The following is a 69,715-nucleotide window of genomic DNA, read 5'->3' as shown; positions in this document are numbered from 1 at the left end:
ACGTCATCACCGACGTCACTGCAACGCACGTCACTTCTTGCAGTAGGGAGAGGGTTGTTACCATGGTAACCTGTCACAGCAGCGGCAGAGCAGTGGATCGAACATGGCGACAACTTTGAGAAGGGTCTGGCCAAAGATCCTCTATACACAAGATAGCGCATTGCCGTTACTGGCAATGGTTTGAAATGGTATACTTCCGGTCTCCTAAGTGGGCGTGGCCGCCCCTCTCCCTACATCGTTTTGGAACATACAACACTAGATACAGTACAACTTTCTTCCAAAAAAGGCTTAAATAATAAAAATAACAGTATTATTAACCAAAGAAGCAAGTTTTATATTAGTTTTAAACTTCATTTTATCCGTTGGGAAAACGATGAGAGCCAAATCTCGCGAGAGTGTGTTGCTCAGACAGAGACAGGTCTCAAACAAAGTTAATTTTCTCCTAATCTGTCGGTCTGAAAATTTCCATTTTGGTGTCAGAATGTTCAGAAGGTTTGTGGCTTTTGAAAAATTGGTCCCATATTTACTTTGGTTACTATGGGACGATGGAATTGGTAATAATCTGTGCTCACGTTCACTTTTCCCATAGGACTCAATAGACTCAGGACCTACTTCCGGTCTCCTAAAGGGGCGTGGCAGTCACGTGACACAGATACAGGAAACACAACCGTAGTGGGCTGTCTCGGTTTATAGAACGTCTCTGGTCTGGCCATTAACAGACAATAGTTAATCTGGAAAGTGTTAGTGTTAAAAGTGTTGGTGTTAGTGTTAAAAATGCCTAAGCTTTGTGTGGCAATAGGCTGTAATAACAAACAGTTGTCAGTCTTTTCCTTTCCAAAGGATGCAGACAGGTAAGTAATACATTATCTATTAATATTAGCTGCTGTCATATCGCACACCAGCAGCAAAGACCTGAATGAGCCAGCTGGTGTCGTTTTCCAATGCCCTTCTAGCTAGTTAATGCTGACCAGTTAAATACATGACGTTATTGTGAGTATTATTTATTTTAGCGTTTATTTTTCCAGAAAGTACCATTGAGATTGAAAATATATTTTCCAGACCTGGCCAAAATGACAGCAGATGTTCAACAGAAATATATAGCTTATAATTAAAAAGGTCCTAAATCATAATCTGGATCAGAAACAGGAGCACACATCTGGCATGGGACTGAACAATAACTCTGAACTGATTTTAAGTAACAAAATGATCAAGCTTGAACTTTGACTGAATACTGTTCCAGGACCAGGCTGCAAAGTAATCAGATGGGCAGAAATAGCTCTGATACTGGGGACATTAAGAAGAAAGCAGGACTATGATCTTTAGCTATAGCTATATATTGCTGGATATTTGGAGGGGTCAAGTAGTGGGGTAGCTTATGAGGTGTCTTAAGCATTTTGTCAATAAAAGCAAACTTATTTCAAACATTTAAAGCATTTATTTTCTTTAATGATGAAAAATACAAATGCATACATGTGATGAGCAAAGTAAGACCAGAGACATTTCGAAAGTGTTGAATAGAATGATTCATAACCATACTGAATATCAGAGGTGGAAAAAGTACAAAAATATTGTACTTAAGTAAAAGTACAAATTTTCTGCTTGAAAATTACTTAAGTAAAAGTAAAAAGTACCCATTAAGAAAATTACTTAAGTAAAAGTATAAAAGTACCTCAACTTAAATATAATAAAGTACCAAAAGTACATGGTGTAAAATGTACTTACCGTAAGTACAAAAGTAAAAAGTACAAAGTACAAAGTACAAAGTACAAAATTCAAAGTACAAAATTATTTTCAAAAGGATTGCAAAGAAATGAAGAATCCAAGAATTTGCTTACAACTCTAAATAATGGTGATATTATTCTGACCCCTTTAGCGTTTATTACCCCATTTTAATTTCTCCCTTTGCTCATCACTGCTGCTGTACCCCATTGGCCCCGCTGACAGGTCTACCCCCAGCCTGTAGTATGCAGTGACAACATTAAGCAACCCCAGCTGATAAAGGATGAGACTTTTGAACTTTTAAATGCCAAAACCACCTTAGAAGGGGTGGAATCAAAGAATGGTGCGCATGGACACCGTTATATAATACATCCATGATGGACACGCGTCGGCTGCCGCTCAAGGTTGATTTATGGTTCCGCGTTACACCAACGCCGGTACCCTACGGCGAGACTCTGCGTCGATTTAACGCAGAACCATAATTCAGGCTTCAGTCCTCATCGGTACTCGACGCGACGGCGGTTCCTCCGGCCTTCCGGCCCGCCTCTGCGCCGCAACTCTCCCGGGAGCTGCGGCTCCTTCTCGCACACCCTACGCCGTAGGCTACGGCGTAGGTGCGCGTCGCCGCGTACCCTACGCCGTCGCTCTGCGCCGGTGTAACGCGGAACCATAAATCAGCCCCCGCTGTGCTGTTCTTTAATTTGTAGCGAGTAACGACGTGTCCAATTTTAAATATAGCGGATTAAAAGTACGATTTTTTTCCTTGAAAATGTAACGAAGTAAAAGTAAAAGTACAGAAAAATGAAAGTATCAATAAAAGTACAAATTCTCAAAAATCTTACTTAAGTACAATAACGAATTACTTGTACGTCGTTACTTTACACCACTGCTGAATATAACAAAACTTTTCCTTACTAAACCATCTTATTTAACTACTCGGGAGAAAGAGATGGCTTGTGAACATCAGAAGAGAAGACCTGTCCATCCACCTCTGTCATGATGCCCTCAGAAAAGGGGGTTATGGCGTTTGTGAGGCCCACTTTGACCGTAGCATGATTGTCGAAATGGTACAGCCATACATACAGTCTTTCAATTTACTAATTTTCCACAATTCACATCCACAATTTGGTTTGTAATTACAGTATAATTTAGAAGTGTCTAAGTGTAGAATATTTTGGGTCCAATATGGCATTATATGCAGTTTCCAATTACAGCATAATTTAGTTGTATCGTGTCCAATTAGAGTATAACTGTGTTTGTTTACTGTCTATTAAAGAACATTACATTGGGGGTTCCGGTGATGACGTCATACTGAGAGGGTTGAGGTTGCATCGCTCCCGACGCAAATCCCCTTAAAAGTTATATTTTACATTTATATAGTTCAACCAAACTGGCTGTGCTTGCTGCTGAATAACCACAGACGATGTCGAGACCAGATGGGACCGCAGAAGCGGCCGATAAACAACAGAAACAACAACGGCCCGCTCGAAAACAGACTGCGGCTAAACCAGCTACGAGTGAGCTAACGGAGGCTAATGCTAGCGGACCTGTTGATGTGTCGGTTCTGGCGAGCGAGATCACAAAGAAGGTTGCAGTTATGATGGATGATAAACTGTCTGCCCTCTCCAGTAAGTTCGACCTGTTTGTGGCAAAGTATGAGCAAGATGCTAAGCGTTTGACAGAAGCTGAAACTCGTATTTCTACTGTTGAAGACACTGTCAGTGATTTAGCAATGAGGCTACACGATGCTGAATTCAACGTGACTACCCTCGTAAACCGAATGAATATGCAAGAAGCAAGATCACGCAGAGATAACCTGCGTGTTTTTGGAATTAAAGAGGGCCGTGAAGGGACTGACGCCCTGTCCTTCTTTGAATCATGGCTGCCTGAAGTCCTCAACATACAAGCTAAAAACAACAAGATACGTCTGGACAGATGTCACAGAGGACTGGGACGTCCAAGACCAGGCTTCCCCCGTGTTGTGGTCATGAAGCTGCACAACCCAGCTGATAAGATGAGGATCCTGAAGGCTTACAACGCGAAGCAAGGGCTCGAATATGAGGGGGCCAAGATCACCATTCGTCAGGACATCCCACTGGATATACTGCTACGAAGAAGAGAGTTTAATACAGCCTGCCAGCATCTCATCAGGAAGAAAATCAAGTTCAGGATGCGATTCCCTTCCACCCTGTGCTTCACATACAACAACCAGAACCATGCCTGTGATACTGCTGAAGAGGCCAGGGAGGTTCTGGAATCGCGCGAAGCTGAAGCATCGGGGGCCAGGCGAGATGGACAGGAACGTGATGAGGACGAAGATGAGATTGGACAGGAGGGCCACGATGACGGATAAAGTAATGATGGACAGGGAGCGTGAACTTGGTTAAAGCAAACTATGAAGCTCGTAGCAGGTTGGGTATTTGACAGATTAGTTTAGGCCTGTTTTATATATATATATATATTTTTTCCTTAGCACCAGTGCAGGACACAAACAGACCTTTGTTTTAATTTTTTAATTTTTCTTATTTCTGTTTTTGTTCAACGGCATAGACTGTCAATCTATTTTTATTTTATTTTTATTTTTGCAATTGGAACTATTCTGGGATGTTTTCTAGGTAGGAGAGGGGTCTGGTCTGTAGTCTGGTTATTTTGTTTATATTATAGATGGCAGGTCAGTTTTGGTTGTTCTTTTTCACCCCAGCAGCAGTTTAGGACAGCAGACAGGTTTTACTTTCTTATTTACTTTAATTTAATTTAATTTTTTGTTTTTACCATGACACAGGCTGTGACAAACCAGTTGTACTTGATTTGTTTTGAAGTTATTATAGATAATACAGTCAGTGTTTACCTTGAGGAAGAAGAAATGTTTTATTTAGGATCTGTCTGTCTCATGTTAATATTTAGTTATTATTGAGGTGTGTGCGTGTGCGCGCACACGGCACGATATGTGTGCGTGCGCATGTACATATGTTATTATTACTATTATTTTGTTTATATTTTTGAGCAATGCTGGAGGTGCGGATGTGGGGGATTGTTTTAGGGGGCGGGGGGGTTAGATTTTCTCAGCAGGGGGGGTTTGATCACTCTGATGGGCTCTGGCTCTCAGTATCACAGGAACCTGTTGGTTGTTGCATCCATTATGGATGCAGTTTTTGCGTTACTGTTCTGCGAGATTAGACTCGCAGCCTTTTGCGTTTTTGTGATTGCTTTTTTTTATTTTTTCTTAAATCTGATTAAGGGCAGTTTTGAAACAATTTTGCAGAGTTACACATCTTGTTATTTTTCTTTTTTGTGTGGTTGGTATTGCGCACACTGGGCACGTGTTAGTGTTATCTTATTACTTTTTCTGCATGAGCATGACTAAGTATATTTCACTTAACGTAAAGGGGGCGAACCATGTCATAAAGCGTAAAAAACTCCTATCTTGGTTGAAGACAGAGAGAGTTAATATAGCTCTTTTACAGGAAACACATCTGGACGATAAGGAGCATGAAAAACTTAGGAGAGAATGGGTCGGCCAAGTTTACTATTCCTCTTTTTCGACAAGCAAAAGAGGTGTCGCCATTCTTATAAATAAGAATACACCATTTACTTTAGATAGTTGTATTAAAGACAAAAATGGACGCTATGTTGTTATATCTGGTGTTTTATATGGGGAACGCATTATGATTGGCTGCGTATATGCTCCGAATACATATGACAGTCAATTTTACTCTTCTTTGCTGGCTGACGTTTCCTCTCTTTCTTCTTCATACACAATACTGGCTGGTGATTGGAATTCTACGGCTAATCCTGAGGTTGACCATTCTCCACCGTCCAGGTCCAAACCTTCTAAAATGTCAAGAGCCATGAGGGAAGTATGCTCTGATTTAGATCTATTTGACACTTGGAGAGTCCTACATCCCTCGGAGAGGGACTACACATTTTTTTCCAATCCACATCAGATTTTCACTAGAATAGACTATATCTTTACCTCTAGGCAGGTTCTTGATAGAGTAGAAAAATGCAATATAGGCAGTAGGTTATTATCAGATCACGCCGATGTCTCCCTGGTGGTCGCACCACCATTTTGTCAACCCACCACCCGCCGCTGGCGTTTGAACCCTTCTATTTTGAACAGCACCGCATTTGTGGATTATATGGAGGACCAAATTGAACAATTCTTAGTGATTAATGATAATGATGAAACCAATCCATCAATACTATGGGAGACCCTTAAGGCCTATGTTAGGGGTGCGGCCATATCGTATTGCTCAGCAAGGAAAAAAGAGGCTTTAAAAAAACAGATTGACTTAGAAAAACAATTAGCGGATTTAGAAAAACAATTGAAGGACAATCCGACCAAGACCTTGCTTAATAGAACGGATGCCTCACGTTCAGCTCTTAACCAACTGCTAACACAGAAAGCGGAGGCCAGCATTTTCTATGCGAGACACAGGCTGTTTGAAATGGGGGACAAACCGGGTCGGCTGCTTGCACGTTTGGCAGCGGGTAGACAGAATTATACCTCAATAGCCTCACTTAAGGATGATTCTGGAAAGAGCCATCATGAGACGCAAGCTCTTACTGAAATAATGGGGAACTTTTATAAAAAGCTATATGCTCCTGACTCATCGGCTGATGAGGAGACTATGCACTCTTTCTTGGGAAAACTTAACCTCCCATCCCTATCTGAAACAAACCAGGAGTCTCTTGGGAGGCCTATTACATCAGAGGAGGTTACAGAGGCGATAACATCACTACAGAGTGGTAAAGCGCCTGGGCCTGACGGCTACGGGCCAGAGTTTTATAAAAAGTTCCATAAATTACTAATAGGCCCCTTAACTAAAATGTATCTACACTCTATAGAATTAGGCCAATTTCCCCCCACCTTATATGCTGCAAATATTTCTGTCATCCTCAAGAAAGGAAAGCCTCCTGATGAATGTGGTTCATATCGCCCTATTAGTTTAATTAATGTCGATAGTAAAATATTTTCTAAACTCTTGGCAAAGAGACTGGAAGGCCATCTTCCTTTTTTAATTGGAGAACAACAAACTGGTTTTATCAAAAATAGAGCTTCTCAGCTAAATATGAGGACATTAGTTGGTGTTATACAGTACACAAGAACGCATAAAAAGGAGGGTCTCGTAATTTCTTGCGATGCAGCCAAGGCCTTCGATAACATTTTATTTCCTTACTTATTTAGTACCCTGGAGAAGTTTGGTCTGGGTGAGGGCTTTATTAATATGTTAAAATTAATTTATCACTCTCCGAGGGCAAGTGTGCTGGTCAATGGTATGCTATCCTCTGAATTTAACCTAGGAAGGTCGGTGCGCCAGGGGGATCCGATTTCTCCACTCATTTTTAATTTAGCTATCGAGCCTCTGGCTGAAGCAATTAGAAGTCATAATAATATATTTGGAATTCAAATGGGCCCGGTTACACACAAACTGGCTTTATACGCTGATGATTTATTATTATTTGTATCCAACCCATCCAAATCTATCCCAGCTATAATGTCACTTATTCAGACATTTGGCTCCTTTTCAGGTTACAGGATAAATTACGACAAATCTGTAGCTATGCCTCTGGGGGGCAGTGTTGACACACCATGCTTGCCTAATTTTCCCTTTGTATGGTCCACTACTGGTTTCACATATCTAGGAATCACCATCACTCCTAATGTTAAGGATATGCTGAGGTTAAATTTCTCCAATGTGTTACAAGAGGTTAAAAGAGATCTTGTAAGATGGTTTGACCTGCCGGTTTCTTGGATGGGTAGGATAAATCTAATTAAGATGAACGTGCTACCCCGGCTTCTTTATCCCATGCAAATGTTACCACTATACATAACCAAGAAAGTAATTAGAGAAATTGAAAGGGACCTTTCAAAATTCATATGGCATGGTAAAAAACCTAGACTGAGTATGAAGACATTACAACTACCTAAGGATAGGGGGGGGTTGGCACTTCCAAGTATCTTATATTACAATTGGGCCTGCCACTGTCGTACTATGCATGGATGGGTTCATGATTTTCTTACTGGTAAGCCAGAGCCCCTTGAAGTATGGGAGTGTACTCCCTATGTACTCCTAGCTGAACTTACAAATATACACAAATTACACTCCATATCAGCAGATAGCCCAGTACTCTTGAATTCAAGCAAGATTTGGAAAAATATTGTAGCTTTTACTGGTAGGAAAAATATGTCCTCATATTTGACACCTCTCATCGGTAATAGACAATTTGTCCCGGGGATAAGGAGTGTCGTTTTTCGGTCATGGTATGATAAAGGTATTAGGGTTATAGGAGACCTGTTTGATGCCAATGGTGTTTTAATGTCATTCAAAATGGTTAAGAATTCATTTGGAATCCCACAAACAGATTTCTTTGCATATCTACAGGCTCGCCACTTTATAAACAATAATATTAGGTTTCCTCAAGATGGATCTCGTCTTGGGCATTTAGAAAAGACTATTATGCATTTTACTAAGAAAAAAGGCTTGATTTCATACTTTTATGACACTTTTCTGAGTCATGAAAAACACAACGTGGACAATGTTACAAGGCGATGGGAAAGGGACTTCCAAACAGAGTATGAACAAGAATGTTGGTCTCAATGCATCCAAAACTCCCACTCTATTTTTATAAGTAATAGATACAAAGAGATGCAGTATAGGATTCTTCATAGGCAACATAGAACACCTGAAATCTTAAATAAATTCGATCCCAGCAGGTCCCCATTATGCATTAAATGCAAAAAGGAGATTGGTACCTACATACACTGTTTCTGGGAATGTCCCAAGATTGCTCGATTTTGGTCCTATGTGGCTAAATTGAGTTCAATTATGAAGTCTACTATCTGTAAAGATCCTGGACAGTTTCTATTAGGGCTGCCGTCAAAATTTGGAGTATTGGATCCTGGTAGAGCCAAGCTGCTTAGTAAGCTTCTCTGCGTAGCTAGAAAATGCATTCTGTTCAATTGGATTCATGAGAAACCTCCATCAGTAACCCAATGGTATAGAGAAATCTACAGAGTTCTTCCCATGGAAAGACTCAGTGCCAAATTAAAAGATAGAGAAGATAACTTCATGAAAATTTGGTGTCCTCTTATAAACCATTTGCCCAGGGATCTATCTGCCTTGATTTATAAAGGAAGCGATTCTTTGGATTTTAGACCCCCAGCTGTACTCTTGCAGTTTACCTTCTGATGTGCTCGGTGTGTGCTGTGTGTACTACACAATATAACTTTTTTTTAATTTACACAGTAACTGTGTTGTATCTATAGATGTGTTGATTGCCCTTTTCTTTTTCCTTTTTTTTCTTTTCTTTTTGTTTGTATTGTATTCTGTTTTTGATTTATACCTTTTGTGTTAATACTGAAAATCAATAAAATATTATTATAAAAAAAAAAACAAATTAGTACTACTACAACAGGTTATACAGATTACTTCATTGAAAATGGAAAGGAAATTACCAACATGAATGATCAGGTTGAGGGTTTCAATAATTTCTTTGTCAGAGTCGGACCAAATCTTGCAAAAGAAATAATTATTCCATATGAGGAAAGTGTTACAAAACCACAGATTGAAAGGAATACAGCGACAATTTATTTGAGAGATGTTACCAAAAATGAAATTTTTGATTTAGTAAATAGGTTCAAGAATAAAACATCTCTTGACTGGAATGGTATAGATATGACTCTGATAAAGAAAGTAATTATTGATATTGTTGACCCGTTAACTTATATTTGCAATCTATCATTCAAATCAGGTATTTTTCCTAGTCAAATGAAAACTGCTAAAGTGATTCCGATATACAAAACAGGAGACATTCACCTATTCACAAATTACAGGCCCATCTCCTTGCTTTCACAGTTCTCAAAAATACTTGAAAAACTTTTTGCTGAACAGTTGGATAGTTTTATAGAAAAGCAACAGTTACTTAGTGAACATCAATATGGCTTTAGAAGCAACAGATCCACCTCAATGGCACTGATGGATGTAGTTGAAGAATTAACCAACTCTATTGACCACAAACAGTATGCAGTTGGAGTTTTTATAGACCTTAAGAAAGCATTTGACACAATCGATCACGACATCTTGTTGCAAAAGTTAGAACGGTATGGTATTAGAGGGGTGGGGTTCAGCTGGGTCAAAAGCTACATTTAAAACAGACAGCAGTTTGTACAGATGGGTGAGTATAGGTCTTCATGTTTAGATATAACCTGTGGAGTGCCTCGGGGGTTCAATATTAGGACCTAAATTATTCATTTTATATATTAATGATATAAGCACAGTTTCAAATATCCTGAAATGCGTTATTTTTGCAGATGATACTAATATATTTTGTTCGGGGGAGAATATACAAAAGCTACTAGAAGATTTTTCAGTTGAGTTGGGGAAGCTGAAATTGTGGTTTGATAAAAATAAACTATCATTAAATATAAGTAAAACCAAATTTATTCTGTTTGGCAAGAGGTTGGTACCCTCAGATATAATGATTGAAGTAAGTATTGATAATGTAAAGCTTGAAAGAGTCTATGATGTTTCTTTTTTAGGAGTAATAATAGACCACAATCTTAACTGGAAGCCCCACATGAAATATATTAGATCAAAGTTGGATAAAAGTATCGGCATTCTAGGAAAAACTAGACACATATTAAACCTAAAAACATTATACATACTTTATAATTCATTAATTTTACCGTATCTGACGTACTGTGTGGAGATTTGGGGAAATACTTTTAAAACCAATCTTCAACCCATTTATGTAATGCAAAAAAAAGCAATAAGAATCGTAAATAATGTAGGATTTTATCATCACACAAATGTTTTGTTCTGGAAATTAAACGCACTAAAATTGACTGACCTAGTTGAATTTAAAACGGCACAGATAATATACAAAGTAAAGAATAATTCACTCCCCTGCAACATACAAAAACTGTTTAAGGATAGAGATGGGCAATATGAGTTAAGGGGGGAACATAATCTCAAACAACCAACAGTTAAAACAACACTTAAAAGTATGTGTATTTCAGTTACAGGGGTTAAGTTGTGGAATAGCTTGCCAGATAATCTGAAACAAAGTAAAAACATCATACAGTTCAAAAATAGTTTAAAACACATCATGATTAGTAAATACCAACAGGATTAAAGGATAAGACGCAAGAGAGAGAATTATGGAATTATGCACGTAATAATTACTGATCTTTTTGTCCTTGTTTTAATCAGGACTATTTACTATTTATTTTTCCTTTTTTTTTCTTTTCTTACTGGTTCTTTGTTGTTACATATATTTTTCTTTCGTGTTTGCTTCTTTTTTGGGTGAAATGCTAGAAAGCATTTGTTATAGAAAGTTTAAATAATAATAATGTGAAGGTTAAAGGGTAGGCATTTATAAGCTCAGAGCTTCAGCCTACTCCTTTTTGATCCAAATGATTACACGACATGTTATGAATGAGTGTACCATACTGAGCACGTGATCGAAATAAATAAATAAATAAATAAATAGATTGACGCCAATCGGCGTCAATGGCAGTGAATGAGTTAACTTCCCAGATAGTAACTACTCAGCCTTTGCCATGTCCAGGGACGTACATGAGCTCAGGGGGGGAGAGTGTAGCCCAGGCTTCATAAGCTGTAGGATAATTAAAAGAAAAAGAGTAAAAGTCCGTTTATTTAGTCTGAATGAGTGTATGAGAGGGATAGCTGGCATTTATGGGGTTAACTGCTCCACGCAGAGCAGAGAGCACTGCGTCATGACGTCACGGGCCAATCGCGTTGCAGCCCGGGAAGAGAAGCTCGCGCTGTCTGCATGAGGAACGTTCTGCCTGAGAGAAATATCCAAAGTGTTTAAAACCGAGTGAAATGGTCAGAATCCACCGCGAGTCGAACCCACAGAGTTCACGGTTGATGATACAAGCTCGGCGGTGAGTTTATTGTGCATTTTGACGGAGTTAGCGTCGAGCAAAAGTGGGTTAGCCACCAGTGCTAATTTAGCTGCTAAATGCTAAGCTACCGTGTGAATGTATGGACGAGAGAATGTGTGTGTGGTTCATGAACACCGTGTATCGGCAGTACCGCGTGTGTGCCGTGTGTATAGACCCCTTTCCGTGTTTGTAAACAAGTATGACGTAGGCATGCTGCGCGCGCATTGTTGCGGCAGAAAGACGGAGTTCATGACAGTTTACACCAGCCGATTGACGGAAAAAGATCGTGGAAATTACGTTACTAAACTAACTTTGGCGGATGGAAAGCAACTTCCTTCCCGGAGGAAGATATCACAAAGTGGCCCGATGTCCAATGGCCGGATATTCATCTGTATTTGGTTGAGAAACTTAGTGTTTACTCAGGAGAAGCTGCAGCTGTCAGCAGCTGTCACAGCTGAAGTTTGTAAAGAATTATGACAGTCAACTGAATGTATTTTATACACTAGACATTTTAAGTTATTTTATTACTTCATATTTATTTAATTTATCTTATTATTTTTGTTAATTTACTGTGTCCCCTTTGTTTCTTAATGAGTTTCATTAAGCATTGCCTTTGAATGAAAGCCATGTCATGTGTACCTTTGTCTGTGCTGGCTGAATGAAGCTGATAGTTATTTTAAAAAAATAAAAAATTATATGAGCTTTATTGTCCATCCTGCATCTCACATTATCACCATTAATTTACAGAAACCTATTCCCACTAATACGATAAAAAGAAAAACATTAAAAGGCATATAATGCAAAATACTGTTTTTTTAAACTTAGTTCATTATTTTTAGGTAAATTCATTATTTTTATTTGACGGTTTGTGGGGATTAATATATCTATAATATACCTGAGTTTGATATACAACACATATAGTGAATATATGTATATTTGTGCAGCATATTTACAGCTGTGGAAGTTGGATGTTTGTAGCTTTAAAAAGAGAAAATAATCAATACATTTACACAATCAGTGAGGAAAAAACAAATAACTCCGGTAGTTTATTAGCAAAACTTTAATAGTCAAGTAAATCATTAATGGCTGATATTCAATTCATAGTCACAGCTCCAAATCACTGATGAGAAAGTAAAAAAATGTCAAGACTTGATGTTATTATTCAGAACCCTTATTTCCTAGATTTTTTCAGAACAACACTTTTGCTAAGGTTTGTGAGACTAGCACACACAATAACAATATCATCTAGAAGGTCAGCCTGTGACAGTGGAATTCTTGTCTGCTAAATTCTGAAGTTCTTCCATCTCCCTATAACACGTTCGACATGTATCCTGACACGTCACAGTTATCTTGATGTGTCGACCTCCTGTGCAGAAAGTTGCTGTTTGCCTTTGGTGAAAGCTGGAATGCGAAGGGCACCATGAGCTGCAACCTTAATTTCATTAACACTATCAAAAGATGATCCTGTAGAGAGAGCTTCTTGCTGAATATTTTTACACTTCCTGCAATTTTGGTGCACAACCAGTCAAAGAGCACAGATGTTATTCCAGTGATAAACAACAGTTGTACCATGTTGCACTTAATATTTGAGTATGAAAATGTCGACTTCTTCAGCTCCTCTTTAAGTCTCTCATTTTCATCTCGCAGCTGTTGATACTTTTCCTGCAGGTTGACGTGGTCACTCTTCAGCTCGGTGTATCTCAGGTTCAGGTCATTGTATTCTGTCCTCGTGACTGGGATGTCCTCTTCAGCTTTAGCAGAAAAGAGAACAGTTGAGAATTGAAGACGAGGATGGATGGATGGATGGATGGATGGATGGATGGATGGATGGATAGGTGTATAGAGAACATAAGAGGGGCATTGGAATCAGAAGGACAGTTGTGAATAGGAGAGGAGAAAAGGACAGGGACAAGGAGATTTTATTTGTCACATACATAGACCTAAGATTAATTGCAACTGTGTTAGTTTACACTGTGCATAAATATGGGTTGTAAAGAAAAGAATGGATGTGAAGATCAGCATAGGGGGAGAATACTCAACATGGTTGAACCATTATACAATGCAATGAGACTTGAAATGACAACAGTGGCTACACTTACTAGGACTGTGATCCATGCCGGTGATTCCTCTGGAGTTCCAGGAGCAGGAGCAGGTTGGTTTGGTGGAGCAACCAGGGGCCCGTTTCACAAAGCAGGTTTAGTGAGAACTCTGAGTCTGTTAACCCTGAAATGAGGGAAACTCTGAGTTTTCCGTTTCACAAAGGGAGGTAACTCAAACCAGAGAAAGAGAGGTAACTCTAGCCTGTTTCACAAAGAGAGGTAACTTAAGCTCTCGGTCAGTTACCGTAGTAACAGACGCTCTGAACCTAACCTGGTCGGGACCAGGTTTATTTCAGCGAACCTGGAGTTTCTCTCTGTCTCCTCCCTCAGTGGCGTCAATTCAGCCAATGGGTCTTTACGCGATACGCATCCGTTTTCTGCACCACGGACAGCAAGAGCAGAGTTAGAGAGCAGAAAATGCGTATCTGACAAACGCAACGTATTTTATTCACTATGTCAGTGCAACAATATCACAGGGACATCCCAGTTTAACTTCAAACAGTTAAAGTCCAAATGCAAAAAGGAGAGGGAGAGTAAAAAAAAGTCAAATATTTCCCTTAAACAGATGTATAAGAGGATTTATATCTTACTTTGAGATGAACTTGCATAATTAATCCATCAGTGGCTAACAGCCTCGTTAATATATTCTGGACCCATCACTTGCCTTCTTTCTTTTTTTTTATTGCGTGGTTGTCTGCTTCATTTTAATTTTTGTAAGTTAGTAACACTGCAGAGCGCACTTTTTTTTTTACTTTATTTAAAACTTTATTTAAAAGTTCCAATTACAGTCAGAACATTGACCGTGGACAGTCAGGCATCAAGGAATTAAATAAACAAATACAGTATGAGACATAAAGTGGATGAAGTGCATAAGCCATTACATAAGTAACATAAATATAATAAAATAAATCAATTTAAATAAAAAGAAAGAAAATGGCAGGACATATATTATATCTGCAGAGCGCACTAAAAACGAGATTGATAGCGACCACTGTCGTCAGGGACGCTGGGACATTTCAAGATATGAGGGGGGGGGGGGGTACAAGTGTTGGGATAGATAATACCTACTGAAATCCATCATGTTGTTCTGATATGCATTTGTAGTTATTTTATATGTATGAAGTAATAGAATACATTAATACAAATAGATACAGAGTAATTCCATAAATGTATTTAAAAAAAAAACATTTACATTCTCCCCTGAAGCCGAGGTGTGGCAGCTGCCGTACCCAATTGACGGCCCTGATCTAATTGACAATAAAATTTCATTTTTTTTTTCAAAATATGCTCTCATACTCGCCATATGCACGTATTAACGCTTCTAACTCCAGTGGCGTGAAGTATGTGGATCTTCAGATGCAAACTAACGTTTCCTCAAAGGGATTTTGTAAATTGAAAAGACAAATAAAGTTAAAAAGAAAAAAAAGAAAATGTATGTCGCTCTTTTGTGTCGCCGGTTGCCATGGTGAATCCTTGTATCAGCGATCTACTGATGCTGGCTTTTTATTTCCCTCACGCTCGCGCTTAACTCCCGGTGAAACTACTTAGAGTTGAGTAAATTACCTCAAATCCGCTGTTCTGGAACCGAAAACTCAGAGTTTCCGATCTCAGAGTAGATCAACTAAGAGTTCAGGATTAGACTCAGAGTTTGTTGAACCTGCTTTGTGAAACGGACCCCAGAAGTCTTTCACTCCATTTCTTTTTTCTTTGGTACCTTCACATAAAAAAACTCAAATGAACAAAAATACTGATCTCAAGCTGTAATCCAATACATTCCCATCTTAATTATCGGTTATGCTTTGCTTAATACCAAAATAATTAAACCCTTAATATTCATGAGTTAATCATGTCATTAGGTTAAGCTAAAAACACAAACAGCTAGGTCTCATTTATTGTATTTTACCTTTTGATCTTTGCATCGGGGTTTTGGTTTTGTTTAGTGTATGAAAAAATAGAGGGCACAAAATCAGGACTCCCGTGGTCCAGTGACATCTCACCTGTAAAAAGAAAGATACACATTAGCCAAATAACACCAGATAACCACTTTTCAAGTTTCTTAAGTGTTATGAGATGCTCAAATCAGAGAAAAGACAACCAGGGCACACATCCTAAACAACAATGCTGCTAGAGCGTTACAGCTGTTAAGTTACGTGGAGCTGCTGTACACCCATGGATCTATAATATTAATAATATTAATTATTATTATGTACACCACACTGAAGCTCTCAGCTGTATGAGTTAGTACTAGTAGTAAACTTACAGTCTATGGCAGCAAACACTTACAATACACTTACTCTACCTACAGTTACTCAATTAAAGGCATTCAAGTAAAGCTAAACCAGATAGCCACGATAACTCACCAGATATGATTCTTGCTGATCCTCGGTCCAGTCGGTTCTTCTGATGCTTGCAGCCACAGGCTCCTACGGTGCTTTTGAAATGGCCTGTTTCCTCTGGGAATTGCAAAAAAATTATGTTCCTTGGGATTTCGATTTGTACACCCGTACACACAACAGCTGGTGGGCATGTTGTTCTTCTATAACGTTACTGCAACTCCAAAAACGCAACTTAAGAAACAAATCTTCCCTCGCTCTATTCAAACTCATGCAACTTCTTCAGCACTTCCGCCGCAACAATGCGCGCGCATCCTGTGATGACGTAGGCTGGAAAGGGGTCTATATTATTATATTATAATTATAAATAAATATATATATATATATATATTTTTTTTTTATATATGTATGTACGTATGTGTATATACTGTATTTATATGTATATCTAAGTATATGTATATGTATATGTAAGTATAATTATATGTGTATATGTATATATACATATATATATGTACTTCGAACATGAAACAGTAGTGAAAACACAACCAAACAATAATAATCAATAAGAAATAAGAAAAAAAACTCTATTTCATTATAATATATACACAAAGTAGTAAGAGTTGTAAAAATCATATTTGCGCATGTTAAATAAATAAAAAAAATGGATGTAGAGAGGAGGGGAGGAGAGGGTGGAGGTAGAGAGGAAGAAGAGAGGGGTGGAGGTAGAGAGGAAGAAGGGACGGCTTCCAGCTTCATTGCATGTCTGGGAGTAAAGTAAGCTCTATGAACAATATTTAGGTGTATAGTTTGATGGTTAGGATTTTTTGAAGCTTGAATGATATTATTCCACACTACTTTCCATGGCCGGGTTTCCCAGATCCAACCTCTCTCGAGGATTTAAGAGAGGTTCAAAGAAGGTTTCAACTAAAGTGTCTTTTTGAGAACGTGCACGTCGACGCGTCAAATGAACGCAGGATACGCGTGACGTGACACGTATCCTGCGTCGCGCGTACGCGTTCTGAATGGCAAGTATATACAGCCCTTACGAAGGTACCCTAAGATACGGGTGTTTCCCAGATTACCTCTTAACACCGTCCTTTAGTTTCGCTCTTTCAGAAGCTCTTCAGAGGAGCTGTCCGGTTCTGAAACCAAATCAATCGATGTCAGGCAAATCGATCACCGATCACTATCAGCGCATTTTCACACGCAGCACTGCTACCTAACGCACTAATTCCCTGCTGCCTGTGCGTTATAATAAAAAATTAAGATGATAAATATAATTCAATGACCCTTTTTCATGATGAAAACAAGACTGCAACTAAATAAGAAGTAGTCTTGGTAAGAGAATGAGGGAATGTATTGTTTTTATTAAATGTGAAAGATGGACGAAAGGAGAAATTAACTTAACGATCATTCAGCATATAGGAACACATTGTATCCTCCTGACTAGTAAAACAGAATCCTTTACCTCAAAAAAATATTCTGAAGTTTATTTAGCTGCTTGACCGTTTTCACTATTGCATTTATCAACGTTGTATTTGCGGATGTCTGGAGACACAGCGGGTGTGGAAACGGGTTACAGTAACGCCGTTAGTTTTGCGGTAACTAATACCGCAAAATAATAAAAAGTAATGCGTTAGAGTAGGCTATCTAACGCATTACTTTTTAAATTCAGTCACGCAATTACCGCTACCAAACGGTGCGTTACTCCGTTATTTCTGGCTACAGTGAGGCTTTTTTTCCCCACACGCAGAGACCGGGAGGGAACGTATTGTGTGTGCGTTCAAAAACATGAGCGGTCATGGCGAGCCAAGAGAAGGCGAGTTTCGCAAATCGCAACGTGGAATTACAGCAATCCCTGGTTTTTCGCAGGGGTTATGTTCCAAAAAGAACCCGTGATAAGTGAAATTCTTTTTACAATTATAGAGGGCTTCTAATTGCAGAGATCAGCCCCGCCTCGCACGTATTTCAGTGCTCTTCTGAGCCGCTGCATCTCGACTCGCGCTGTAGCGTCTTTTTATCCTAAACCCCGCGGTGCAGGTGGGTTTTTTCAAGAGAAGAAAATAGTTATGGGTCGTTGTCTTCGCTCTTTTTTCTTCTGGGCAAAAAGATTCTTTAATATAAACCGACACCATTGATTATATTTGAGACTGTAATGAACGATTCATCAAAGGATCCCGTTCTTCAGCTGCTGCTTCCCTGTCATCACATACTGCGGTCACGCCATCTCCGCTTCGGAGAGGCGCAGTCGCGCTATCTGCGCTTGGAAATCGATTGCGCGTCTACAGCGCGTTGTACGGTAAAGCGTGTGGACGGCTTCAAAACGGTTATTATTATTATTTTCATGTCTTGAAATAGATACATATGTCATTCCTTTTTGTAGTTTTACTAAAGTCTAACAAAATGATAAAAATACAAAAAAAAAACCCCTTCATTTCTATATAGGCAGATTTCAAAAATGTATAAAAAAAATCAAATCAAATACTAGTCAGCACACTGTAAGATATTCTTGTTCAGCATGTCTTCAAGTACCTCTGACATCATTTTCAAGTTCTTTTACCGTAGCGTTTTATAATAATTACATGCTAAAATCATACCCAATACACAGGAATATAGGCAGATTAAAAAAAATAATAAAAAAATCAAATCAAATACAAGTCAGCACACTGTAAGATATTCTTGTTCAGCATGTCTTCAAGTACCTCTGACATCATTTTCAAGTTCTTTTACCGTATCGTTTTATAATAATTACATGCTAAAATCATACCCAATACACAGGAATATAGGCAGATTTCAAAAATTAATAAAAAAATCAAATCAAATACTAGTCAGCACACTGTAAGATATTCTTGTTCAGCATGTCCTCAAGTACCTCTGACATCATTTTCAAGTTTCTGGGAAACCCGGCCAAGGTGGGTGACCTGATGGCCTAAAACGGACATTGGCCGGGTTTCCCAGATCAGTTAAGTAGCTCTTAACAGCGAAAGACTTCTTTCAAACCTTCTTAAGGAGCCTGTGAAAGAAAATCGCGTTTCCCAGAGTTGCTCTTAGCTTAAGTATCTCTTTCATTAAGAAGGAAATGAAAGATGCTGCTGACCCAGTCTTTACACCGCGTCAGGCAAATCAACATCACACCAAGCAATGAGATATTAAAACAATGCAGCCCGCACAAATTTTGATTTATTTTATACTTTAGATTTATATTGTTTAGCATTCATTGGTGACAGCAAAGGGAAAAAAAAAATAAAAATAAGGAATAACAAGTGTGTTCCTGTATATGTTTTATGCATTACGCAAAAATAAAAGGATCATCATTTACCATAATTTGTCTGCACACATCCCACATCTGCGTGCATATATGAGATAAAGTACCACACTCAAAAATGCTTCAGGGCTTCATCGGGGGGGCTGCGCCTGACACCTGCCAAGAGTTGTGGTGTCATCGTAGTCACCGCCATGCTCCACATGACTGTGCGCGCCGGACCAGATGAGCCGCCTCCCTTGGATGAGGACGCGGATTCTGAAGACGACGATGCCCCCCCTCCGGCCCCCGGACCTCCGGCCCCCGGACCTCCCCGGACCTCCCCGGACCTCCGGCCCCCGGACCTCCCCGGACCTCCGGCCCCCGGACCTCCCCGGACCTCCCCGGACCTCCCCGGACCTCCGGTCCCCGGACCTCCCCGGACCTCCCCGGACCTCCCCGGACCTCCCCGGACCTCCCCGGACCTCCCCGGACCTCCGGCCCCCTAGCCTTCCCGGACCTCCGGTCCCCGGACCTCCCCGGACCTCCCCGGACCTCCCCGGACCTCCGGTCCCCGGACCTCCCCGGACCTCCGGTCCCCGGACCTCCCCGGACCTCCGGTCCCCGGACCTCCCCGGACCTCCGGTCCCCGGACCTCCCCGGACCTCCGGTCCCCGGACCTCCCCGGACCTCCGGTCCCCGGACCTCCCCGGACCTCCGGTCCCCGGACCTCCCCGGACCTCCGGTCCCTGGACCTCCCTGGACCTCCAGTCCCTCGACCTCAGAACGATGCCCGAGCAGCACTCCACCAAGCCGGTGTCCAGAGAAGACGGGAGCTCATCGACCTGTTTTTCTGATTTCACTTCCCTTTCACCAGTCACCAAGCAGTCAGCTGCGCACCAAGCAACTCCCCTAATCCCCAAACATTAAGAAGAAAAACAGCAATAAACCCACTATCACCACAACACCCATAACTGTCTAAAAACTACTAAACTCCGCCACTAACTTTCAAGAATACTTTATTGCTGCAATGTTTCAGTGCTTTTTCAGTGCTTTGAAGGTGTAGCATTGAACATTAAAGCAAAGTGTTCGGGAGTTTACATGTGGTTTTGGCTGGAAGAGGCGCGTGTGTCATGCGTAAAGCGTACATTACGCACACACTTATACATGGCCTGACTACTCATCAATAAAATGGTCAATTCACAGGGACCCTCTGTGTAATTTTGAAACCCCTGTGAATCACACAACAAAAGAATGAAAAGAGAACCAAGTTTAATTCAACCATGAATATAAACACAACATGTCAGGAAATTAATCAATATCATGATTCGTCGCCCTCTTCCATACGCCGCAGCACTCCGAGCTTCTCCCTCCCCAGGTCCACCAGCGTCTCGCTGCAGGTGCAGGTGCTGATAGCAGGGAACTGTGTGCGGCCACCCCGCATGCGGACGCCGGTTCTTGCTGGTGCAGGTTGGAGCTCGGGGACAGGCGGGAGTGGGTGTAGGGCGACGTGTTCGTCGGACTCGGTGCTTGGAGCCGGGGGCGGGGAGGTTGGTGGTGCTGGTCTGACCCCGCTCCCAGATGGCTCATCCACCGGTTCCGACAGCCCCTCGTTCCCCAGGACATCTACCCCGCCCTCAATGCCCTCAGATGCCGTCTTGCCAATTATGGCCATCACCTTCTCTTCATCGGCGTGAGCTCCGTGTTTGGCAGGTGAGCCACCAGCTGCACGTCTCCACACACCCGCCGTGTGTCTCCAAACATCCGCAAATTCAACGTTGATGAATGCAATATTCTGTTTAATAGTGAAAAAGGCAGCTAAATAAACTTCAGAATATTTTTTTGAGGTGAAGGATTCTGTTTTACTAGTCACGAGAATACAATGTGGTCCTATATGCTGTTCGTTAAGATAATTTGTCCTAATTCGTCCATCTTTCACATTTAATAACAAAATAATACATTTCCTCATTATTCTCTTACCAAGATAATTCTTATTTAGTTGCCGTCTTGTTTTCACCATGAAAAAGGGTCATTGAATTATATTTATCATCTTAGTTTTGCATTATAACACACATAACACACAGGCAGCAGGGAATTCGTGCGTTAGGTAGCATTGCTGCGTGGGAAAATGCGCTGATAGTCATCGGTGATCGATTTGCCTGGCATCGATTGATTTGGTTTCAGAACCGGACAGCTCCTCCAAAGAGCTTCTGAAAGAGAGAAACTAAAGGACGGTGTTAAGAAGTCATCTGGGAAACACCCGTATCTTAGGGTTCTCTCTTAGTTCAAACCTTCTTTGAACCTCTCTTAAATCCTTAAGAGAGGTTGGATCTGGGAAACCCTGCCATTTACTGTAGGCTTCAGAGCGTCACATTATGCAACAGAAACGTCACCAGCATCATGTGTGCGACCTGTGTTTACAATTTGTTTGGCCACCGTCAATATTTTCTTGTATTTTACTTGTTTTATATTCTAACGTCACACTTAAAAGTAACTCCACTTCTCTGTCACTCCAAACGAAAGACTCTCGTTCATCTTGGAAGTAACTGGAAGTTACTCGTGTCATTTGTTGACGGTTTTTTCCAGGATTCCAGTTGGCTAGCATGACTTTAGCTTCTCGTTACACTGCCCCCTGTAGGTTTGGCTGCTCATAGAACCGTAACAGCTATTTATGCGGGTTCTGTAAATGATGGTATCTTTCAAAATGTAGAGGGGGAAATATCCGTTTTTGTATTCGGTCTATGTGTAAACGTGGCCTGAGACTCACGCATTTCAAGTTCACACGCTCTCACGCTACACATGGCATTTTTCACGCTGAGAAATTAACCTCACCGCACAATAATTCCAACAGCCCTTCTTACAAATGAGTCAAGGTATGCTACTGTGCGCTGAGCTCTCAGCGGAGAGAACTTATCTGGAGTTACCAACCTGCCAGCCAATGAGAAAATAGAGTTTTTTTATTGCCGAGTAAGGTCTTAAGGCCCTGACACACCAAGCCGACTGTCGGCCGTCAGGCCGTCGGTGCGCGTCTGTCGGGCTAGTTTTTTTTTCGACATGTGGAATCGGCGTTGAATGTCGGTCAAACAGCTCACTCTGTGATTGGCTGTTCAGGTAGCGAATCAGTGTACGAGAAGAGAAACGGAAGTGACGAAAGCAAACAAACGGCGAAGGATAAGAGGACACACAGGCTGTATCCAAATTCGGATCCCCAACCTGGGCTCAGTTTATCCAAATAACGCCTGTTAAGAAATTTGATCCGATGTTTCGGGGATCAGAAGAGCCACCGGCCCCGGGGAGCAGCAGCAGCTCACGGCCTGGGGGACAGACGTGGTCGCTGGGTCAACCCGCGGCGTCGTCCCAGGGAGAAACCTGCAGCTCTGTGGAGAATTACCTGGCTGAAATAATTCATTTAAGATAAATGTTGGTTTAAAAGATGAAATCTAACAGTTGTAGCTGCCACATTAGTTTGTCTGAATATAAAATGAAGCTTCATGTTTTTACTAGATAGATAGAACTTTAGTCATCTAAAAAAGTCATCTAAAAAAAGAAAACATGAAACGTCACTTTATATTCAGACAAAACTACAAACTACAGACAAAACAAAGCTACAACTGTTAGATAATTGTAGCTTTTTATATATATATATATATATATATATATATATATATATATGTCCAGTACTCGAGTTGTTAAAAAATCAGGGGGGATGGTGGATTTTATCATATGGGGACAGATAATTTGTGCTGATTACAAATAATATATTCCAAATAATAGCACTGACCAAAGCACCTGCAGAAATACTGCAGAAATTACATAGCTGTCAGGCACACGAGGAATGGACACAAATGCAGACACCAAGGGAAAACTGTTATAAAAGACAGTTAATAAAAGATTTATTGAACAAAATCAAGGCAGGCAAGGATCAGGCAAAAATCCGAAGAGGGGCAGGCAAGGGTCAAAGTCCAAAAAAGCTGTCAGCAAAGGCAGAGGTACCGGCAAGGGCTTAGGCAAAAACGTGGTCTGGGGGATGAAAAAGGTCAAAAGGTCAAAAAGGTCAAAAACTTGATAAACAGCTGAAGGCTTGGAGAACACAAGACAATCTGGCATGGACTGAAGAGAGACTGAGGCTTAAATGCTGTGGGCATGATTGCACTACAGTGATTTCAGGTGTTGTCAGGTAGGGGGGGGGGGCAGTTCACTTCACCCTCAGACTGTGACAATAGCAGCAGTTAAATGCAGCCTTCTGTAAGCTTTAAATATCCACTGGGCTTACATCAAATACATCAAAACACAACAATAAAAAACAGTTTTCTGAACTTATCAATATGACTCTGTCCTTCACAGGATAAGTAACATGGATCACTGCAAAAACTCAAAATCTTAAGAAGAATATTTGTCTTATTTCTAGTTAAAATGTCTCATTTTAGTAAAAAAAATCTCATTACACTTAAAACAAGACTCATCACTGGAAAAAACAACAATTTTCACCTGTTTCAAGTAGATTTTCACTTAAAATAAGTAGAAAAATCTGTATGTGGTACAAGATTTTATTGCTTGTAATGAGAAGATAAATCTTGTCCCATTGGCAGATTTCCCTACTTATTTCAAGTTAAAATTTACTTGAAACAGGTGAAAATTTTCAAATAAGTTATTTTTCTGGTGTTATTTTTCTCGTGATGTCTCTAAATGTTGAAATAGCAGTAAAACCAAATGAATTGATAAAATGACATAAGGGATGGAAAGGGGGATGATTTGGACCGTTTTTATTTCAGGGGGAATGCCATCCCCCCTCATCTCGAGTACTGTGTGTGTGTATATATATATATATATATATATATATATATATATATATATATATATATATATATATATATATTTATTTATTTTATTTATATATATTATAGATTATTGATTATTGATACTGGAGCCCCAGAAGCAGCGCTCCTGCACTGTCCGTACATCAGAGCCGTCACAATTTTAATAAATGTATTAAAATGAACATATCAGTCAACAATGTTATCAGTTAAAATAGACAGTGAAGTTTTCATTGAACAGTTAGATCAGGGGAGAGCGCGAACGCAGTCCCCACTACCAGAAATTATGCAGTCGAGATTCCCACATTTGGGGAATTCGCAAAGGTCAGAAAGCCGAAGTGCAATGGCTTAGCCTCGCCTTGGGTGAACCACCTTGTTGATCATGGTGTCTCCGCTTCCAGGTAAGTATGAGTTGTACACGTCACGGCTGGGGGAGTCTTTCACACACACACCAAACTCACTGACGGTGTCAACAATATAAACTAACTAAACCACAGGATACAGGGACCAGGGGCCTGTACTATGAAGCAAGTTCAACATATCCAGGATATCTTTTCCTTATCCAGATTCACTAACCCGGACAATTGCAATCACGCTAAGCGGTCACACGACGGTGGTTATCAACTCGGTATATCAACCCAGGTTTCTCCAATCTGGATATGAGCGCGTGCACATAAAAGGGGCGGTGTTTTCAGCGCATGACCAATCGCAAGCATGGAGAAGTCCGCTGTCAGAGCCGCTTATTTCAGTAGCGAAGAGCAAACTATAATTTTACGGAAATATGATGAGTATAGGCATATAATACAGGCAAAAAGCAACACAGTTGCAGCTGCAAAATGCAGGAAAGACAGCTGGCAAAAGATCGCTGACTGTATAAATGCGTAAATTCATAGAGATATAAACATTTGAATATTCTGGGAATCTTAATCTTAAACTGTAAACCATGATCAGCAATATTAAAATAATAAAAGGCTTGCAATATTTCAGTTGATTTGTAATGAATCCAGAATGCATGACATTTTTTTGTTTTTGTGTTTGCATTACAGAAAATCACAATATTCTAATTTTCTGAGACAGTCCTGTATATATTGGTTCTATAACTATTGTTGTTGACCGATAACTTGTGCTGATGCTGTACCAAAGAATTGGGTTTTTTTATTTATTTTATTTAATTTTTTATTTTTTCAGGAGGGGGGTATTTAGTATTTTAAAGTGACTTCTCAGAATGTTCGAGGGACGAAATTGAAAATCCCTTTTTTGCTATCCCCTTACAAATGCATCTTCTTTTTGATTTCTTCTTGATTTATTTATTTAATTGGTATTAGTTTTAGATTGACCGTACATCGGATTTTGGGTGATGATTTGTTGTATTTATTCATTGATTGATTTATTTTTTATTTTCTCCTCCACCTCTTTTTTCTTTTTTTCCTTTTTTTTGGATCGTTCATACAGGTACTCATCAGGGAGCCAAGTTACCATGGCGATGTACCCCGGTAAGAAGTGAACCACCGTCGTAGTCCTGAAAACCCAGGGTTAAACCTGAAGTTACCTCGCTAACCCCAAATCCCGCTTCGTAGTACAGGCCCCAGAAAACTTCACTATTTTAGTACAAACAACGAATGTGTGCTGAAAGGTGAAAATTGACGATGTTTTGATTATAAAAAATAAATAAACAGAAAATGGGTATTTCCCATAATGCATTGCTGAATCTACAAAGCAGCAGATAAAGGAATATCAGAGTTCCTCCGATTATCCCCCACAGATGACCCACAACCCAACAAGAGGTTCAAGTGACACAAAACGGAACTAAACTGAAGATATACATTATTTGATTCACGTGTTATCTAAAAGAAGTGTATAAAACATAGAAATGCGAGGTCTGTGTTTCTGCTCACAACTTCCTTTGTTCACCAGTGGTAGGAAGCTGCATGTCCTGCTTTTGCCACCTATTGATCTAGAAAGTCAACCACTCGGGTTGATTTATAATGGGATTTGAACATATTTTAATACAGTTCAAAACCACAAGTAGATATTCCTATTAATCTGGTTACTGAACCTTGTTCTTATACGTAAATAAAAACCCCGTTCTGCTGTTCACCAGGGGCCTGTACTACGAAGCGGGATTTGGGGTTAGCGAGGTAACTTCAGGTTTAACCCTGGGTTTTCAGGACTACGACGGTGGTTCACTTCTTACCGGGGTACATCGCCATGGTAACTTATGCTGAACAGCTAACCTGCTCCGGAGCAGGTTATGTTCGAGATACAGATCGCCGGGTATAAAAGCACCGCCCACTGACCAATCAGCTCTCTTGGAAAATGAATCCAGTGGAGCTCGGTGCGCGGATCGTGAGAGGATCCCTCCGAAGAGAACGCGTATTCAGGGACCGCCAAAACCCCTTTGCTTTCCCTGATGAGTACCTGTATGAACGATCCAAAAAAAAAGGAAAAAAAGAAAAAAGAGGTGGAGGAGAAAATAAAAAATAAATCAATCAATGAATAAATAAAACAAATCATCACCCAAAATCCGATGTACAGTCAATCCAAAACTAATATCAATTAAATAAATAAATCAAGAAGAAATCAAAAAGAAGATGCATTTGTAAGGGGATAGCAAAAAAGGGATTTTCAATTTCGTCCCTCGAACATTCTGAGAAGTCACTTTAAAATACTAAATACCCCCCTCCTGAAAAAATAAAAAATTAAATAAAATAAATAAAAAAACCCAATTCTTTGGTACAGCATCAGCACAAGTTATCGGTCAACAACAATAGTTATAGAACCAATATATACAGGACTGTCAGAAAATTAGAATATTGTGATTTTCTGTAATGCAAACACAAAAACAAAAAAATGTCATACATTCTGGATTCTTTAAAAAGAACTCACCTCTGTTACAATCAGACCATTTAAAGACCCTGTTACATAAGTCTGAATGTTTCACCAGAGATTATGTTTGTTGAAGTCTCTTCTCTGTGCTGACAAAAATAATACGTACGCTAAGTACGTTAAGTATGTTTTCTAGGGTCAGGTTGATGTGTGAAGTGTAAAACTTTTCTCAGAAAAACAAAAAAATGTCATACATTCTGGATTCATTACAAATCAACTGAAATATTGCAAGCCTTTTATTATTTTAATATTACTGATCATGGTTTACAGTTTAAGATTAAGATTCCCAGAATATTCAAATATATGTTTATATCCCTATGAACTTACGCATTTATACAGTCAGCGATCTTTTGCCAGCTGTCTTTCCTGGATTTTGCAGCTGCAACTGTGTTGCTTTTTGCCTGTATTATATGCCTATACTCATCATATTTCCGTAAAATTATTGTTTGCTCTTCGCTACTGAAATAAGCGGCTCTGACAGCGGACTTCTCCATGCTTGCGATTGGTCATGCGCTGAAAACACTGCCCCTTTTATGTGCACGCGCTCATATCCAGATTGGAGAAACCTGGGTTGATATACCGAGTTGATAACCACCGTCGTGTGACCGCTTAGCGTGATTGCAATTGTCCGGGTTAGTGAATCTGGATAAGGAAAAGATATCCTGGGTATGTTGAACTTGCTTAGTAGTACAGGCCCCAGGCTTTAAAACATCTTATCGCTCTGTCGCCCTCTAGTGGAGAAAAGAGTGAACTGCAGAACCAACATGGAATAAACATCCATCCACTCATTTTCTACACCAGTATCACAATTTCTACTTCAGCTACTACCCGGAATAAAACCAAGTCAGGGGTGCAGATCCGATGTCAGGATTGAGGGGGACACCAACGTGATTTGAATTTTTAATTTTTTGCCAATATGCAACTCATACCATGCATAAATTAAATCATAAATTGGTAAAGGCTCGCCATAAAATACTGCACAGGGAATCATTTATTGTGCTTACTTTCTTATTTATTTGTCCTAAACAGCCAACCGTGTGTGTCACTGCTTACTTAACTGTTATATTCGTAAATTATAATTTGAAGGGTTTTGGGCATGTAGTGTCTACTCATCTCAAATTCTTCTCACCATCTTCCTTTTATCCTATGGGACTACTTTATGCACGATTAATTGATATGTACACCTCAAAACGCACCGTGGATGTATTATTTTTTTAGAAATATATTTTTAATAAATATTCTACATATTCAACCTTTACGTCTGAAAATACATTTGTTCAATTTTGAATAATTTAGGGTTTTTCTATTGGGGGGGGGGCAACTCATGTTCTTCAGAAATTGAGGGGGACATTTCCCCCCCATGATCTGCACGCATGAACCAAGAAAAGTGAAGGTTAAAAGTCGTTTAGATTGCCATATAATTTTATATTGTACATGTTAGGAGGAGTGCACCGTTCCTGGAAACACTGCAATACCAGGTCGATGCGTGGAGTGGACGGAGCAAGCCCCTATTCCATCTCCCTGTTCCAAAAATCAATTTAATATATGGTCCCCGGGTAGGGGACGTATCAGATATTAAACTGATAAGAACAGATTCTACACTTGATCTTAGCCAAAAGGCCGAGAAGCGATACCCACAATGGTTTGGAGGAAACCTCCCCATTCCCGGAACCCTCCTTTAAACTCACGGTTTTGAAAAAAAATATATATAATTTTTTTTTTCCAGGTTAGATTACTAACAGTGATTACTACAAATGTAGGTCCTGCAAAACTATTTTTCTTTTTAGCGTCTTTCGGTAAATTAAGTGAATTTAATACCACAAACAAGCGGCCAGAACTCTTCCTGGCCACGTGACACGCTGCTGACCAATAGAAAAACGCTAAAGCCTGAGGGCGCTAGAAAAACACATTTCCTCACATTTACGCTTCAATATAAATATCACTTGTGTCTTTAACTTAATACAGTTTATAGTGCATGTATGCTGTCTTTGGGCTGTAATATGATATATGTTTAAATTATGACGTGAACTAATGCCGCCGAGATTTAAACTATTTCTTCGACGCTCCCTCAAAACAAACAGAGCTCCTCCTGCGACATCTAGCGGAAGGGAGGATGAACTACACACTAATTCAACTGCAAATTGCCTTTGGAAGGTTAATTACATAAAGAAAAACAGCAATATAATGCAACGCATACCAAATTAAAGACTTCTGTTTAAACTTTTATTTAATGTTAGTCAGCATAGGCTACAAACATTTAAAACAAAAAAAATCTCATTTTTATTTACATGAGGGGCAATAGTGTAGAAAACGTTCAAATGGTCATTGTAATTTAAGCATGCAACTTTTCTATCAGCATGACCAAAATAAAAAGTCTAGGTAGGACTCAGTTAATGTGGAAAAAAGTGAAAAATAAATAAGAAATGGCATCAAGCATGCTTGATGGCGGTTAACTGCAAGCGTTCGACTGTCTCTAAAAAAAAGACAATAATAACACAGCGGAAACTAATTCAGCGTCCCAGCAGTTGTATAAATGTTTAACAATCCAGTCTTCGTCATTAAACGGAAAAAAAAGTGTTTTAAAGTATAGAGACTCACCAACTTTGTCGTTTTTATCCACATTTTCGCAAGTGCCTTGAGGTCCTTAATTCCACAGCAGGTATAAACGTGACGGAAGTTGAGAGCATGCGCAGATTTGGCGACCTTGATCGACGCAATTGAAGTTTGCTCGATTTGCTCGAGTTAAAGGTATAGTCAGTAATGTTGGAGAGCTAGCAAGATTTGAAAGTGGCATTTCCTCTAAGCCCCGCCCCCCCTCCTCCCCCTCCCGTCAGCGCTCCGTCCAAAGCCACGCCCCCACAAACTTTGGGGAACGCGCATTTGCAGGAGTCCAGTTTTCCAGGACATTTTGTACAGCACATTTTCAACAAAACTACCCCATGTCTCATTCACCTGTAAGTGAGGCCGGTTTTAGGGGGGGGGGCAGGGGTGGGCTGTGCCCACCCAAACGTGCATCCTGCCCACCCAATTAAAGTTATGGGGATCCTTTATTTTTTTTATAATTTTATTTTTTTATAAATATAAATAAATATCACAGAATATCTGTACCGTTTCTGATTGGGTGGGCAGTGCGCATCATTTTTAGACACAACAATGAACGCATACCGCAAAAGTTGTGTCTCGGCGGAGGGACCCGACGTCTCAGTAAAATGAGCACAACAGAGAAGTTCAGAACAGCACACAGAGCACACACTGAAGGCTGATTTATGGTTCCGCAGTACACCAACGCAGAATGGTCCGTGTCGCCGCGTACCCTAGGGTACGCCGTAGCCTATGGCGTAGGATACGGCGTAGCCTACGGCATAGGCGTGGCAACGGAGCCTGCACAGCACCACAGCGCACTGCCAGCCGCACCGGCGCTCTCCGCCCTTGCCTCCATCCCCACGGACACCCATACTGGGGAGGTGGTATTTTTGGCTGCGTTTTCTCGTTTTCTGCGCCATTCTTCAGCAAACTGACTCCAGTGTGTGAAGTTTTCCGGCAAGATTTTCGACGTAACGAGTGCGCGCATGGGACAGAGGGGGGCGGGGGCGGGACTTAAAATGAAGGCATCTGATTGGTTCTTTCCCCCCTGCCAATCCTCTGGTCCTCTGACCAATCCGTGCCATTTGGTGCGCAAAAAACAGATTGGTCAGAGTTTTTACAGGATTAAAGCTGTCAGAGAGGTCAGATGTTTTTCTTTCCTTTTTCTGATGACATTATTCACTGGCTATTCTCAGGATGGAAGGACCATTTCACCCAGTATAACAATAAATGTTTTTGAATACGATTACAGACTATACCTTTAAGAGAGACAAATGGATCGCTGCAATTCTCAGAAACAACTGGATTCCAGGCACCGAAACGTGGATTTGCGGTTCCCATTTTGTATCAGGTAATGTTGGATTTTTGGGTAGCTAACGTTAAATGGTCAAATCATAAAGTTCGGTGTCCTCATCACTTTAATTTCACCAACAAATCCTGCCTTGAAGTCGGACCAAGCATCAAGACTTTTGTAAGCCTTCAAGCTTTGCTTCGTGTATTTCCCCGGCGTAGAAATTAAGTACCGGTACATATAAATATCAGGAAACTGGATTCGTGGCCAAATATTAATGTCCATGGACCACTGGTTCTTGATAACTGTACCAAATATTAATGTCCATGGACCACTGGTTCTTGGTAACTGTACCAAATATTAATGTCCATGGACCACTGGTTCTTGGTAACTGTACCAAATATTAATGTCCATGGACCACTGGTTCTTGGTAACTGTACCAAATATTAGTGTCCATGGACCACTGGTTCTTGGGGTAACTGTACGGGTCACTGTCAAGTCTAACTGTCTTTAATTTAAGCCCATAATCTGCTGTTATCCCGTCTTCTCCACTAGTCGCAGCTGTTTTTCTGATGTTTTGCCACTGTGCAAGTAAGGGGGCTGGTCCAGTGGGGAAGTGACCTCAAGTACAATTTCTGATCTCAAAACACAAAACTCTGAGTCTATGTCATGGTATTTGACGTTCTGTACATGACCACAGAGAACGTATTCATAAGCATCCAGTGATTTATAGGCTGGTAATTTCTCTCTCGTGTACACGCTCGGTTTCTCAATTAAATAGGTAAATATATCTGACCACTGTACATTTGGCCACTTGCTAACGTCTTCAACCCACTCATTAATAGAACACGGATCTGGAAGTTGGACACCATTTGTCAAAGTCAACTTATTAAGGTAAAATTCGCGATCTTTGGGTGATAATCCTCTTGCATAGCTTGACACGCTGTTCATCTCCACCATCTTCTGTTGCCAAAATGCGCGCGCATACGTTCTACTTACGTCATCATTGTTTTACAAACACAAAAAGAGATGAAGAAGCCCTGCAGAAAAAGTAAACAATAAACATAAGCAGGCTGAATCTCGCATGAAAATAATATAGGAATTTGTTTAAATAACATAATATTATTTTCATGCAGGTGTCTGTCCTCAGCCTCCGTCCTCCATCGACGCTCCTGTCATCTGTGAGACGCCCCCCGGTGGCAGCAGCTGGTATAACATGTAGACGTGGGTCAGTGGAGGACCGGGTCGTTGTTGGAGAACCACGTTCACACCTCAGGTCACTGATTTCAATACGTTCAAACAAACACAAGTTTCTGTTTCTGTTTCTGAGAAAATATATCAAAAACAAGAACGTTTTGTTCATTTTTTTTAATTATTTCATTGGAAACCAAATCCATTACTCTTATACAACAAATCCACCTTAAGCATCGACTGAAGTGTAACAAAAGTAAATATTCTACAGAAACAGCTTTGTATGTTCACTTTTAAACATTCAGGGTTGTTTCCTTTAACTTTGACTTGTTGTCACACACATCAGGAAACAAAAGCCCCTTTCACACAGCCAGTTCGAGGCGGGAACGTTGCGCCTTTAAGCCACCTCGCTGTTCTGTGTGAAAGTCACGGAGGCGGAATGGGGGGGCCAAGTGGCCCCACCAATAAGCCGGCAGCGGAGGTAGTCACAGAGCCGAAACGGGGTCTGTGTGAATGACACAGCCGGCATGCCGGGGCCAGCCGGGGCCAGCGCTGACGCTGTCGTCACGCCTCTGATTGCGGAACGCCGGCATGCTGTGTGAATTTACAGACGGGAGCGGCGTTATGCCGGCGTTGTATGGTTCTGTGTGAACCAACAAAGGCGGCGTATTGGCAGGACTTCTTTACACCAATATTGCGGAATCTCTGTGTGAAAGGGGCTAAAGACACGTCAGAGTCCTCTGTTGAGATGAAACAACTCTGAGGTCTTGATCCTCCACAGATTTGTTCCTGGTGTCTTTATATGTGAAGAAAACTACATTTATTCTACTTTGAAGAACAAGACATTTAAAAAATGCTCAAGTTGAATCTGAATGTTTATATAAAATCTTGCTGGAGTGTTTTGGATCAGCTGGATATTTCTTTGTTGAGACGTCCTGATAATAACTTTAATGCAGAGCAGAAGTTTATTAGTACAAACATTATTTACTGAATTAACGTGATGGACATGTATTGATGTTGTTGACTAACTCTTGAAATGTGACCTTTGTTTCAGATGTTCAGCAGCTGATGCTCCACAATGTGAGTATCAGAGCGCCGTTTCTTCCCTTGTGGTCAAACATGGAACTGCAGCAACGTTGATGTTCAGAGGTCGATTCCTCTCTGGAACATTGAAATCAAGTTGTGTTTAAAAACACCTGTTCGTGTAACAGAGTTTAAGAGACATTTCTGTATTTGTGTTTGTCTCCAGGATGATCCAGAGAACAATGTTACTTATGCTGCTGTTGGTGGTTTTAATCCAAATACTTCCACTAAAATGAAGGTAAGTGACTCCCTCAGATGTGGTTTTGCTTCTTCATAATGTTTCCATCTTAAATGTGTTTTACAGGACTATTGTAGGATTACAGAGAGTAATGCAGAGTTTAGCTGAGAATCTGTCAGCAGATACTTTTACCTCCAGGTGAAGACAGATAGATGGAGGACAGCAGGTCCTTCCATGAACTTGTGGTTTCAAACAGCAACACAGATCTTAAAGACAACTTCCTGAGTATTTCTTGATTTTCTCCTCCAGGTAGATTCGGAGAACAACGTGACCTACGCCTCTATTGATCACTCTGGAAAGACTTCTGCTAAGAAAAATGTAAGTAAATATAGAAGAACAGGTGATTACACTGGTTGATGAGCAGGATTTCTGATGAATCATGTTTCTGGTTTGTTCATTTCAGGTCAAGGAGGAAGAAGATGTGGTGACTTATTCTGCTGTGAGGATCAAAACCAACCAACAGTGACCCCAGCAGTCTCTGCAGCCGCGTCTCCAAACCCAAATAGAGGATAAAATACCTGGAGGACGTCCGGTTGTCCATCTGCTGACAGGAAGTGGACAGTTGGACTCATGTTCAGTCGTATTAGATGTAGTTGTTCAGCAGGAGCACTTGTTGATCATTTGTCTTTTTCTTTCTCTGCTCTACCTTTCATTTGTACTCTGATGGTAGAATCTGATCTTTTATATCTGGAACTGTTGATTGCATTTTAGGTTGATTCAAGTCTTAAGTTTGTCTCAGTGTCTCATCAACAGTTGTGTCTGTTTTACAAGCTTCATTTATTCAGTATCAATAAACTGGACTAAACAAGTGTCTCACTCTAATATTTATTTTGACTTCCTTTAGATGTCATGTGACCGTGTCCTTGTTTCAGTCAGATCATCATGTATCTAAACATTCATTTCCATCCAGAGCTGCATTTATATTTCCACTAAGTGTGTTGATGATGGGAGAGTCGGACTGATGTGCAAAGTCTTCTTCAGCCTGTCCTGAAGATCCTCACTGGGTGAAGGTCTGGATTTAGATTTGATCAAAGCAGCAGCGTGAGTGCTGACAGGAACCAGTAAGAGACCACATATCTCTCCCGTGTTGGCCTCCCTTCATGGGTTCTCCATAACATCTACAATCAAAGTCAAAACTCTGTTATTTGCGTCTAAAGTCCTAAACCAGGAGTGTCCAACCCTGGTCCTTGAGAGCTACTGTCCTGCATGTAGGGACACATTTAAAACCTGCAGGGACGTGGACACCGAGGACCGGGGCTGGTGTTGAGCCACAAAGGGAGTGCTGGTTCAGTTATAAGAAAGTGATTGATAATTGTCTTACGATAGTTATTAATAACTAATGAAGATTACTCATCAAAATGAAATCAATCAAAACGGGGCACCACCTGACTTATCAGGAAATAATAACTAAACAGCAAAATCAGTCTCAAAGTAGCTTTTATTCCCTACGTGCCAGCCTGTTGCCAGGGGAGACGTTACAGAACATTGAAGGAAGGAGTCTGAGCACAGACCTTTGCAACCAGCAGCTGTAACAAATATCTATAAAATAAACACAAACAACTTCTCTCATTCAAATTAATCAGAATTTATTTAAAAAAAGTCTTAAAAGAAAGTGAAACAAAATTCAGGATCAAGTCCGATGCCTAAACAACAACTAAATAAACATTAAGGGTGCGTCCCAATACTCCCCCTCGCCCTCGTTTTGATCCCTCCCCCTAAATTTTGTGCGTTCCCGTGAGGGTAGTGGTGTCCCAATTCCTCTTTTCACCTAGGGGGAGTGGGCATAACGAGGGCTAGGGGCTGAGAATAGCCCCTTCAAATCGAGGGATTTCACATGCTGACTTCGTGAGCGAGGGGTTTTAAAAATTTCCCAGAATGCTTTTCGTCATCCGAATCCAAAAAAAAAACATGGACATTTTTTTTATTTTTTAGTGAATAAAATCAATATTTTGAATTAGTTTCTGCATAAAAATGCATTTTGATTACATTTTTAGCGAGAAATATATATTTTACTTTCATAATATTCACTCAGTGAATGTACATAATCCCTTTTTTGTCCGTTGTTCGCGAAAATCGCGCCGGGGTAGAGGCTGTTAGGTTATGCCGTAGGCTACGTAGGCTACGTAAGTTACGCCGTAGGCTCTGCGTCGATTTGACTCGCCGACCGAGGGCAAACAGGCAGACTCGTCTCAGATTGTGACCAAGGGAGCAAGCATTTTTTTGTGGGAAATAGAGAGAAATAATCCTGTGACTCGTCAGATTTGTTTTGGATGTTTCTGATATAATAGTTTTCAGAAACCACAAAGCTGTTATCTGGGTAATTTACACACTTTCAGATAAAGCTGAAGTGAAGATAGCGGAGCTGTTTTATGGTTCCGCGTTAAATCGACGCAGAGCCTACGGCGTAGGTTATGCGGCGACGTACGCCGTACCCTACGCCGTAGGCTCTGCGTCGATTCAACGCAGACCCATAAGCTCCGGAGCGGACAGGCAGAAATCTCTACATTTTCAGAGCAAATTTCTTAACAGGCGTAGCTACAACTGTTACATTTCATCTATTAACCTTCGTCTGGTGTTAGGGTCGCCACCGACCCGTTCTTAGGTTTTAAATTCATAAAACTACCACAAAAATCCGTTTATTGCATCAAGACTTTTTGACTTTGTCAGGAACCTCTATTTCAACAAAATAATATCAAAAAAAATTTTGTCACTAAATTATAAAATGCTCTGGTTGAAATTGTTACCTTTGTGGGGTTAGGGTCGGTTTCGACCCGGTTATAAAATTATGCTTATAAAGCAATAATTAGAGCCAAAACTGAAATCATAAGTGCACTGTCAGACAGCCAGCTCCTCTCCCAGTCATGTGAGCTTCAGTGGATTCTCATTTTGGATTTTTGTTTCCCAGTTTACCTGCACATAAACAAAAGCAAATAAAGTCGGACATGTCCAGCCATGTAGGGTCAATTCACTCATTTCACTTGCAGAGTGCACATCTCCAGTTTGCAGCATGCAAAGATGAGAAGAAGATTTACAGTAAGCCAAGTTCTGGACTATATTTTTGGTGAAAATGATAAGAGACAACAATGAGCAGCATAGTGATGCAGAGGAGCAGGATTCTGAGGAGGAAGATGATGTGGAGTATCATCCAGAAGATACTGACACATCTGGTGAGTCTGACGAGGAGGTCACTGGTGCTGAACCTTCTCCTGCTGAAAAATTCAAGTCCAAAAATGGAAAGATACTTTGGAGCTCACCTCAGTACCTCATGATGTACATGGCAGGGCAGCTGCTGAAAATGTCATCAAAAAGACCCCTGGAATCACAAGGTTTGCTGTGACAAGAGTCAGTGATATCAAAACATGTTTTATTTATGCCATTGTCAATAAAAAGAGTCATAATTGCTATGACAAATCTTGAAGGGGAAAAAAGTCCATGGCGATATGTGGAAAGACATGGATGAGGAATGCCTGGATGCTTATATTGGTGTTCTTCTTCTTGCTGGAGTGTACAGATCCTGCAATGAGTCCACTGATAGTCTCTGGGATGCATCGACAGGCAGAAATATTTTCTGGGCAACAATGTCACTTCCGACCTTTCGAATGATATCACGAGTCCTCAGATTTGACAAAAGGGATACCAGAGCAAGATCTGACGAGCTTGCCCCCATCAGGGATGTCAGGGAGAAATGGGTGAAGCTCCTTCCACTGATGTTCAACCCAGGACCAGAGGTGACAGTGGATGAACGTCTTCTCCTTTTTCCAGGAAAATGCCCCTTCCGGCAATACATACCCAGTAAGCCAGGGAAGTACGGCATAAAAATCTGGGCAGCCTGCGATGCCAAAAACAGCTACTGATTTACACAGGCAAAGCTGCGAGTGGCATCCCTGAGAAGAACCAAGGAAAACGTGTGGTCCTTGATTTGACTACTGGCCTGCAGGGTCACAATATCACTTGTGACAATTTTTTAAAGTTCTATTGCTGAAAAAATACTTTTGTTCCATTTCCTTGAGGTAAATGTATATGGGTCGAAATTGACCCATAACACCATAGATGTTATTATAGTTAATAATATTAAAATGAAAAAATAAATGAAACAAATTTATTTAAGAGACGTGTTCTAATACCCCTCAGTAATAGCCAGGTAACACAACAACCTTTTATTTATTCATATGATTCTCTTGAGGCTCATTTTACCAGTTTTTTAATTTGAAATCAAGGGCTATACTGACAAAAAAAGGCCCAGAGTTCCCACACCAAAAATATTAAAACCAATATTTTCATGGATAAGGAAGCCTAACAATGTAACCAAGAGATGAGAAACAAATTGGATGATGGATAATTGCTTTTAGTGTATTTTAGAGATGATTTAAAACACGGGTCAAAACCGACCCGTTAACATCGGAGATGGTAACAGAAAGCTAACACCAGACAAAGGTTAAACCAACATCTTCCTAAATGATTTATTTCAGCCAGCGTAATTCTCAACAGAGCTGCAGGTTTCTCTCCCGGGACGACGGCGTGGGTCGACCCAGCGATCACGTCTGTTCTCGGGCTGTGAGCTGAGGCTGCTCCCCTGGGCCGGCGGCTCTTCTCATCTCCGAAAACGTCGAGTCAAATTTCTTAACAGGCGTTATTTGGATAAACTCAGCCCAGGTTGGGGATCTTAAAGGTTACTTTTACGCCGGAAAAAATATTAAAACTTAATAAAGTGGCATATTAACAGCGCTACAGCTGAAATTAAAACAGCTTTTGGCTCTCAGCTTCCTGTTCAGGGTAGGGAGGAAAACGAGGGGTAGGGGGAGAATTGGGACAGGCACCTGGGCCAAGTGCCCTAGATTTCAAGTGCCCTAAAATCTCCACCTTCTTTTTTAGGGGGTAGGGAAGAAAAGAAGGGCGAGTGAAGAAAAGTAGGGGGAGATTTGAGATTGGGCCTAAACACAAACTTCAGATCATCTATGTGTGGGTGTGTGTGTCAGTGCGTAAATGTGATTTATTTCTTTCAAACTAAATTAACTGGTGCATTTTAACTGAACTTTAAATTATATCAGCACTGATCACAAATGTACACTTTTTATCCCGTGTGAATACGTTGATGTCTCCTTAGATTACTTGATGTGCCAAAACCTACTTCACACTGATCGCATTTGTATGGTTTGTTTCCAGTGTGAATACGTTGGTGACTCCTTAAAGCACCTTGCTGGGAAAAAGCTGCTCCGCACTGATCGCATCTGTAAGGCTTTTCTCCAGTGTGAATACGTTGGTGTTTCGTCAAACTACTTTGATTGGCAAAAGCCGCTCCACACTGATCACATCTGTAAGGCTTTTCTCCAGTGTGAATACGTTGGTGTGTCGTCAAACTACCTTGATGGGCAAAAGCCGCTCCACACTGATCACATCTGTAAGGCTTTTCTCCAGTGTGAATACGTTGGTGTGTCGTCAAACTACCTTGCTGGGCAAAAGCTGCTCCGCACTGATCACATCTGTATGGCTTTTCTCCAGTGTGAATACGTTGGTGACTCCTTAAAGCACCTTGCCGGGCAAAAGCCGCTCCACACTGATCACATCTGTAAGGCTTTTCTCCAGTGTGAATACGTTGGTGTGTCGTCAAATGACTTTGATGGGCAAAAGCCGCTCCACACTGATCACATCTGTAAGGCTTTTCTCCAGTGTGAATACGTTGGTGTTGCGTCAAATTACCTTGCTGGGCAAAAGCTGCTCCGCACTGATCACATCTGTACGGCTTTTCTCCAGTGTGAATACGTTGGTGTGTCGTCAAATGACTTTGATGGGCAAAAGCCGCTCCACACTGATCACATCTGTAAGGCTTTTCTCCAGTGTGAATACGTTGGTGTGTCGTCAAATGACTTTGATGGGCAAAAGCCGCTCCACACTGATCACATCTGTAAGGCTTTTCTCCAGTGTGAATACGTTGGTGTTTCGTCAAATTACCTTGATGGGCAAAAGCCGCTCCACACTGATCACATCTGTAAGGCTTGTCTCCAGTGTGAATGAGTTGGTGTTGCTTTAGGTGATGTCGGGCAAAAGCCACTCCACATTGATCACATCTGTAAGGATTGTCTCCAGTGTGAATACATTGATGGGCTCTTAGATTACTTGAGTCACTAAAAGCCACCCTGCACTGATCACATCTGTACGGTTTATCACCAGTGTGAGTTTTCTTATGCTTCTTCAGGTTTGATGATGTGGGGAAGACTTGCTCGCATTCATCACAGCAGTGTCTTTTGGGTCTTTCTTTATGATTCTGTAACAGAGAAGATGACTTACATTATCTTGGCTGCATTATCAAAAGCCTTTTCAGTTTCAATCAAGTGCTGCCTGTCGGTTCTTTCCTGTGAGACAATTAAGTTTACTTTCTGAGGACTAATGTTAAACATATTTTGTTACAAATAGTTCTTAACAGTACGACACCTTCCGATAAGACTTCTTATACGTCTACGTAATAAGTGTAAATTTGAGAGCTGCTGAAAAACACACTCAAAAGCCATTCATTAACTATTTATATTCAACATAATATTGAACATGAACTATTGTGTATATACACACAAACACACACGTGTGAAAAAGTGTTTGCCCCCTTCCTGATTTCTTATCTTTTTGCATGTTTGTCACACTTAAATGTTTCAAATCAAACAAATTTAAATATTAGACAAAGATAAACACAAAATGCCATTTTCAAATGAAGCTTTTTATTATTAAAGGGGAGAAAAAAATCCAAAGAGAACATAAAGGCTCGTCCCAGTTTTGCCAGAAAACATCTTGATGATCCCCAAGACTTTTGGAAAGATACTTTAGCCACTTTTGCACTAGTATCGGCTCCGCCCGGCTCGGCGCGGCACGGCACGGTTCCACACGTGTGTTTTCGCACTGCCAGATGAGAAGTGGGGGGGTTGGGGTGAAGCTGCTGTGACTACCACCAATCAGAGGCGTGGAGGGTGGTGACGTCCCCGCCCCCCGACCAATCAGTGGCGAGGAGGGTGGTGACCTCAGAAATAGTCCCTGCTCAGCCCGCAAAGAACCTCACTGAAATGGTTACAGAAAAAAGTATCGACTTGGAGCGGCTTTACCCGTCTCAGCCCTAGTGCGAAAGTGCAAAATGGGGCCGTAGCGGGTAGAACCGATGAGAAGTGAGACTAGTCCAAAAGCGCCATTTGTGGACTGAAAAGACAGAAGTTGAACTTTTTGGAAGGTGCATGTCCTATTACATCTGGCGTAAAAGTAACAGCATTTCAGAAAAGGAACATCATACAAACAGTAAAATATGGTGGCGGTAGTGTGATGGTCTGGGGCTGTTTTGCAGCTTCAGGACCTGGAAGACTTGCTGTACTAAATGGAACCATGAATTCGGCTGTCTACCAAAAAATCCTGAAGGAGAATGTCCGGCCATCTGTTCGTGGCCTCAAGCTGAAGCACACTTGGGTTCTGCAGCAGGACAATGATCCAAAACACACCAGCAAGTCCACCTCTGAATGGCTTAAGAAAAACAAAATGAAGACTTTGGAGTGGTCTAGTCAAAGTCCCGATAAAATGCTGACACTGGTATCGGGGCCGATACTGCTCTCATATACTCGCACTCGCAAAAATTCTCCGGTACCACTTCATTGTTGTTGTAGTTACTGATTAGTGACTCTAGGGGGAGATGTTGAGCCGTCCCACGGCTCCCCGGGTGAGTGTGCAGCCTGGCGGCGGAGCAGCTGCCGCGCCGCCGCTGCTCAGCCAGCTGTTCCGGTTAGCCGCTAGTCAGCTAAGCTTAGCGTGGTGATGAGAAGAGGGTAATACCCATGAGTGAGACGGGCAGCGCCGTTTCAGGCAAGATAACGACAATTAATGCAAGCGGGATGTCAGCAGTGTGGACATATTTCAAAATAAGGGACGACGTCAGAAGCAAGGCAGACTGCAAGCTACGTGCTGCTAAGGTGTCAAGAGGAGGAAAGGAGAATATGTTGTTTAATACCAGCAACTTGATAAAACATCTCAAGGGACATCATAAAGCCGAGTATACGGAGGTGGCTAATGCTACTGCAAGACCACAACAGCCAACATTAGCTCAGGTTCTGCAAAGGTGACAGACAATGGGAAGAGTCAACCCACGGGCCGCGTTGGGACTGTTGGGACTTGGGCTAGAGGAAAGCACCGCTTAAGCTTGAATTATGATTCTGCGTCACACCAACGCAGAGCACACGCCGTCACCGTGACGCCGTCATAAAACCCTTCAGACTAATGAATTCCATTGTCGACAATAATCGCCAGACGCATTTTCCAACGGAGTGAGGCATCTCACTTCAATACAATCTCTGCCGAGAGTCGCGCATGCGCGATAGCGTCTCTGCCGAGCGGTAGCGGGTAAACAGAAATGACGGCGTCCCGTCCTGTAGCAGCTGCATGTAACAAAACTTCTAAAGTTTTGGAGCCTTTTAGCCTCGATACGGTAAATAAAAAGATGACTTGCAAGGTTTGCAAAGCCGACCTTGCTTATCACGGGAGCACGTTGGTAATGCACGAGCATTTGAAGAGAAAGCATGTCAGGTCTGGGTGACGAGTTTCAACAAATGATACACCAGTTCAACCCAGAGAACGTCCTGCCATCCAGAACCGATTTCACCCACTTGATAGAGAAAGAATATGAGACGTTTTATTTTATTTTTTATATAACACATTTGGCTGTTCCTAAAAAATGAAAAATAATGGACAGAGGTTTATTTATTCATGGATTTATGTCTGACTGATCACTGTGCCTGTCCTTGGTTTTAAATAGGACATTTTATTAATTTTTTGTATGAATAGGGGCAAAGATGAATAAAATATCTACAGGACTGTCTCAGAAAATTAGAATATTGTGACAAAGTTCTTTATTTTCTGTAATGCAATTAAAACAACAAAAATGTCATACATTCTGGATTCATTACAAATCAACTGAAATATTGCAAGCCTTTTATTATTTTAATATTGCTGATTATGGCTTACAGCTTAAGATTCCCAGAATATTCAAATTTTTTTAGAAAGGATATTTGAGTTTTCTTAAGCTGTAAGCCATGATCAGCAATATTAAAATAATAAAAGGCTTGCAATATTTCAGTTGATTTGTAATGAATCCAGAATGTATGATATTTTTTCATTACAGAAAATAAAAGGACTTTATCACAATATTCTAATTTTCTGAGACAGTCCTGTATTTTTCATTGAAGTACCCATCTTTCTCGTGTTTACTATCATTTGCCACATAATTAAAACGACATACTAAATTTAAGAAAAAATTACTAATTATCCGATTAGTCGACTAATCGTTTCAATAGTCGGTGACTAGTCGACTATTAAAATAGTCGTTAGTTGCAGCCCTACTTCGGACTTCTCCGTCACTCCATTTCATCGCGGCGCAGTACCCCCCGTGACGGCTAATTCGCTATCTTTTACTGAATGGTTTATCTGACTTTTTCCGGTCACAGTGAATCAAAGAGATAAGGACAACTATTGTGCGCAAAAAAAAAAAAAAAAAAAAAAATCACACGAAGAAAAGAGCGCTGAAAGTTCACTACTGATTCAAACCGGGAACCGGAAATGCGTTGCTACCAAGCAAACCAATCACAGCCCTCTCGGTCTGCGTTGCCTCGACGCGTAGTTACAATTTTCGGGAGGTGCACGTCAGTGACGACGTGTGGTCTGCAGTAGGGCTGAACGATTAAATGCATTTGCGATAATATCGTAATGTGATAAAACGAGATTTAGAACCGCAAAGGCTGCAATTTGACCAGTCACGTGATCTGAGTTTGAGTTATTTATGAAGAAGTTCTGAGTTTCCTGTGAGCAGTACTCGAGTTGAGGGGGGATGAAATAAAAACGGTGTAAAATAATCCCCCCTGTAAAACTGCCCTCCCCCTTTCCATCCCTTATGTCATTTCATTCATTAATGTGCTTTTACTGCTATTTCAACATTTAGAGTCATCACCAGAAAAATAACTTATTTGACAATTTTCACCTGTTTCAAGTAAATTTTCACTTGAAATATGTAGGAAAATCTTAAAATATTTAAAGCTTACAGAAGGCTGCATTTAACTGCTGCTATGTCATTCCTCCAGTATTTCTGAAGGTCAGTGCTATTATTTGTTATATATTTTATTATTTATCTGTCCCCATATGATAAAATCCACCATCCCCCCTGGTTTTTTTTTTTTACAACTCGAGTACGGAAGTGTGTGAGGAAGGTTTTTGGTTCCCTGTGGGAGTTTTTCTAGGCACAGATTTGTTTTCTTTAGAATCAGAATCAGGTTTATTAGGTCAGCCTATTGTTGTAATCTGTGCTTTAAATAAATCTGGCATTGTTTATTATAAAACAGACCGGTTTATTGCTTGTGTAGTTGAAAAATACATGAGAACAGGACCTTGAAAAAAATAATTGCATATTAAATCGCAATATTGAGGAAAAAAAATCGAAATTAGATTTGCAAAAATTGTTCAGCCCTAGTCTGCGATGACGCTTACCACACGCCGTAGGCACGGCGTCGTATTGACGCAGAACCATAACTCAAGCTTTAGGGGGCGCAGTTGTTAAGACCAACGGCAAAAGCAAGACGGTGACATTTTCAAACAAGAGACAAATTAATACGGATACAGCAGCAGTGGTCTGTGGAGGAGACAACCTGTCTTTTAGCGATATTGTCCACGGAGGATGCTACGTGGACCAAGTCCGTATTAGAGCAAATGCGTTGTTGTTGCTTCAACTTCGCGCCAATGCAATCGCAGCAACGTAACTGACGTTTGTAGTGACGTAATGACGTGGCTCCCCTTGGCACCCCAAGCTATGAAAAAGCAAACCGGTTTTCCGCTGGTTTGCAAGTTGAACGAGTTGTGAAACAGCACCGGCCCAGAACCAGCCCTGGAACCGGTTTGGTGGAAAAGGGGTACGTGTGGATGTGTCATTGTCTAGGTTTCTTTGTTTCAGGCCATGTGGTCAACTGTAAGACAATGTGGTCTTACAGTTGATGTTAGACCTCAGAGTTTGGCCCCAGGGTTGATGTAAGGCCTTTCCATGTTCAACACAGGGCTGTGGCTGTTTTTTGGATTTGGATTTATATTTCAATTAAATATATTATTTTATTTGCAATTAAAAATATTTTTGTTAAAGTTTGTATAGATTTGCTTTCAATCTGATTTTCTATTGAAAGTAAATTTTAGATTAGATTATCCTTTATTTCTCCCTCAACAGGGAAACTCACTTTGTGCAGCAGCAGTAACTTAACACACACATGCAGGGGAGTGGTAAAAAAATATATAATTAATTACGAAATATAAACAGTATACACATTGGACTGAAAATAAAAGTAGGGCAGTACGGTAATAAAGAAAGAAAAACAGTGCAAAGAAAGCAGTAGGATGTGTTTGAGGTCGACAGATATTGCACATGTTATGCTGCGTTCCATTTACCTCGGAAGTCGGAACTCGGAACTGGGAATGACGTCACAGCCGAGTTATCAGCGTTCCAGTTACAAAGTAGGTAAACAAGTTTGTAGTTCGCATATATATATATTACACTATAGCAGCATATATATGCCGAACAATACTTGTATACGACTGATTTAGTGTGACCAAAACTAGAATGAAGTGCTACGAATTTTTACAGAGCTCTCTTCTACTGTTTACAACCGGGGCAGCCATCTTGGAATGTGAACTCGGGGGCGGTGAATACCGCGTTCCATTTGTCCTCGGAAGTGGGGATTTCCCAGTTCCCAGTCGGAATTTTCAACTGGAACGCCCCTCGAAGTGGGATTTCCCACTGGGAAAGTGGGAGAGTCTTCACCACCCCCGAGTTCACATTCCAAGATGGCTGCCCCGGTTGTAAACAGTAGAAGAGAGCTCTGTAAAAAATCGTAGCACTTCATTCTAGTTTTGGTCACACTAAATCAGTTGTATACAAGTATTGTTCGGCATATATATGCTGCTATAGTGTAATATACATTTTTCATGTGGTATATGCGAACTACAAACTTGTTTACCTACTTTGTAACTGGAACGCTGATAACTCGGCTGTGACGTCATTCCCAGTTCAGAGTTCCGACTTCCGAGGTAAATGGAACGCAGCATAACTCAAAGGAAAATGATAGGGGAAGAAAAGAAAGAAAACAAAAGAAAAATAAATAATTAAAATAACGCAGCAGAAGACTCTCCCAATTTCCCAGTGGGAAATCCCACTCCGAGGGGCGTTGCAGTTGAAAAATCCGACTAGGAACTGGGAAATCCCCACTTCCGAGGACAAATGGAACGCAGCATTATTTTCTTTACCGAACCGAAAAGCTCCAGACTGCTGCGTCTGTGCCGCCACATTTACAAACATTAAAGCGCAGAAACGTTTATATACTTGTATAGTACATTTAAAAAGTCACGTGTCTGTGTTACCTGTGGTTTGGTTCTAACACGCTGATACAGACACAAATAAAGCGTTTGGATCGTCATTAGCAGACAGAAAAACCGAGAACGAGCGGCCACGTGGACCCGAACACTGACCTGCAGACCAGCAGAGGAAAAGATGGAAAAGTCCCGGTTCTGGTCCCGGTCCCGGTCCCGGTCCCGGTTCTGGTCCCGGTCCCGGTCTTGGTCCCGGTCTTGGTCCCGGTCCCGGTCCTGGTCCTTCTCTGGATCTGGGTTCTGCTCCGTTTGCATTCTTCCAAAATCGAGCAACTGTTCAATCTAGAATCCTCTTTCTATGTCTGTAGAAAACGAGGCTCCTCCGCCGCTGTGAGAACTCTGCCCGGAAACGCGTGACCACCAAACTGACCAGATACGACCAGGCCCCCAGTCTCGCGCTCAGCAGGCACGCCGATTTTTTCCAGTGGCCAGCCGCGGTACTGCAACAAAAAATCCCATGGGGCCCAGAAAGCTTTTTTCCCATAGACCGCAATAGTAAAAGAGAAGCCTCTAAAACTGTTCACAGGAACCTCCAGCTGTAATCACCACCAATTACTAATCTTTGTATTCTATATTTTTAAGTCATGGACTTTATATCCGTCAAAAATGTTTTATAACGGCCAGAAAAGTCAAAGAAAAGTCTCTTTCTGGGCGTGACGTCACGGCTGTGCCGTGCACTCGCAAAGCGCGGTCGTGTGTGTCTCGGGAACGAGGATGGCTGAAACTAAGCCGTTCGGCGGAATAATCACTCAGAAACACATTGCATTGCCAATTTGCACCAAACAGAAATGTTTAATAGCAAGAATAATAATGGTTTGTCATTCTTGTACTTAAACATTTCCGTTGTAGCCAACGGTGTATGGTTTGTGAAAATAAGATATCAGGCAGGAATAACACAAGTCTAAGACCCTGTCCACACGTAGCCGGGTATTTTTAAAAACGAATATTTCCCCCCCTCCGTTTATAAAAACATTTGCATCCACACATAACCGAAGATCTGCGTTTTCGACCACATTCATAAGCATTCTAATGATCCTGTAGATCATCTGCGGCTCCGCGGAGGCGCAGGTGTGGGTGTTTCCACTGAGATCCTCCTGCACACACACACCTAACGCACTTCAAATATGTATTCTTCTGTGTTGCTCTTTCATTTGGAGGCAGCGCCCTGCACGGGACTAAATGAGGGTCAATATTAACAAAATGAGCTTGTGGCGTGAGATCCCCACCTCACAATAAAACTGACCTCCATCAGGTTTGAGCAAACGTGCAGGGAGAGAGATGTGTCGTAGTTGTTGCGACGGTGCCGTGGAGTTTTTAGATGTCATGTGTTTAACATCATCTTAACCCTTAATCCTCAGCTTATTTTATGACAGTGCTCCCGGGGAAGCTGCACCTCCGCAGCTCCGCGGGCACTGCGAAGCCGGGCAGTGCCCGCAGGGCAGTGGGCAGTGGGCAGTCCGCGGCTCCGCGGCTCCTACGCCGTAGGGTGCGCGGAGCCGCGGAGCCTACGGCGTAGCCTCTGTGTAACGCAGTAAATTAACCACATTTAAACATAATATTTGACATATTTAAACATAATACTTGACAAAACTTGTAATACAAAAAATATTTGTCTTAATGTAAGTAATAAACTTGGGAAGTTTCATGGTGATACCTGCTATTTACATTTTTACCCTATTTTAGCCTATTAACCTGGGGTGTCTCATCTTAAATAAAAATGACTCGTTTTATCTTTAATTAAAAAAAACACACAAATGAACCATGTATAGTCTATAACCATGACTTTGAGAACAGCATCGGTTGATTTGCCCTATAAATCCCTAATTTCATTGTGTACATCTATCATTACCGGTCTGAAGGACTCATGAGCGCGCAGGGCTTGTCCAGAGCGCGCAGCGCTCGTTCACATTGCCCCGGGGCATGATGGGAGGCCCCAGAGCATCATGGGAGGTGACTCAACTGCGCATGCTCTATGGGCCCGTGTACCAGGAAGTAAACCAGGAAGTCAGAAATTTTTTCGGCGGATGCCAGGCCCCCAGTCTCGCGCTCAGCAGGCACGCCGATTTTTTCCAGTGGCCAGCCGCGGTACTGCAACAAAAAATCCCATGGGGCCCAGAAAGCTTTTTTCCCATAGACCGCAATAGTAAAAGAGAAGCCTCTAAAACTGTTCACAGGACACCTCCAGCTGTAATCACCACCAATTACTAATCTTTGTATTCTATATTTTTAAGTCATGGACTTTATATCCGTCAAAAATGTTTTATAACGGCCAGAAAAGTCAAAGAAAAGTCTCTTTCTGGGCGTGACGTCACGGCTGTGCCGTGCACTCGCAAAGCGCGGTCGTGTGTGTCTCGGGAACGAGGATGGCTGAAACTAAGCCGTTCGGCGGAATTATCACTCAGAAACACATTGCATTGCCAATTTGCACCAAACAGAAATGTTTAATAGCAAGAATAATAATGGTTTGTCATTCTTGTACTTAAACATTTCCGTTGTAGCCAACGGTGTATGGTTTGTGAAAATAAGATATCAGGCAGGAATAACACAAGTCTAAGACCCTGTCCACACGTAGCCGGGTATTTTTAAAAACGAATATTTCCCCCCCTCCGTTTATAAAAACATTTGCATCCACACATAACCGAAGATCTGCGTTTTCGACCACATTCATAAGCATTCTAATGATCCTGTAGATCATCCGCGGCTCCGCGGCTCCGCGGAGGCGCAGGTGTGGGTGTTTCCACTGAGATCCTCCTGCACACACACACCTAACGCACTTCAAATATGTATTCTTCTGTTGCTCTTTCATTTGGAGGCAGCGCCCTGCACGGGACTAAATGAGGGTCAATATTAACAAAATGAGCTTGTGGCGTGAGATCCCCACCTCACAATAAAACTGACCTCCATCAGGTTTGAGCAAACGTGCAGGGAGAGAGATGTGTCGTAGTTGTTGCGACGGTGCCGTGGAGTTTTAGATGTCATGTGTTTAACATCATCTTAACCCTTAATCCTCAGCTTATTTTATGACAGTGCTCCCGGGGAAGCTGCGCCTCCGCAGCTCCGCGGGCACTGCGAAGCCGGGCAGTGCCCGCAGGGCAGTGGGCAGTGGGCAGTCCGCGGCTCCTACGCCGTAGGGTGCGCGGAGCCGCGGAGCCGCGGAGCCTACGGCGTAGCCTCTGTGTAACGCAGTAAATTAACCACATTTAAACATAATATTTGACATATTCAAACATAATACTTGACAAAACTTGTAATACAAAAAATATTTGTCTTAATGTAAGTAATAAACTTGGGAAGTTTCATGGTGATACCTGCTATTTACATTTTTATCCTATTTTAGCCTATTAACCTGGGGTGTCTCATCTTAAATAAAAATGACTCGTTTTATCTTTAATTAAAAAACACACACAAATGAACCATGTATAGTCTATAACCATGACTTTGAGAACAGCATCGGTTGATTTGCCCTATAAATCCCTAATTTCATTGTGTACATCTATCATTACCGGTCTGAAGGACTCATGAGCGCGCAGCGCTTGTCCAGAGCGCGCAGCGCTCGTTCACATTGCCCCGGGGCATGATGGGAGGCCCCAGAGCATCATGGGAGGTGACTCAACTGCGCATGCTCTATGGGCCCGTGTACCAGGAAGTAAACCAGGAAGTCAGAAATTTTTTCGGCGGATGCGCTGGGTGAGCAAACTCCATTGAAATGAATGGGCGGCCATTTTCGATCCGGTATCCAGTTATATAATACATCCATGATTGAAATGAATGGGCGGCCATTTTCGATCCGGTATCCAGTTATATAATACATCCATGGATACGACGTTCTTCTTCTTCTTCTCTAGGTTTATTGGCGGATCACAACCAACGTTATTAGGTTATACCGCCACCTACTGTACCGGAGTGAGTAACATCAGGATTGGTAATACATCAGGTTACAGTCTAACTCAAAGGAAAATGATAGGGGAAGAAAAGAAAGAAAACAAAAGAACAATAAATAAATAAAATAAGATAATCCCATCCCATCCTTTTGTCTGGCCCTGTCTCTTTAATAAAGACAAGGAGTGTCCTGTAATAATCCCTCATGTTCTCACTGCTCCCTAACAACCTTCTAAACTCCATTCACGTCCAGCTCGTACCCCCTGTCTCTTAAAGCCTTCCTTTCAACCTCATACTTGCCACATTTAAGAAGCACGTGCTCAAAACTCTCTTTTAGACTTCACACTTTTAATCAGTTAAAGTGTTAATATTGACTTTCTGATCATTTTGTTGACTCCTTTGATCCCAGATTCCAGTGTGATCAATACCAGATTGATTATTGGATTGGTGGTCAGGGGGCTCATGGTGGTTCTGGTCAGCATCGCTATGATTCTCATCATTTACAGGAGGAAAGTTAAAATGAACAATCCCTAAAATCAAACAGGTTTGTTTGACCACGTGATGGAAAATTCTCCCTTGGCTACTTGATTAAACCAAAACTGCTGAGAGCAGCAAAATAATAGCCTTGGCCCGGCTAAATGTACAGACTGGTAGTCTGCTCAAAGAAAGATGAACACTGACCTTAAAGATGTTTTTGTCTACTCGAATCGTAAGAATGAATCCTCCTTTATGCCTTGAAATCATTCTTCTTCCTCTGTTTCATTGTTATTCTGCATCGAGACGCCTCATTTATGTTCCGGCCTTTTGCATGCAATTGTTTAATTAAATCTAGTGAAATCTGGATCATTTTTCAAGTCTTATTCTTGGTAACTTAGATATTCAGTTTCAGTCCAGTTATTCACCTAGTTGGAAAGAACACATTAAAGAGCATTTGATGGGTTTTTCCACAACAGACTGTCTGTCAGGTTGTTATTTAGTTTCTGAAGTTAGATTGAGTTAAACTCTGAAACAAAATCAACAAACTGTGTTCTCAAACTGGAATAAAGCAGTTAAAGATGCTATTGTTTGTGAAAATGGCGTGGAGACTGGTGGACAACATCCTCTGGATCTGAGAGTCAGTGACGGTCTGAGATGTTGGATTTCATCGGCTGGTTTTGAAAGAACTACTGCAGAATAAAATGATCTAAACTAGACTTGAAGAGAAGACGTCAAAGCTGCACATGTAGAGAAAAGAGGAAGAAGTAGAAACTATTTCTTCCCTCCAGCATCACTGGAAATGTAACATAAGTGACTCATTAATGAACAAGTTAGTCAGAAGTTATATTATTATTAATAATAATGACACAATAAAGATAATAAATGTGTTATCTTGTCAACTAACTCTAAGAATGTAACATTCTTTGTTCCAGATGTTCAGTTGCCAATGCAGCAGTATGTGAGTATCTTCACTAATATTTTATATATATATCTACCTTTAAAATATAAATAAATATGGAATATCCATGTTCCTCAAATGTTTCCTGTTTGTTCATTTCCATCAACATTTCCAGCTGATTATTCTTGATTTTCTGTTAATAAACCTAAATACCAGAGTCAATCATTATTGTTGTCTTAGTTGACTTACGAGACATTAAATAACAATTAATAGCTGATAACTTTTATAAATGTTATCAATTGATGATTTTCTGGTTTTCATTCAGATATTGATATAAAAGAGTTTATAATTGTAGACCAATTTCATAGGAACCATTAAGAACAGTACATTACCATGTAAATATGATCTTTTATCTCCCTCTTGTGGTCAAAACATGAATTACAAGAACATTGACGTTCAGTCTGAGGATTCAGCTGTTGCCCTGGTAACTGCTCAGGTTTGTCAGCCGTTGCCCCGGTAACTGCTCAGGTGTGTCAGCCGTTGCCCCGGTAACTGCTCAGGTGTGTCAGCTGTTGCCCCGGTAACTGCTCAGGTGTGTCAGTCGTTGCCCCGGTAACTGCTCAGGTGTGTCAGCCGTTGCCCCGGTAACACACCTCCTAACCAGGAACACCAGAGCAGCCACACAAGAGACGGGAGACACAAGACAAGGAGGGAGGAGCAGTGTTGTCTCATGACACATGAACTCTGTTGGATGTTTCCACAGGTGAACAGGGATGAAGATGATGATGATGTGGTGAACCATGAAAACCATGAAGACCTGCCTGCTTCTGTCCGATCCACAGATCAATAAATCAGCTGTGTGTGATGGAAACATTAGCCTAAGCCTGGGTACAAAGCAGCAGGCGGGTGTTTTGTCTTTGAAAGCTCAGTTTATGAGAATGAATCATCCAAACAAGGAACTTACAAAAACAAGTGAAAAAATAAAAAAAAAACATCCACGTGAGCTCGATACGCTCCTGTTAGAAGTTGAGGCCTGAAAATAATTTATTTGGGGGCATTTCTTTCGATTTAAGCCGTAAAAGACAACAGAGTAGCGTGCTGTAGTTGTGTTGACCGCATTGCATTATGGGTATCGTTGTTCTTTGCTCTTTTTTATCTTGTTTGTATTTTAATAACCGACACCATAACTTAAGGTGGTGGGACGAAAAACGGCTCCTTGTTCCGCTTTACTGTCACGCGTATTATATACTAACGGATTAAGACCAATGTACTTTGTAGAGTCTTATAGTTGGCATTGTGGATGTTTACAATCACCTCTCTCATAAGTATAACAATGTCAACAACTTATACTTATATTTAAAACATGAAGCATCACGATCTGATTCTTGCGCTGCAGAAATAAAGTCAAGTTGTACAAACGTGATTCTAAAAAAAAACGTCTCTGTGACAGCCAACGTCCTAAAAACGGCAGGAACTGTTGACCAAAAACCCACTACAGTCGTGTCAGCTGGTACCAGCCTGACAGACGTGTGTCTCCCTTTCTACGACAGGGGTAGGCAATTCCGGTCCTCGAGGGCCGGTGTCCTGCATGTTTTAGATGTCTCCTTGCATCAACACACCTGATTCAAATTACTGGTCGTCACCAGCTTGCCATCAAGGTCTAGACAACTCTGTTGGTGACACAGCTACTTTTATCACGGTGTGCTGAAGCAGGGAAACATCTAAAACCTGCAGGACACCGGCCCTCGAGGACCGACTTTGGACACCCCTGCTCTAAAGCCTCCACCCCGACCTCTCTGCAGCAACACCTGCAGAACATCTTCATCAAACACTGATTGGTTGCAGCTTCAATAAGACCCAGACCAACAGGGACAGCTTCAGTGTGTTTCCTGGTGCTGGACCAGACTGAAGACTCCTGGAGATGGCTTGTGGACTTGGTTTGGGGTATGTTGTTGCAGCTTCTTCAGACATGTAGATCTGGTTTTATTCTCCTGACTGTTGGTCTCCTGGTTCCTGAGCAGGATTCTGCTGGTCTGTCTGGCTCAAGCAGAGCGTGCACGTTGCCTCTGGACCTCAGCAGGTGAGTACGACACCTGTCCACCTGCTGCTGTGGTTCATGTCAGATTAACGGTCTCTATCCTGCAGCCCAGAGCTCCAAAGACAACAGGCACGTTGGCTTCCTGGACCAAGATGGCAGTCCAAGGAGACTTGGTGGCTCTCCCCAGAACCAGGTCAGACAAGTCTTTGTGTCTCCACGTCCGTTCCAGAGTCGTGGTTTCAGCATCGCCGCTGCGGTCCAAAGGGGTTCTGGTCCAGGACTTTCAACCAGGGACTACACACAAACTCCTTTCCAGCCAGCCCAGAACTCTGTAGGACCGATGCTAGACAGCTCGGTGTCCAACGAGGACAATGTCCAACCTGAGCTACAAAGGACATCTGTCCTCTTCACTGCTGTGAACCGGAACCAGCAGGGTCCAGGTGAGAAGAGCAGAACTGGAGCTGGGTCAGCTCAGCAGGCTCTGCTACCTGCTGTCAAGCCTCGACCTCGGAGCGCTGCCTCCATGTTTGGTCCTACAGGAAGCTCCTCCTCTGGGTCGGCTTCTCTCCCGTCTGCAGCTCGGAAACCTTCTAGCGTTGCTGCTAAAAGTCCCTCCAGCTACAACCAGAAGGGCTCTGTCCTGTTCAGCCCGGTTGGTGCTTCTCCAGGTGGAAGCCATGTACGGATGCAGACATACGCTCGCGCTCCAGCAAAGAGGGCGTCACGGCGGCGCTCTAAAGCTCACGGCTCCCCTCAGACTGGTACTGGAACCCCAGGAAGTGCAGGTATCCCCAAATTCAGGATCCCAGCCCAGGGCCCTCTTGGAGTCCCCGGGGGCAGAGCTGGAGGTTCTGGTCCGGCCACGGTCTACAACATTCCTCAGCACCTCGGTGGCTCTCCCATCAGGAGGTTTGGGGATCCTGCTGAGCAAGTGAGGATCCAGAAGCCGGTTCAGATCCTGGCGCCACCTAGCCAGCAGCTGGCCGTGTACAAGCCACAGCCTGCGGGTGCTCGTCAAGACTCCAAATGGAGCCGGGTCCAACTGCAGCATGGATCCTAGCAGGAACTGTCTGGCTGACCTGTCCAGCACTCGCTTCCAACAGCTGCAGCAACTCTTTATACAACTTTTAATGTGGATATAAATAAAACACACTTTTACTCATGAACTCTGACCTCGTTTTTGCCTTTTGGTTGGGTACCAAAACACACATAGCCTGAGCTAAGACTAGAGATGTTTAGTGACCTATCCAGGAAGTTTGCCCATCATTTCAGTTGAGACCCATTGAACAGTCTACTGCTGTGGACACAACAAATACCAACCAAATGTGTTACAGGAATCTTCAAACCACTTAAGCTTGGCTGAGCAAATTATGACTTCACATACACAATATTCTAGTAGACAATGCCTGTGATGTGGAACAACACCTATCCTGCCCAAAACCAGGTTTTTAGAACCGTCTCTAGGTGTTTTCCAGAGACCGTAATATGTCTCATCCTGTGGTGGCACCTCAAGGCCAGTTGCAAGTCAATACTCAAAAAGAAATGTTAGTTACGTCCACTTGTACATTAATCACTGGTTCAGGTGCTAAAGACGGGAGGTACTGAAATAACTCCCGACCAAATGGCTATGACGTCTGGGTTGTCGTCAAAGAGCTTTTCACATGTTCTCATTGACTTGATGTCCTGATTGCAGCCAGTGTTCACTTTGTTAGTCTGTCCATTCATCTTTAGCTCTTTTCTGTTCAAAGAGAACCCATCTCATGGTGTGTGTTGTACATTGTCAGACTACTAGCTCTCATGGTGCTTCTGATTAAACTTGCAGTGCTTGGTTTCATGGTTTGTCCCACATCTGTTGCACCTTCTGGGACTTTTTGCAACCGTTCTCTAACAACCTCCACTGTTCTGTCATCTTTTATGCCACAAACAGGATGACTGGGGCCTCATCACAAAGACGCTGCTGCTCTCTACTGGACATAAACTGAAATTACAGCGGTCACTCCATAAAAGCACCTTGCAGTTAGGTTACTATCATGAAATAAGAAAAAAATAATCACTTCCCGAAAAAGCTGAAAATCTGTTACCACTGTATTTATCAGCAAAAAAAAAACAAACTTTGGACTTCCCTTTTCGTATCAATATGAATGGCATTTGTTGACTTCATTTTATGGATCCGTGGGGATTTGGATAGAAAGATAAATACGTATGAATGTGATCCGTCACTCAGGAATGTGGATTATCCGTCTGTGTGCCCACGCAGATTCCTCTTCTCCATAAAACCACGTCAATATTGTCCTTCGTCACAATCTCTGGTTCAGTTTAATCACTTTGATTTATCACTTTTACTCATAATTTACACGTTTCATCGACCCTCATTGCCCTTAAAGTGGAGTTTGCTGTGTGTTTAGTTTATCTGCACGCACGCACGCACAATTACAGGACTGGACTTCAGTATTTGAGAACAGTTACTGCTGGTCCAAACAAGTTGTTGTGACCTCTCACTAGTGTTGTGTTTTCGATGACACATTGGGTTTTCTTTTCCACGTCTATGTAGGAAAGTGTATCCAAAGATGGATCTTCTTCTTCTCCAGCCCCAGAGTAGATCCCTGTGTTTCTCTATGTAACTTTGTTTTTAATGGATGTTAACTAGAGCTCTGCGTTAACGGCATCAGCCTCTAACTCTGCAGCTGCATCTTCTGGATCTGATTCCTGCTGCAGCGACTGGGATTGAGGACTAACGTCACCCAGCAGAACTAAACCAGAGAAACTACTGGAAACATGGACATTAAACCAGAGAAACTACTGAAAACATGGACATTAAACCAGAGAAACTACTGAAAACATGGACATTAAACCAGAGAAACTACTGAAAACATGGACATTAAACCAGAGAAACTACTGAAAACATGGACATTAAACCAGAGAAACTACTGAAAACATGGACATTAAACCAGAGAAACTACTGAAAACATGGACATTAAACCAGAGAAACTACTGAAAACATGGACATTAAACCAGAGAAACTACTGAAAACATGGACATTAAACCAGAGAAACTACTGAAAACATGGACGTTAAACCAGAGAAACTAATGAAAACATGGACATTAAGGATCTTTGGTAGAACATTTCATCTCATTTTGGTCAACGAAAATGAAAACACATTTTATCAGTTTTTATTTCGTAATCTACATTTTAGTCTTGTTTTTATTCATCTACGATATTGCATTATATATTTAACCCTTGTGCTGTCTTTGGGTCAAGGAAGGAGGAAGAGAAGGGAGGAAGGAAGGAAGGAAGGGAGAAAATAAGGATGGAAGGAAGGAAGTGAGGAAGAATGAAAAGAAGGAAAGAAAGAAGGAAGGAAGGGAGAAAAGAAGGATGGAAGGAAGGAAGTGAGGAAGAATGAAAAGAAGGAAGGAAGAAAGAATGAAAAAAAGGAAAGAAAGAAGGGAGAAAAGAAGGATGGAAGGAAGGAAGGAAGGAAAGAAGGGAGAAAAGAAGGAAGGAAGGGAGGGAGGGAGGGAGGAAGGGAAAAAAGAGGAAGGGAAGAAGGAAGGAGAGAGCAGGAGGAAAGAAGGAAGGAAGGGAAAAAAGAAGGAAGGAAGGAAGGATGGAAGGAAGGAAGGGAGGGAGGGCGGAAGGAAGGAAGGAAGGGAGAAAAATAGGAAAGAAGGAAGGAAGGGAAAAAAGAAGGAAGGAAAGGAGGAAAGAAAGAAGGAAGGAAGGGAGAAAAGAGAAAGGGAAGAAGGAAGGAGAGAGCAGGAGGAAAGAAGGAAGGAGAATTAGGTTATTTTGACCCGAGGACAGTACAAGGGTTAATTATCGTTATCGTCACATGACCAGCATTCTCCTTGCGTCTCGTCTCGTTTTCCTCAGGTGATAAAGGTTCGATGACGACGATATTTAGTCATAATTTTCGGTGATGAAAGCAACTTTCTCAGAGCATGAATGTGGATGAATTTCCTGTAGCATGTGAGCTGCTCACAGTCAACACCTACCTGTCCTCCAGGTGAGTTCGGAGCTTCTGACTGTCCGTCTGCTTCAGAATCAGTGTTGTTGGAGAGAAATACACGAGTCGGGGACTGTTACATAAACTTTTATGGTTTTTCTTAAATCACTTCTGAAAAAGTTACAAAAACAAAAGCCAGAGGGCCCAACACAGAGACCCCGCCCACTTCACATGTCAGACATGTGACATCGACCGCTGGAGTCCTCTGACATCAGACCGGCTGGTCCGTCTGCAGTCTAAGAACAAGGCACCCTGACCCCCCCACTCCAGTGATGAACGGGTGTTCCACCACAAAGATGAAGACGGGCTGAGCAGCTCTACATCCTGGAACCCCGGAGTCTCGATGGAACCCTGGAACGCCATCCTGGTGAGGTCCATTAGAGCTGGTCTGGGCTGAGCTGAGCTGGTGGAGCGAGCTGAACCCAGTCCAGGTCAGGTCAGAGCAGCGTCTCACGGCTCCACTCACCCCGCTTTAAAAACTTCCCCCTGATTCTGTCTCTCTCCTCGGGGTTCTGAGAGAACAAAGAGAAAAGGTTGAGGTTCAGAGGAACGGAGGAGGATCCTGAGAAGATCCTGGAACTGGACCTGCAACACCGACACCTGGACTGGTCTGGTAACACTGATCAGATCAAATCAAACTTTATTTATAAAGCACCTTTCATACAAAAAATGCAACACAAAGTGCTTTTCATAAAACAAATAAACATAAAACGTATTAATACCCTGCCCCCCTCCCCCCTCCCCGCACACACACACACAGACACAAGCACACTACAATTCACCTAGGTTATACACACAGACACACACGCAGACACATGGTGTAGACATGGCTAGGCACAGAGGATCCAGGTGAGGAAACGGTAACAGGGAGCCGTCCACGCCAGGAGGTCTCATAGCCCGCAGCTACAAGGGGGGGGGGGGGCCACAGAGACCATCCCGGCCCGGACGGATAGAGGAGTCCACACCACAGCGGTGAAGCCGTGGTGCAGAGCTCCACAACCATCCGGGCCAGAACCACCCCCAGGACGACCCCCTGCAGGCCAGAGTCACTCCCAGCATGGAGGCTCCCCATGAGGAAACACTGGAGATAAAAGCTGCAAGAAAACAGGATAAAATACACTAAAAGAGTTTAAAAAGTATAACATAACGTAAAATCCTAAAAGTATGTCTAGAAAGCAAGACATTAAAAACTAAAGGAATAAGACAGTAAAATGTATAAAATAGACCATAAATAACGACTAAAACATTTAGATAAAACATTGAGATAAGACAATGAAAATAAAATGTGATAAAACAGGATAAACTAAAGATTAATATAAAACAGAGCAGTAAGATCCAATAAAAATCAGGGTGAGCATAAGAAATTTAAAAGAGTTAAATGAGTCAGTTAAAAGCCTGATTAAAGAGATGGGTCTTGAGCCTCTTTTTAAAAACATCAACAGTCTCTGCGGCCCTGAGGTTCTCCGGGAGGCTGTTCCACAATCGGGGACAATAAAAACTGAACGCCGCCTCCCCGTGTGTCCTGGTTCTGAGGCCTCAAAGGACCTCAGGGTCCGCGAGGGTCGATAGGGTAACATAGCACCGGATAGCACCGATCAGAGATCTATGGTCAGAACTATACCTAGGAAGAACCATCCTCATTCTCAGACCTCATTTACTGACCTCAAGAACAGGCCTCATGAATGGACGTCAAACTGACAACCTGAACTGACCCCTGACTGAACTCGTTAACTGACCTCACAAATAGACATCATTTACTGACCTCTTTAACTGACCTCAGGAACAGACCTCATTAGCGAAACTTGCTAACTGAACTCACAAATAGCCCTCATTAACTGACCTCATAACTGTTAACTGACCTCATGAACGGACCTCGTTAACTGACCACGTTAACTGACATCACCAACTCCTGACTCTTCTATAAAGCCTTCATAAACAGACTTCATGAATGGATCCCAGCTAAGTCTGACATGTCTACATTTCAAGCAGCAGCTTCTGGATTGCGGTGAGGAGTAATGAGACAGACAGAGTGACGGGTCGGGGCTGCTCACCAGTGGCCCTTGGCTGCAGTGCTCCGTCTCTGCTGTGAAATGCTGTAGATCTCCTGAAGCTGCTTCTTCTGGTCATCGCTGAGCGGAGTCGTCAAACACTGGTACCATGCAGCATCAGAGTTCTGGATCCCTAAAACAAACAGGTTTACTCAGAGGTGATGGTATGGAAGCATCTTGTTCCACATGAACCTGTTTATTAACCCTGAACAAATCAAGCAGGAACATATTTGCTACTAACCTGGTTCTTGAGGATTTCCTATCACCTGTTACAAACTGAAAAAGGTTGTAGGTCTCTACTCCTTTTACCACCTTCTAAAGAAGTCACTATTTACATGTTCATCAAGACAAAGCTGATGGGACCTGGAAAGGTTATGTTTGCTGCATATTAGAGCTCTGCGTGGGACTGTTTTCTTCATCCCGCTGAATTTCTGACCATTACCGCCCGCTCCCGCAGTGTTTATATCCACTCCCACCCGCACCCGCAAACTTTTGTTTCTTCTCCCGTCCCGCAAGAGAAATGTCCCAGATAAATCTATCTTATTTAATGTTAAAGGAGCTTGAGGCAGGATTGAGGCAGGATTTATGAAAAAAATGCGTATACGTTTTAAGTTTTCTAGTAATAATGTCAGATGAAGCGTTCCAAACCCAAAAGAATGATTCCTCTAGTGTATCTCTCCGTTGCCTTGAACAGGCTGTGTGCTGCGAAATGTGCTGCAATTCGGGCCGGAATTTCCCGCGCTGGGCTGCGGATGTGACGTTACATGACGCTGCATGTGCGTTCTCCCCGTTCTCCCTTGCCGGCTTCACTGTTGGCTGCAGTACCCCCGACGGCCGTCGTGGTGAAGGGTGGTGCTAGAGAGTCTCATTTCTTAAAAGGAGCCTCATGCTCCTTTAACATGATCATTGTGGAGCTTGATGGATAATTGACAGTTCATAGGTCACCTGACCCAAAGTTAGATGCAAATCCATCATTGTCATCGCACAAGCTACTGTATTTCGCCTTTCGCACATCAATTATGTGATTGGGGTTATAGCAACGAGAGTAGCTGTGAGTGGCTCAAATAATACTAATAAATAACATAAAATAGACAACGTTAACGAATGAAACTAATTAATTTAACAAATGAATCACTTGTCCATTACATTGCTGTGAAGGAAGAGAATGTTGCTGACTGACTGAGGTTCCAATCCCTCGTCTCTCTTCCCATAATAATAATGATAATGATAATAATAATAATAATAATAATAATAATAATAATAATAATAATTAAAGCTGCAAGCAGCGATGAACGGGCCCTCGCACTCACGTTCACCGCCCCCCATAAGCATATCAGAAATGACACACCCATGACTTCCTATATCAAACCATTCAAAAGTTATAGCAGAAAAAAGGGACAACCAATCAGAAGAAGGGGCGGGGCTAATTCAGGCCAATGAAGCTCAAGGACTCAATACAGAGTCAGATGACACCACCCACTACTCTCTATGTCAAAACATTCAAAAGTTATAGCGGGAAATAGGGACAACCAATCAGAAGAAGGGGCGGGGCTAATTTTCACCAACTATGGTAAAGGACTCAATACCGAGTCCCATGACACCCACGACTCTTTATGTCAAACCATTCAAAAGTTATGGCAGAGAATAGTATTCTAGGGGGCGCTGTTGAGCCGTTAGGCCACGCCCATTAATGCAAACCATGAAATATCAAATGTATCGCCAAGCCTGGCTTGCATGCAAAATTTGGTGACTATCAAATATGGACCAATCAGATGAAGGGGGGGCGCGCCTTTTGGCGTCTAGCGTCGCCACGGTAACACTTTTGAAAGAGAAAAGTAATGCGTGTAGTCGCAGGATGGAGACGCACATTTTGATGTATAACATACCTGGGTGCACATTACGGTTCGGGCCGTATTAATTGCCGAAGGAATGGCATAAATTGCGCCAAAATTACACAATTAAATCAAAATGGCCGACTTCCTGTTCGGTTTCGGCCATGGCTCCAAGAGACTTTTCTTTAAGTTGTGCCATGATACAGATGTGTAGCGATTTTCGTGCATGTACGTCAAACCGTATTGTGGGGCTTGAGGCACAAAGTTTTCCGGGGGGCGCTGTTGAGCCGTTAGGCCACGCCCATTAATGCAAACCATGAAATATCAAATTTATTGCCAGGCCTGGCTTGCATGCCAAATTTGGTGCCTTTTGGGGAACTATCAAATATGGACCAATCAGATGAAGGGGGGGGGGTGCGCTTGTTGGCGTCTAGCGTCGGCACGGTAACACTTTTGAAAGAGAAAAGTAATGCGTGTAGTCGCAAGATAGAGACGCACATTTTGATGTATAACACACCTGGGTGCACGTTACGGTTCGGGCCGTATTAATTCTCGAAGGAATGGCTCATATTGCTCCAAAATTACGCGATTAATTCAGAATGTTCAAAATGGCCGACTTCCTGTTCGGTTTCGGCCATGGCGCTAAGAGACTTTTCTTTTAGTTGCAACATGATACAGGTCTGTACCGATTTTCGTTCATGTACGTCAAACCGTATTATGGGGCTTGAGGCGCAAAGTTTTTTCTGTCTGAACCAACCAGATGAAGGGTGGGCGCGCTTTTTGGCATCTAGCGTCGCCACGGTAACGCTTTTGAAAGAGAAAAGTAATGCGTGTTGTCGCAGGATGGAGACGCACATTTTGATGTATAACACACTTGGGGGCACGTTACGGTTCGGGCCTTATTAACTGCCGAAGGAATGGCATAAATTGCGCCAAAGTGACACGATTAATTAAAAATGGCTGACTTCCTGTTCGGTTTCGGCCATGTCGCCAAGAGACTTTTCTTTAGGTTGTGTACTGATACAGGTGTGTAGCGATTTTCGTGCATGTACGTCAAACTGTATTGTGGGGCTTGAGGCACAAAGTTTTCCGGGGGGCGCTGTTGAGCCATTTTGCCACGCCCATTAATGTAAACCATTAAATATCAAATTTTTCGCCAGGCCTGACTTGCATGCAAAATTTGGTGACTTTTTGGGCACGTTTAGGGGGGCAAAAAGGCCCTCCTTTCGTCAGAAGAAAGAAACAAAGAAAGAAAAAAGAAAAATTCCTACAGATACAATAGGGCCTTCGCACTGAAGGTGCTCGGGCCCTAATAATAATAATAATAATAATAATAATAATAATAATAATAATAATAATAATAATAATAATAATAATAATTAAAAAAAAAAAGTATTTGTAAAGCATAAAATAATCTCAAAGTCCTACAGAAACCAGCAAACAAAATAAACAATAAGGAATAAAATCAAGCTCCACAGACACTAAACGCAGTTTCTCCAAATATCTGACTGGCCTTGCTTTGTCTTTGTTTTGAAAAGACCTTGTTTGAGGTTCTTTTCCATGTCATTGATTTCCATCTTGTCGCTAGACTACAACCTGATCCTGCAGTGTTTATTTTAGCCGCCTGCAGCAAAGTTCAAACCGCCCGCTCCCGCCAGGTTTGTGTTGGGTCCTGCGGGACCCAATCCCAACACAGCCCTCTAGTGCAGGGGTTCTTAACCTTTCTGACCTTGGGGCCCAATTTTTTCAGTACAGAGTGGCCCGGGGCCCATTAAATATTAAAATTGTATAGCAGGGGTATTCAACTAAAACTTTAAGAGGTCCATTTAGAGAAAATGTACTCAAGCGAAGGTCCAGAACATCATTATATATATATATATATATATATATATATATATATATATATATATATATATATATATATATATATATATATATATATATATATATATTATGTGTGTGTATATATTCAAGTAGCCTCATAGTTGTATCAACATCTGCATCTGACTGTTAGATTAAAAAAAGTACATTTCAAAAATATTTGCCACTTAACACGTGTAACTTGAATTACACATATTTTTTTCTCTTAAAAATAAAATTGATTTTATTTTATTTTTCAAATGCTATCTTATTTTATTTCTCTACCAGCAGTTTGTATTTCCCCTTTTCTTTTTTAATTGTCTCAACACATTTTTATACTAAATGAATATAAACACATCTTAACAATTGAACAGTTTTGCAGTTTCTCTTTCTTCCCCTCTTATAATCTTATGCCTCCACTTTCTGTTGTTCAGTGAGATAACTGAGCTTTCTCCTGTCAGGACTTTAAATCTGGGCTGGATGGTGTCAGGTTCTCATGTGAAGGTGCTGCTGGTGAACCTGGAACGATATTTAGTTTTAATTATGTTCATTGTGGAGAAAGCTGCCTCACAGCTGTATCTGGACTCAAACATGGGTGTTTTAAGATTTATTTTATTTAAGATATTAAATTAATCAGTTGTCAGGACTCAGCGTGTCGGGCTTCATCCGAGCCCGCAGCTCTCCGCGCTGCAGCCCAGTCACTTTCCGATGCTTTTGCAACAGTCCAGTCCAGCAGACACTTCAGCCCACGCATCTACCATCCTTCAGCAGTAACGACGGAACCCGCCGCCGCCCGAGCGGCAGCGGGCTCCGCGGCCGCGGGGACGCGTCGGCTCCCGCTCAGTCGGGCGGCTCCTCCGGCTCTCCGGCCCGCCTCTGCGGGGCAGCTCCCCCGGGAGTCTCGTCTCCTTCTCGGCAGCGAGCCCCACAGAGCCACCGCCGGGCAATCACTGGCAAATCACGCCCCCCTTCCCCCTTCTCATGGTGGCTTCAATTACGTCCGCCTTAAGCCTGAATTATGGTTCCGCGTAAATCGACGCAGACCCTACGCCGTAGGATCCCTGATCCTGGCGGATCTAAACCTACTCTGTGCAAAATAAAGGATTTTTTTCTGTAAAAACACACAATTTCTCTTACTATTACACGTACAGCTAGCTGAGTGTCTTTTCCTCATTTGGTCGGGAGTTGCTATGCAGTCCCGCGGCCCTCGCGGCCCACACTTACAAAACTGATTTTTTTTTTGCGGCCCACTAGATGGCGCTCGCGGCCCAACATTGGGCCGCGGCCCTATGGTTAAGAATCACTGCTCTAGTGCATATTGTCTGAAACACTGGTTTAGTTTTAATTGAAATATTGTGTGAATAAGTGTTTTTATAAAAGAGCTTCCATCAACTCAGGTTTTCCTTCTCACGGTGGAGTTTTCATGTAAAAACACACAATCCACGAGGTTCTGCTGTCTTGCACCCGTACAGCTCCAACAGGATGTGGTGGATGAACACGACAGGTTAGAGTCGGTTAAAGAGTCTGGTGAATCCACTCACTGAGCAGCGCCGACGTGAAGAACTCGTACTCGTCCTCTCCGTTGTCGTAGTCCAGCGGTGTGCTGTACTCCTCCAGGGGGGTTCCTTCAAAGCCATCTTCATCCCAGTAGTCGTCCTCCTCCTCGTCGTCATCGCCGCCCCCCTGGCTGGCCACCATGGCCGACGTCTGTCTCTGGCTCTCCGTCACCTCGTCTTCATCGCTGGGAATCTCCTCTGACGAGAGACAGAAAGCACTACGGGTCATCCTAGGTCTCAGGTTCAAGCACCAGTAAGGTCTCGGGCTCGAGTAAAGCTTTAACCACCAGTAACGTTCAATCAAGTTCAAGAGACCAAACTGCTGGGAGTTGTCATAGATGACAAACTTTCATGGAAAACACATACTGTATAAATAAAATGCTTAGTAAAATGGGAAGTGGCATCTCTGTCGTTAGAAGATGCAGGACATATTTGTCACTAAAATCAACTAAATCAATGAAATAAGCTTTAATTTTGTAGACTCTTGACTACGGCCCAGTGGTCTGGTCAAACACAGCAGACATGATAAACAAACTTCAAAGAGAATAGAGCAGCTCGCTTGGTCCTGGGTTGTGATTTCAGAACAAATGTATTTAAAATGCAAAGAAAAATCTCAGCTGGTTAATGGTAAGAGAAAGATTACTTTATTAATATTTGTATATATATATATATATATACTAGGGGTGTAATGATACACTAATCTCATGATACGGTACGATACACGATATTGAGGTCACGATAACGATACGATATTATAGCAGTATTTTTTTAACAACCTTGAATGAGGAACATATGACTGGAAAAAATGGTCTTTTATTTGAAAGACACAAAATACAAAACAATGCTGTGCGTTTGCCCTAGTGTTACAGTTTGTAAAGCTTTATAACTGTTTAAGTTCTAAAGAGAAAGCCAGGCCAACCATTTTCCATAAACTGAACTAAAAGTAAATGTCAGGTTTGCATTATGCATCTTCAGTTTCATACAAGTACAAATATTTAGCCACAAACTGAATAGTTTCTCTCATGTATGACTTGACTTTTTTCTTTTCCAGAAATTTAACAAGTAAAATTAAATAAAAGTAAATAAATAAACTATGAAAAGTCCCAAACTCAAAATGCAACATGACTGTTATTTAGCTTGTGCCAGAGCTCAGAGCTTCACCTGCTCCAGCCTGAGACATGGACATATTCTTCTTCAGAAATATTAGCATATCCACATTTTTTTTGGAACCGATGTAGCAGGGATGGAGAGGTTTGCTTTGGCGCCCTCTTGGGTTAAAACAAAATCACTACATTGAAAAAAGAAATCAGCGTCTGCTTGTTTTGACTGTATAAATTTGTCCCAATATCGCAATACAGTTTGTCACCTCCACGACACGTATCGTGACGTCTTTGTATCGCGAAATTTCGTGGCACGATATATTGTTACACCCCTAATGTGTGTATATATATATATATATATATATATATATATATATATATATATATATATATATATATACACACACACACACACACACATAAACACATTATGTACGTGTATAGTAGATGACAGTATGTATGTAGGAGTGCTACCCTTAGTTCCATGTCAGACCCTGCATGGGTCGACTCATGTTCTTCATAATCATGATCTCCATGGGATGTACAGTAGTGAACGTCTGTCAGCTGTAGTAATCCAAAACCCCCATCCCCGTCTTTCCATTTCAATCAATTAACACTGACACACATTTATACTACAGCCCTACAGTAGATGTAGTATAAATGTAGTATAGCACATGGAGCATAAAAGTAGCAGGTATTGTCGTAGATGTAGTACAAATATAGTGTAGCATATGTAGAATAAATATAGTATAGTAGGTATAGTATAAAGGCAGCACGGTAAATAATATGAATGTAGTGTTGATGAATATCGTACTAGCTTTCACTAACGATTAGCCATTTTCCCTCTATGAATATTCCTTTCCCATTCCTTCTCCATGTCCTCCACTCACATCTTGTGCCCATCAGCCTCCTGCTACTTCTTAACCCCTCTTACCGTTCTGCTCCTCCTCCGGAGCCCCAGCGCGGGCCAGCAGATCCGGCTTGTCCACCAGACGGGAGGAGTACAGGTGTTTGAGCCCAAGGAAGAGGAGAAGGATGGAGGGGACGATCTGAGCTGCGACCCTCTCCATGGCTGCCGGGCGTCCGGGCAGCTCCATCAGCACGCTCAGGCCGATGATGCACATCTTCCGGTCGTGGAGTCTAAGGAGGGGAGGGGAGAATATTTATCCACATGGATGGGGGGCATTTAGAGGCATTTAAAACTGGACTGGCATGTTTCTGTTCAGACATGTTGATGGAGGCATCGGTATTGTGTGTCACTCCAAACTCCACGCACCTGGTTAACGCCTGGTTAACGTGATTATCATCTGCATAATACGCATTAGTGAATTACCAGGTGGTTCTTCGGACTGTAAACTACACATTTCAACGGCAAATTTCCTTCGTCATCAGAGGTGCAGATACGTGTCTGATAACAAATTTTAAAAGCCATTGTAAACAAAGACACTGCTACTACTACTGTGATTTAGCAGACGCTTTTATCCAAAGTGACTTATTTTTTCTTTTTTTTCCTTCTTTAAATAAGAAAGCTACGTCTAAGAAGTCACCATCTTGTCATAAGTGCGTGCATCTTACTAGATGCAGAACTGCTCCTTAAAGAGCTGAGTCTTTAGCTTGCTCTTAAAAGTAGGTCCAGACCTGCAGATCAGACAGAGTTTGTAGGTCGTTCCACCATCGGGGACCAATGGAGGAGAAGAGTCTAGTTACTGATTTCACGCCACGTTGTGACACTGAACTTGGTTGGATTAATACTTCCCCAGCTATTTGCAAGAACTGAGAGAACGCTGACTCACCCTAGGAAGAACTGGGAGAACGCTGACTCACCCTAGGAAGAACTCAAGAGAACGCTGACTCACCCTAGGAAGAACTGGGAGAACGCTGACTCACCCTAGGAAGAACTCAAGAGAACGCTGACTCATCCTAGGAAGAACTGGGAGAACGCTGACTCACCCTAAGAAGAACTGAGAGAACGCTGACTCACCCTAGGAAGAACTGGGAGAACGCTGACTCACCCTAGGAAGAACTGGGAGAACGCTGATTCACCCTAGGAAGAACTGGGAGAACGCTGACTCACCCTAGGAAGAACTCAAGAGAACGCTGACTCACCCTAAGAAGAACTGAGAGAACGCTGACTCACCCTAGGAAGAACTGGGAGAACGCTGACTCACCCTAAGAAGAACTGAGAGAACGCTGACTCACCCTAGGAAGAACTCAAGAGAACGCTGACTCACCCTAGGAAGAACTGGGAGAACGCTGACTCACCCTAGGAAGAACTCAAGAGAACGCTGACTCACCCTAGGAAGAACTGGGAGAACGCTGACTCACCCTAGGAAGAACTCAAGAGAACGCTGACTCACCCTAGGAAGAACTGGGAGAACGCTGACTCACCCTAGGAAGAACTCAAGAGAACGCTGACTCACCCTAGGAAGAACTGGGAGAACGCTGACTCACCCTAGGAAGAACTCAGAGAACGCTGACTCACCCTAGGAAGAACTGGGAGAACGCTGACTCACCCTAGGAAGAACTCAAGAGAACGCTGACTCACCCTAGGAAGAACTCAAGAGAACGCTGACTCACCCTAGGAAGAACTGGGAGAACGCTGACTCACCCTAGGAAGAACTGGGAGAACGCTGACTCACCCTAGGAAGAACTCAAGAGAACGCTGACTCACCCTAAGAAGAACTGAGAGAACGCTGACTCACCCTAGGAAGAACTGGGAGAACGCTGACTCACCCTAAGAAGAACTGAGAGAACGCTGACTCACCCTAGGAAGAACTCAAGAGAACGCTGACTCACCCTAGGAAGAACTCAAGAGAACGCTGACTCACCCTAGGAAGAACTGGGAGAACGCTGACTCACCCTAGGAAGAACTCAAGAGAACGCTGACTCACCCTAGGAAGAACTGGGAGAACGCTGACTCACCCTAGGAAGAACTCAAGAGAACGCTGACTCACCCTAGGAAGAACTGGGAGAACGCTGACTCACCCTAGGAAGAACTCAGAGAACGCTGACTCACCCTAGGAAGAACTGGGAGAACGCTGACTCACCCTAGGAAGAACTCAGAGAACGCTGACTCACCCTAGGAAGAACTCAAGAGAACGCTGACTCACCCTAGGAAGAACTCAAGAGAACGCTGACTCACCCTAGGAAGAACTGGGAGAACGCTGACTCACCCTAGGAAGAACTGGGAGAACGCTGACTCACCCTAGGAAGAACTGGGAGAACGCTGACTCACCCTAGGAAGAACTCAAGAGAACGCTGACTCACCCTAGGAAGAACTGGGAGAACGCTGACTCACCCTAGGAAGAACTCAGAGAACGCTGACTCACCCTAGGAAGAACTGGGAGAACGCTGACTCACCCTAGGAAGAACTCAAGAGAACGCTGACTCACCCTAGGAAGAACTGGGAGAACGCTGACTCACCCTAGGAAGAACTCAAGAGAACGCTGACTCACCCTAGGAAGAACTCAAGAGAACGCTGACTCACCCTAGGAAGAACTGGGAGAACGCTGACTCACCCTAGGAAGAACTGGGAGAACGCTGACTCACCCTAGGAAGAACTCAAGAGAACGCTGACTCACCCTAGGAAGAACTGGGAGAACGCTGACTCACCCTAGGAAGAACTCAGAGAACGCTGACTCACCCTAGGAAGAACTGGGAGAACGCTGACTCACCCTAGGAAGAACTCAAGAGAACGCTGACTCACCCTAGGAAGAACTCAAGAGAACGCTGACTCACCCTAGGAAGAACTGGGAGAACGCTGACTCACCCTAGGAAGAACTCAAGAGAACGCTGACTCACCCTAGGAAGAACTCAAGAGAACGCTGACTCACCCTAGGAAGAACTCAGAGAATGCTGACTCACCCTAGGAAGAACTGGGAGAACGCTGACTCACCCTAGGAAGAACTCAGAGAACGCTGACTCACCCTAGGAAGAACTGGGAGAACGCTGACTCACCCTAGGAAGAACTGGGAGAACGCTGACTCACCCTAGGAAGAACTGGGAGAACGCTGACTCACCCTAGGAAGAACTCGGAGAACGCTGACTCACCCTAGGAAGAACTGGGAGAACGCTGACTCACCCTAGGAAGAACTCGGAGAACGCTGACTCACCCTAGGAAGAACTGAGAGAACGCTGACTCACCCTAGGAAGAACTCGGTGTCGTTCATCCACTGGTTGATGAAGTGGGCTGTGATGGACTGTGGGCTGTGCGGC

General features: G+C 42.2%; 2 protein-coding genes and 2 non-coding genes across 5 annotated transcripts in view; all 4 read right to left on the bottom strand.

The window, feature by feature from the left end:
- Positions 1-24,367: 24,367 nt before the first annotated feature.
- Positions 24,368-24,528, bottom strand: LOC133424627 (U1 spliceosomal RNA). The gene has a single exon (XR_009770914.1). It is a non-coding gene; the product is annotated as a U1 spliceosomal RNA (small nuclear RNA).
- Positions 24,529-28,446: 3,918 nt separating this feature from the next.
- Positions 28,447-28,637, bottom strand: LOC133424629 (U2 spliceosomal RNA). The gene has a single exon (XR_009770916.1). It is a non-coding gene; the product is annotated as a U2 spliceosomal RNA (small nuclear RNA).
- A 9,211-nt stretch (positions 28,638-37,848) lies between these two features.
- LOC133424198 (zinc finger protein OZF-like) lies at positions 37,849-46,144 on the bottom strand. The gene is made up of 2 exons (XM_061714655.1): positions 45,905-46,144; positions 37,849-39,653 (listed from the first exon to the last, which is right to left on the bottom strand). The coding sequence occupies exons 1-2, from the start codon at positions 46,058-46,060 to the stop codon at positions 38,463-38,465; spliced, it is 1,347 nt and encodes a 448-aa protein (XP_061570639.1). The 5' UTR covers positions 46,061-46,144; the 3' UTR covers positions 37,849-38,462.
- An 11,031-nt stretch (positions 46,145-57,175) lies between these two features.
- The window catches only part of ipo8 (importin 8), a 46,694-nt gene continuing 34,154 nt past the window's right edge, over positions 57,176-69,715 (bottom strand). For both annotated transcript variants that reach the window (XM_061714642.1, XM_061714643.1), the window contains exons 21-25: positions 69,644-69,715; positions 66,435-66,640; positions 64,386-64,598; positions 59,156-59,285; positions 57,176-57,616 (exon numbers count right to left, since the gene is read on the bottom strand). The exon at positions 69,644-69,715 is cut by the window's right edge and continues 149 nt beyond it. In XM_061714642.1, the coding sequence (XP_061570626.1) occupies position 57,616; positions 59,156-59,285; positions 64,386-64,598; positions 66,435-66,640; positions 69,644-69,715 (622 nt within the window). In that variant the 3' untranslated portion in view covers positions 57,176-57,615. The remainder of the gene's footprint in view (positions 57,617-59,155; positions 59,286-64,385; positions 64,599-66,434; positions 66,641-69,643) is intronic.

The sequence above is a fragment of the Cololabis saira genome, chromosome 23 (assembly GCF_033807715.1).
Source record: "Cololabis saira isolate AMF1-May2022 chromosome 23, fColSai1.1, whole genome shotgun sequence".
Taxonomy (NCBI): domain Eukaryota; kingdom Metazoa; phylum Chordata; class Actinopteri; order Beloniformes; family Belonidae; genus Cololabis; species Cololabis saira.
This window is presented reverse-complemented; position numbering and strand designations above follow the sequence as displayed.

Bases quoted from the DNA above. Each gene is read 5' to 3' on its own strand.
- LOC133424198 (XM_061714655.1), bottom strand. From the start codon at position 46,060: ATGCAAACGGAGCAGAACCCAGATCCAGAGAAGGACCAGGACCGGGAC. The intron at 39,654-45,904 runs GTCAGTGTTCGG...TCTCTGTTACAG, and splicing joins TTTCCTCTGCTGGTCTGCAG to AATCATAAAGAAAGACCCAA.